At 42.9% G+C, this 72,089-nt stretch overlaps 1 long non-coding RNA gene across 2 annotated transcripts; it reads right to left on the bottom strand.

The window, feature by feature from the left end:
- Nucleotides 1-17,176: 17,176 nt before the first annotated feature.
- LOC123373135 lies at nt 17,177-61,370 on the bottom strand. Of its 2 annotated transcripts, XR_006580578.1 has the most exons (5): nt 61,236-61,370; nt 56,730-56,996; nt 35,043-35,232; nt 26,968-27,111; nt 17,177-17,785 (listed from the first exon to the last, which is right to left on the bottom strand). It is a non-coding gene; the product is annotated as an uncharacterized LOC123373135 (long non-coding RNA). The 2 variants fall into 2 exon arrangements; XR_006580577.1 differs by lacking the exon at nt 61,236-61,370 and having other exon boundaries at nt 56,730-57,494.
- Between the last annotated feature and the right edge of the window lie 10,719 nt (nt 61,371-72,089).

The raw sequence follows: 72,089 nt of genomic DNA, 5'->3' as shown, positions 1-72,089 counted from the left end.
AAGAGTCCAGCAATTAGCCACTGTAGCCATAGGAATAGGTTAAAAGCATTTTATTTAGCAGTAATAGAAGAAACGTACAGGCCTGTATCCTGTAAGACATTAGCTTGAGTTTGCATAAGACTTTGAGGCCTATGAGCCTTACATAAATAAGTGGCCCAACAGTGACAATGAGTTTAGGATCCTGCCATTGGCCTGTTGGATACCTGGGATACATTGCTTATGTCCAGCACAGAAAACGATGCTGTCTAGGGATCAAAGGGCTTAATCAGATCTGGCATCTTGGTTACAGTGGTCACACAAGCACGTATGGCCTTATTTAGTCAACGTTAAGGTGCCAGAATCCACCTAGTTTCTTAATGGGACAAAAGTGGAGTTGGTCATTAAGACACACCTACTAAGGACTCCCTGTTCCATTAGGGCTTTAATAGCACTGGCTATATATGTTCTGGCCTGGTCTGGAAAGGGATATTATTTTTTGTGTTGGTATGTCTCCTCCTTCTTCAAAGACGGTTACTGCCATACATCCATAGCTATGCTTGTGCTTGGCAAGGGCATCAGCCTGCTTACGAAGTAGGGTTTGACGCTCGGGTTGACCTGGGTGCTCTGCCACTTCTTTGTTCAGGTCGTATCCTGCTGGTCCTTCCACCACTGAGACCATGCCACATTCATGCCACATTCAATGCTTGTGCTGTAGTAACCCACCACAAGCGGTTGTCAAATCCATGAGTTACTGCTAATTAAAATGCTTATGACTACACCTCAACTGAGGAGACAACTAGCCTCTCACTTAGTTGCTGGAGTCTAAGCATGGGGTCTAAACATCCTATGACACAACTGCTTACTTCTTTGCTTCCTGGAGTAGATGGGCAGTGAGTGGGTAGAAAGGGAAACATCCCATTAGTTAGAGTAACTGTGCCAGTGCAGTATAGAAACTAGTCAGGCTCCCCCAGGAGCACACAAAGACACAGAATAGGCATGAGACAATGCTCCAAAAAGGGCCATATTTTTGGAGTTTAATGTACCCACTTTACACACCACCACAACACATATCATTTGAAGCTTATTCTATGTATGTTTCAATGAGGTCTGAGGTGGAACTATCAAATGGTGTTATGAGCCTGGAGGCAAGATAAAACGATAAGAAAGTGAGAAATCTCTTTCAGAAACTGCCAAAATGGCGCTGCAACATAACTATATGCAGTGTTGTTGTAGCAGTGTCAGTCCCAGGATATTACAAAGCCAAGATGGGTGAGTTCAGATCTTTTATTTGACCTTTTATTGGTCACCATAATAGAGGCCCAACTTAAATGCATATCCCAAATTAAAAAAAACACAGTAAAAGAACTAAAAAAGAGCCACCGTGGCTTAACAACCACGTAAAAGAAGCAGTGAGAGATAAAAAGGCATCTTTTAAAAAGTGGAAGTCAAATCCTAGTGAGGTAAATAGAAAGAAGCATAAACACTGCCAAATTAAGTGTAAAAATGTAATAAGAAATGTCAAAAAGGAGTTTGGAGATTGGCTAGCCAAAAACTCAAAAGGTAATAAAATGATTTTTAAGTACATCAGAAGCAGGAAGTCTGCTAAACAAACAGTGGGTCCCCTGGATGATCGAGATACAGAAAGTGCACTTATGGATGGTAAAATAATTGCAGAGAAAGTAAACAAATTCTTTGCTTCAGTCTTCACGGCTGAGGATGTTAGGGAGATTCCCAAACCTGAGCCATCCTTTGTAGGTGACAAATCTGAGGAATTGTCACAGATTGAAGTGTCACTAGAGGAGGTTTTGGAATTAATTGATAAACTTAACAGTAACAAGTCACCGGGACCAGATGGCATTCACTCAAGGGTTCTGAAAGAACTCAAATGTGAAATTGCGGAACTATTAACTATGGTTTGTAATCTGTCCTTTAAATCAGCTTCTGTACCCAATGACTGGAAGTTAGCTAATGTAATGCCAATATTTAAAAAGGCCTCTAGAGGTGATCCCGGCAATTACAGACCGGTAAATCTAATGTCAGTACTGGGCAAATTAGTTGAAACAATAGTAAAGATTAAAATTGTCAGACACATAGAAGAACATAAATTGTTGAGCAAAAGTCAACATGGTTTCTGTAAAGGGAAATTGTGTCTTACTAATCTATTAGAGTTCTTTGAAGGGGTAAACAAACATGTGGACAAGGGGGATCCAGTGGACATAATGTACTTAGATTTACAGAAAGTCTTTCACACGTTCCCTCATCAAAGGCTCTTATGTAAATTAAGTTGTCATGGGATAAAAGGGAAGGTCCTTTCATGGATTGAGAACTGGTTAAAAGACAGGGAACAAAGGGTAGGAATAAATGGTAGATTTTCAGAATAGAGAGGGGTAACTAGTGGTGTTTCCCAAGGGTCAGTCCTAGGACCAATCCTATTCAACTTATTCATAGATGATCTGCAGAAAGGGATAAACAGTGAGGTGGCAAAGTTTTCAGATGATACTAAACTGCTCAAGATAGTTAAGACCAAAGCAGATTGCGAAGAACTTCAAAAAGATCTCACAAAACTAAATGATTGGGCAACAAAATGGCAAATGAAATGTAATGTGGATAAATGTAAAGTAATGCACATTAGAAAAAATAACCCCAACTATACATACAATATGATAGGGGCTAATTTAGCTACAACGAGTCAGGAAAGAGATCTTGGAGTCATCGTGGATAGTTCTCTGACGTCCATGCAGTGTACAGAGGCAGTCAAAAAAGCAAACAGGATGTTAGGAATCATTAACAAAGGGATAGAGAATAAGACAGAGAATATCTTATTGCCCTTATATAAATTGATGGTACGCCCACATCTTGAATACTGCATACAGATGTGGTCTCCTCATCTCAAAAAAGATATACTGGCATTAGAAAAAGTTCAGAAAAGGGCAACTAAAATGATTAGGGGTCTGGAATGGGTCCCATATGAGGAGAGATTAAAGAGGCTAGGACTTTTCAGCATGGAAAAGAGGAGACTAAGGGAGGATATGATAGAGGTATATAAAATCATGAGTGGTGTAGAGAAAGTGAATAAGGAAAAGTTATTTACTTGTTCCCATAATACAAGAACTAGGGGTCACCAAATGAAATTAATGGACAGCAGGTTTAAAACAAATAAAAGGAAGTTCTTCACACAGTGCACAGTCAACTTGTGGAACTCCTTACTTGAGGAGGCTGTGAAAGCTAGGACTATAACAGGGTTTAAAAGAAAACTAGATAAATTCATGGAGGTTAAGTCCATTAATGGCTATTAGCCGGGATGGGTAAGGAATGGTGTTCCTAGCCTGTGTTTGTCAGAGAGTAGAGATGGATGGCAGGCGAGAGATCACTTGATCATTACCTGTTAGGTTCACTCCCTCTGGGGCACCTGGCATTGGCACTGTTGGTAGACAGGATATTGGGCTGGATGGACCTTTGGTCTGACCCAGTATGGCTGTTCTTATGTTCTGAAGTTCTCTCTCACCAACTGAAGTTGGTCCACCTCACCCATCTTATCTCTTTAAAGCATTTTATTCTTTCAGTTAATTTCAACACCTTAATGTGGTATTTACTGACCAAATAACTACATATTAAAAGCTTTGTCTTGGTTTTGGATGGGTTTTAGAAATGATGAAGCTGTTTAGCATGTGGCAAAAATGGCAAATAAAAACAATTTGAAATATGCAAATATAAAATGTTTTCACGTTGCATATTCTTAATTGTCAAAGTATCTCACAATTGATTATAATAGTTGTCTATATTTTCAATTGAAATTTGTTGGCCAGGTCAGTCTCACACTGAAGATTGTACATCAGTAGCAGTGCATTGTGTACCCATAGTTTGTACGACATAGTGGATAGATATAAATGTACATGAATTCCTAATGCAATGATTCTCCTTTTGTAAGCTTTTATACATACAATGTAGCATCTAGTCTGCCTGGCAGAAGCTTTTAATTTGTAATTGCTGATGCATGCAGCATTAGCTTTTTAATTCAGTGACACTTATTCACAGGTCAGTATCAGTAGAAAGGGTGACAGTACACAGCTTTGTATTATGAATATGCAGAAACAATGAGAGAAAGAAGTCACTGAACAAGAAGTAGTGAAGACAAAGTCCACAAACAAATGCTTGCCTCTGCAATGAAGAGTACGTTACAGCTGTTACCAACCATGTCATCAACGATATAACAAACTTGTTTTACCCGGATCACATCCAGTTCTTATCGACATATCTACCTGCGGACCGGTAACGTCAGATGTACAAACATTTCTGCAGAAAATAGCAGATATTGGTGAAGAACAAATGGAAAGATTTGTGAGAGGTGCACTTGATTCTGAGGAGACACAGTAGCGGGGCAGTTGCTCCACTCCTGAAAAAAGGCTGGGCTGACTGTGGAAGCAGCCACAGCTGGGGCCATGCCCCAATCAGGCCACAGCTGGCCCTATAAAAGGAGCTGGGTCAGTCCCTCTCTTGCTCTGGAAAGAGAAGGACCTTGCTGCCTGGGAGCTCAGGATACAGGTAACAGAGCAGAGCTGGGGAAAGGGCAGAGGTGCTGGGGAGCTCCAGCCTGGCAAAGCCCCAGGCTGTGGGCTTGGTTAAAGGCCAAAACAGGTACTGGGGTTGCAGAGGCACCTGGTCTGACCCCCCTTGCCAATGATGAGTGGCCTTTACAGATTGCAGTTTGCCCCAGTGAGTGGGGCCTAGATGATTACTGGCAGTAGCCACTGAGGCAAGGGGGGGATAGAGAGTTGGGGGTTCCCATGGGAGGGGAGACCCAGATTGTGGGCTACTGCTGGGGATAGAACCCAGAGGAAAGGGGGCACTGGAGCCCAGGAGGGACATGGGGGCCCTAAGGCAGGTGAGACACCGGCCTGTAGAGGGCGCTTCAGGCTGGACAAGAGCTAATTCCCAGGATAACCAGCAGGAGGTGCTGTGCTGGTGAGTCTCGACCTCGCTACAAACACATAGTTTCTTCAGCTCAGTCAAGCAATCTGAAATCATAACAGTTGCTGATATAGATAAGGAGACCACATTTAAGTTGGTCAAGGGAGGGACAATCGCAGCAGATATCGGTGCAGAAAGTATTGTCCGCAGAGCCCTGTCCTTAGCAAGAGGCAGAGATGATGTTTCAATGGCAAATGTACTTAGTCACCCAATAGGACCTGTGCCTATGTCCCTTTTCCACACCGATGGAGCAATGAGAAGAACCAACAAAGCTGAATTAGGGCATGAGCTGGAAGTTCAAGCTGAAAGAATCCATAAGCTAAGAGCTTGCAACACAGAAACCACAGTGTACATCACAGATGCCATGGCTCTCATACCAATGATGTCTGGACCCAAATTCCACACATTCCCCTGAGTTGGCTACTGATTACTTGAGGCAGGTCCTAGAAGGATGACAGATATGACAACTGTAACTCTGTGGAAGTGCAGCGTCACTGGCTCTCTGCCCCCCTGCCTTGAGTGGTACCTGAGCTGCCGGTGCTGGGTGTGGGGGTGACAGGCAGGCTTAGCGGGGAAGTCCCAGCTGCTGCTGCTGCTCTCTACTGTGGTGACCTGAGCGCAGGAGCTGCAGACATTCTGGCACCGGCTCCTTACAGCGGCTGCAGCAATGCTGCCACTCTAATGCCTCCCAGGGATACTGCGGCTGCCTTCCTCTTGGGGCTGCAGCTGTGGCCGAAGAGATGCCACATGTTGGGCTCCCACTTTCCCCATCATTCCTCTATCGCCTTCTCTTCCCCATCCCATCCCTCTTCATCTTCCCAATATTCCCTGACTCTATCCCCCTCCCCACCCTCCCCTATCCACTTTTCTTCCCCCTGCTCGATCCCCATCCCCCTACCTCACCTGCCCTTCTCCCCCTGCAGGCACTCACCTTTCTACAGGAAACAAGATGGTGGCCATGCAGGGAGCCCATATAAGGTGATGACGATGGGCACTAGCACCCAGCGGGATGCAGCCTCCAGCTGCAAAGGCAGTGATCTGGAACAGATACCATTGACAGAAGAAGCATCTCCATCCCACCCCCTCCATTCCTGGGCCTGGATGCAGGGGAGAGGGGCTGAATGAGCCGGAAATGTGCTGGGAAGGAGGTGCAGCATTCAAACAGAGCGCCTTCCTCCCCCTGGCAGGTGAAGCTGAGCAGGTTGGTGCTTGCAGAAATCCTGGAGGGGGCACTGGCACATGTATCCCTCAGGCCTTGCCTTTGTTTGGGGGGAGCAATGTCTCCCCTTTCTCCCCAAACAATGCCCCTGCTATTGCAACACAGATGGGAAAATGCAAATGATGAACTAGTATCAGAGGGGTAGCCGTGTTAGTCTGGTTCTGTAGAAGCAGCAAAGAATCCTGTGGCACCTTATAAACTAACAGATGTTTTTGCAGCATGAGCTTTCGTGGGTGAATACCCACTTCTTCGGACCCACTTCTTCTTCTTCTTCTTTGCATCCAAAGAAGTGGGTATTCACCCACGAAAGCTCATGCTGCAAAAACATCTGTTAGTCTATAAGGTGCCACAGGATTCTTTGCTGCTTCTAATGATGAACTACTTCCTGTATTCTTCAAGGGCCCAATGGCATCTGAGTGTCTACAAAAGGTCTTATTTGTGCCTGTACCAGTAGAATACAAATTTCCTTGTGTCATAAACAGATAGTTAAGGGTTAATGCCTCTTTTACCTGTAAAGGGTTAAGAAGTTCACCTAGCCTCTGCACAGAACTGTGTACATTCCAAGGCAATGAACACTGGGGGTAACCCACACACTCTTGTCAAAGATCATAATGATGAACAAGATAATGATAATGATATGACTAGAAATGCCACCAGTGCTATTATATTTCAATGATACCTGCACACGTTAATTATTAGATTTTGGTTTATCCTTTAGATTATTGTTGTTCTGCTTTGAGGTCTCAAATAAATCCAATTTAATGTCTTGAAATAATACAGAGTCATGAAACTAACAGAAACAAGTGCAAATATTTTGAAGTGGTCATTCTAACACAGGGACTGGCAACCTTCGGCACGCAGCCCATCATGGAAATCCGTTGGCTGGCCGGGATGGTTTGTTTACTTGCAGCATCCACATGTTCTGCCGATTGCTGCTCCCACTGGCCACAGTTCGCTGTTTCAGGCCAATGGGGGCTGAGAGAAGCAGTGGCCAGCACATCCACGCCGCTTCCTCCAGCCCCATTGGCCTGGAAGGGCCAACCGCGGCCAGTGGGAGCTGCAATCAGCCAAACCTACGGACACTGCAGGTAAACAAACTGCCCGGCCAGCCAGCAGATTTCCCTGATGGGTCACGTGCCAAAGGTTGCCGATCCTTGTTCTAACAGATTGATGGTGTCATTGTTTATCTTCATTTCTATGGAAACTGCACCACTTGCCAGCTCCTCATGGTCATAAACAGACAGTAAATGGTTAAGAAGTTCACCTAGCCTAGCTGACACCTAACCAGAGAAACCAATGGATGGACAAGATGTTTCAAGAGGAAGGAGGGAAGTTTTTCCTTTGTTCTGTTCATTAAGTTGTGTGCTGGAGACAAAAGATCCAGGAATCAGCCTCCTATCAGAGTAGTGAATATTAGAGAAGGAATGAATTAGCTTATGTTTATTTCCTTTAGTAACTTTGGCCTGGTCTACACTAGTGGGGGGATTCGAACTAAGGTACGCAAGTTCAGCTACGCGAATAGAGTAGCTGAACTCGAACTATCTTAGTTCGAACTACTTACCCATCCTGACGGCACGGGATCGAAGTCTGCGGCTCCCCCGTCGACTCCACCACCGCCGTTCGCGGTGGTGGAGTTCCGGAGTCGACGGGAGCGCGTTCGGAGTTCGATATATCGCGTCTAGATGAGACGCGATATATCGAACTCCGAGAAGTCGATCACTACCCGCCGACCCGGGTGGGTAGTATGGACGTACCCTTTGTCTTTTTGCATTAGCGGGATAATCAAATTGGGTTTTATTTTGTGTAACTAAGGTTTTTGCCCAGAGGAACATCCTCTGTGTTTTAAATCTGTTGTCTGTGAGAGTAGCTTGTATGCTAATCTCTCAGAGGTATGTCTTTTACCCCTTTTCCTTAATTAAAAGTCTTCTTTTTAAGAACCTGATTAATTTTTTCCTTGTTTTAAGATCCAAGGGGTTTGGATTGGTGTTCACCAGGAAATTGGTGGAGAAGTCTCTCAAGGTTACCCAGGGAAGGGTTACAGTACCTGAGAGGGAGAGATTTTGGGGGTGAAGACAGAGTTTCCCAAATGACTCATAAATAGCTGTTTTAAACAATTTGGGTGGTGCAAGCAACCAGATCTAAGCTGGTAATTAAGCTTAGGGGTTCTCATGCAGGTCCCCACATCTGTACCCTAAAGTTCAGAGTGGGAGTGAAACCTATGACAGCATCATACCTCATCTTAAAGTAGACACGTATGATGTGCATGTGAGTAGAAAGGGTACATTAGGTTGACCAAATTGGTGATATCTGCTTAGAAGGGTGTGTCAAAAAGCTATTCTAGAGGTGATGTGGCATAGACACCATCCATAGCTCTGGGCTGTGTGTAAACTCCAGGCCTGTTTTTTTGGTTTTGTTTTTTTCCCAAAAAGGCACATCTCATTAAGGAGATCTGTCTAATGCATTGCAGGTAAAACTGAGAGACATTAGCACTGTATTTGGAAGGCTGTTCTGGAGTCTGGATTTCTCCAACTTTGTATTTCAAGAGAGTGCGTTGTGGAGTTGATGACTTACAGAATGGATTGCTCTCCTCCTTAGGACCCCTGTCTCACAGTTCTCTGTTGGTTAATGCTAACCTATTTTGTCTCTGTAAATAGTTCACGCTCAGCCTACTGTAACTTCATGAATCTCCAGCTGTATTCTCCCTGCTTCATTATCTTCATATAAGATCACCAAAAATTGCTTTCCTTCCATCAGAAACAAAAATAGGTTCTGTGTTTGTGCTTACAGCTATAACAACAATAGTAATTAATAAATTATGGTAAAGGTTCCTCTAAAATATATTAATAGATAAAATATGACAATTAAAATATACTACGACTAATAATGTACTTGAGCCCAGTAAACTGCGCCCAAGAAAAATAAATACCTAAATTCACTAATCAGGCATTTAATTGACTCAGCTGTTTAAAATCCATTCTTACTTCGTTTCATCTGTTAATCGTATTCTTGCTAAAGGAATAACGTTCTTCAATCACATCAATAAATCCAAGGGTATTTGTGACTACAGTTTCATTACAATACTCCTTGCCCTACAGATATTACAGTCTAAGGCCCCAGTCTGACAAGCTCTTCTGTGTGGTCTCAGGTGAGTCCATCAGGCATGCAACAGGAACAGTGTGCAGGATCTGGCCCAAAGGTATTGATCTCAGGAGATTTTGATAACAATCTGATGAAGATGCCCTTTTTATGGTAGTGCCCACAGTCTTGTAGGAAGAGCTGGTTGAAAACTTTCCATTCAAACACTTTCTCAATAGAAAATTGTTTTTTTTCAGCAAAACAACATTATTCTCAAAAAGTGTCAGCTTTCTGTGGAAAAAAATGATTTTTCTGTTGAAAAACAAAAATCCTGGAAGCCAAAAATGTTTAATCTGAAAACCAAAATATTTTGATTCAGAAATGCTGCTGCAGTAGCTCGTGGGTGTTGCTGTTCCGTTCCCTCATATCCCCGTTCTCAAGTATGGGCTGGGCTCCCCAGACACAATTCATCTCCTATGATTCACTACAGACACGGGACTCCTATGGTACACAGCCTCCCCTCACCTAGAGGGGAAACCATGGTGCATCCTGAGAGATGTTGTCTAACCCAAGAAGCCCATCTTTAGGAAAGAATGGGAGCATGAGGAATCACAGCGGCATTTCCAAGCTGAACTCTTGATTGGGTTGAAATATTTATTTATTTATTTTTAAACCAAAAAGTCAAAATGTTCTGTGGAACCCCACCCCTCCCCCACCCCACTTCGAGGTGCATTACAGAAACTCAGAAAGAGACGGGCTGAGTCCTTTGGGCTAGGGACTAAGGACAACGAGACTGCTAGACAATACATTGGTTTTTCTACATGCAGCATGACAAGAGGAGGTTTTTAAACCTGGACATAATCGAGGACAGGGCAGGGGTCATAATGTCTTTAATCCCAGTAGATTGGTGAGTCCATTGTGAGCTCTACAAACAGAGACGGAAGCCACTCTGGAGTGAAACAGAGCCACAGTTTGGGAGCCTGACCCAAATCAATAGGAGACTTTCCACTGACTTCCATGGGTTTGGATCAGGCTCTAACAGCACCCAGCAGTGAAGGATACTTGATCCAGCTGAATGTACAAGGGGAATTCAGGGGTAGAGGATGTGATGTTGGAATTTGGTCATTCACATCGACGGTGACTCCCCTGCCGTCACAAAGAGACCAACGGGAATGATCGCAAGTGGTCAGGGTGCCCACTGAGCACTGACACTGTAACACAGCCCCTTCCGCAGCCCCACGTGTCATGTACAATGCAGACAATGCAAATCCATGTCAAAACTCCATATTATTACCGTAGACAACTCAGGTAATAGCTCACTAACTGCTGTTTTTAATGCATAGTATTTACAGCAGGAAATTACTAAATGTGAATTCACTTACCATTTCATTTACCATGTTACATTATAGATCTAGTCACCTTTATATTAAAAAAAATAAAATTAATGATCAATTCCTAAAATAAACTTTAAAAACATAGCCGCTCCTTGCAGAAAACTGGCATATGCCATAGGAGCGAGCTCGCAGAAGCCATTTCCAAGGGGTCTTGGAACACTTGAAATCCTGTGCGCCAGATCCTCAGCTGGTGTAAACTGGTGTAAACCACTGACTTCAGCTGAGCCACAGCAGCGAAGGAGCTGAATTTATGTGTGTGTTTGTTTTTCCAAATTCAATGGAGAAAAAAAAAAAAGACAGAAAATCAGTTCAGACAAAACACCACACAAAATATCACAGCATTCAAAAACATCCAGTCCACAGTTAAATAGTGACGGGGATTAAAAATGAAACATTTCCAGCTCGGATTTATTTGGGCATAAAGGAGAGCAAGATCCCTGCTCTATTTCCCTTCACAGCCCGCCCCACCTTAGACCACTGCCCCAGGTATGGGAAGGATAAACAGAAGTCATGGCTGAGACACCAAAGGGCTGTTAATTCCCCTCTGGCCTAGGTTAGTGGGCCACGCCAAAGGAGGGCAAGAGCAATGGTTCTCAAACTTGTGTACTGGTGACCCCTTTCACACAGCAAGCCTCTGAATGCGACCCCTCCCCCCTTATAAATTCAAAACACGTTTTTTTATATATTTAACACCATTATAAATGCTGGAGGCAAAGCAGGGTTTGGAGTGGAGGCTGACAGCTCGCCACTCCCCATATAATAATCTCACAACCCCCTGTTTGAGAACCCCTGGGCAAGAATGTGGCGGGCCTTGATTCTACCCATTGGCTGATGTTGGGCAGGATGGGCGAGGAAGGACAGGAGTGGGTGGATCCCTGATTCTGACCACTGGTCTACATCAGAAGGGGTGAGGAAGTCATGTGCAACTGGAAGGAGGCAGTAGCAGAATGCTTTCTCCCAGGAGCAAGTGGGGCACAAGGAAGAAATTATGGCTGAACCTGTTCTCCCACCTTTGTTATAGTCAGGCGTCAGCACACTCTTCTCTCTCGGGTTGCCCGTTAGTGATTATCCCCACTCACCAGCAGCACAAGTTGTTTGCGGTATCTTAAATAAAATGTGAGCATATTTAGCTGAAAGTAGAAGATAGAGGAAAGTGACAAAATAAGATTAATTGTAAAATAAAAGCATCTAGTCAAAGAGAAAATGAAAATCTAGGTGCAAATCTTGCATTGCTGTACCTGGGACATTCCTGACTGCAGAGCTGAGTACAGTTACTCCCCTTCTCTTCATAGAAAGGCTGTCAGGGTTTCTCCTCACTTGGCAGCTTAGACTACATCACTGGTAACCTGTGTGTCCTATCCCAGAATGGAGTGGTGCATCTCTAGTCTGGATTCTCAGATATAGCTGAGAGCCACATGCAGGTCAAGGGATGGCCTCTCAGCCTTCTCCGTGGATATGCAGTCTCCCAGTATAGCTTTGAAATTACACCAGATGCCAATGATCCTATGGGTCTGTTACAGCAGCTGTTTAACTCCTGGTAGGATATCAAGTAGCCACACCCTCTGTAAATCCCATCCATGACCCCTTCACCAGCCACAGGGAGGGAGAGCCAAAGGCATAGGGATTCATGATTGTGCCATGCCACCTAATAAACCTCTTCTAGCTTTGTGATGAAACACTGACCTATGCCCAAGAGGATCTGGACTGATGTTTCTGTGACACTGTCAGACCAGGTACCAACCCATGCCCAGGCTGCTAGGCCTCACCTCAACACTGAAAATACATAGCTGAAACCAATCTGACTCACCTGTGTGATAGAATTGTTAAAATAGGTATTAGATTTACAAAAATGTGTTTAGACTTGACTAAATGCTTGTACGACACTCCATGTATTCATCTAATTTGTAACATCTGCACCCCGTATAATAAAATAATATTAGGTGTTTGAATTGTAATCCTCTCCAGCTGCGTAAGTCATCAAACAGGAAAGAAGCAGCAATTAATATAAAAAGCTGGCTTCCAACAGGTGGTGTTAGGTCCTGCCCACCAAGAAGTCCCATTGAAACCAAAAGAGCCATCGTGAAACATCAAAGAAAAAATACCTTATTAATTGCATACATCTCCGTGCCACCCTGAACATGAAAAGGATGCATGTGCATGAACTCATCCCATCCACTTAAACTCTGGGGGAAAGGGGATAAAAATCCATAACAAGAAGAAACTGTATTTCTATTCTGCTTGGACTTTAGGAGGGCAAGATGTCTAAGCATAAGCAATGGATCTCCAGCTGTTTAGCCTAGGTTAGCCCTACAGGCCACAGAGAGCTTGCATATTACAGCAGCTTCCATCACCTTGTGAAAGCTCAGACTGTAACACCTTTCTATGTGCATTTTTACTTGCTTTAACCTTGTAAATAACCCTGATTTTTTTTTCTTAGCCAATACATCTTTAGTTTATTATAGGATTGGCTACAAGCATTATTTCGGTGTAAGATCTAAAGTGCAATTGACCTGGGGTAAGTGACTAGTCCTTTGGGACTGGGAGTAACCAGAGTATTGTTGTGATTTTTATGCCAACTGTCTGTGACTCCATGTTAGGGCTGTTAAAGTGCCTGAGGATTTAACACTTAAAAAGTGGTTGATGAAATCTAAGTATAGGACTGTAAGGGTGCAGACTCACCCCTGCGGCGCCTCCTGCTGGTCTCTCAGGGAATTAGCTCCATTTCCAGCCTGGAGCACCCTCTGCAGGCCAGTGATCTGCCTGTCTTCTGGCCCCCGTGTCCCTCCCTGGACCCGGTGCCCTGTTAGCTGAGGTGCTGCCCCCTGGCAGTAACCTCTGTCTCTCACGGTCTCTCCTCCCCAGGGAACCCCCACCCACTATCCCCACCTTGCCTCAGTATATGGCTAGTGCCAGTCATCATCTAGCCCCCACACCCTGGGGCAGACTGCAGTATCAGCCTACTCATCACTGGCGAGGTTGGTTTGGACCTGCTGCCTTGGCCTACCCCTGGGCTGCCCTCTGCAACCCCCAGTATCTGTTAGCCCAATGCTAGGCCGCAGCCTGGGGCTTTCCAGGCTGGAGCTCCCCAGCTCCTCTGCCTTGCCCCAGCCCTGCTCCACTCAGGTACTTTGTCTCTAGCTCCCTGCAGCCAGGCCCAGCTCCCTCTACAGGCAGAGGGAGACTGTTTGGGCTCCTGGCTCACAGCCTTTTTATACAGGCCAGCTGTGGCCTGATTGGGGCGTGGCCCAGCTGTGGCTGCTTCCCCAATCAACCCAACTTTTAGAGCTGCAGCCCTCTCCCAGGCAGGAGCTCCAGGATCAGTGGAGATTAAACAGGGCTTAAAATCATCATTGCATCCTCCACCCTTAACGACTCATGTCAAGTGTTCTTTGGCTGGAGATCCAGGATCTGGCCCAGGAGATCTGGAGTTGAACAACCTTATACTTTAACAGAGTTCATATTTTTCTTTATTAATTATTATAATTTATTAGCAATAGTAGTAGTAGTATAGCCCTGAGCAGCATGTGAGGCCCCTTCTTCTGACATTTTATAATCCAGCTCCTAGTAATTTACAGCTAGTATTAATATTTGCATATGCATGTAACTCTTTTACCTTCATCCTTGATGCAATATTTAATGATCACTCATTGTAATCTACCATTCTTGCGTTATCATCTCCTATACTGGTAATGTAATTACCCACTGTTAATTATAATTAATAAAAAAAAAGTTTGAATGTGATTAAAAGAGTGAAGATAAAGCAGAGAAAGTTGAAATAACTTTTTGACAGACTGAGGCATCCTCTGAGCAGCTCTCTGCAGTCACTCAACACATTCCCCAACTTCCCTAGGAACATATGGACAGAAAAGGGCAAAGTAATGAGATTTGGACCTAAAGGTCTCAATAAAAGCCAAAATGAAAACGTTTTATAGACCAATTACTACTGAAGACCTTGCGCCTCTCTCTGTCTGCAGATCCTCCGGGTATTTACTTTGGCAATCTATCTCCTCTGGCCATTTCCTTTACCTACAGTGCTGGTGGTAGAACAGATAAGGATTTCCGCTTCTCCTTCCTTAAAGAATTCAGCTGGCACAGGGTATGTCTACACTGAAAAAAAAAAAAAAGTCAGCAAGGCTCAGAGCCAGGGTCAACTGACTTGAACTCATGGCCTACGGTCTGGAGCTAAAAACAGCAGTGCAAATATTCAGACTCAGGCCGGAGCCGAGGGACTGAGACCCGTCCTTTTCACCATGTTTTAGAGCCCAGAATCCAGCCAGAGTCTGAACATCTATACAGATATTGGCAGCTGCATAATGTTAGACCACGTCAGTTGACCTGGGCTCTGAGACACGCTGGTATGGGTGTGGTTTTTTTGCCATGTAGGCATACCCCAAATGAATCTGCACCAAAAGAAAAACAATCAGAAATGTAAATCCAAGTGCGTAGGTTCTTTGAGGCAGGAATTATCTTTTTGGTCTGTGTTTTTATAGCACCCAGAACAGCCAGGCTTGGTCCACAACTGGGGATCCAAGACACTAATTAATAATGACATTAAAATTTCAGCTGATTCCTGAACCTGTATATCAAATACCTATTAGTAAGTGGATAGCTCAGATTCCTCTGGTTCCACACCCTGATTTCATTGTGGGGAAGCAAGTGGTTAAAGTGGGGAGAAATCTGACGAATATTAGAAACAAAGCAACGTGGAATGCTAGTTTCCAAAGCACCTATCAGTATTCACAGGGGCAACCCTTTCATTGTTCAGAGCAAGACAATTGTCATTATTACCCTTTCACTCGCCCACTCATGTAGGAAAGAGCTGGAGCTAGAAGCTAACAACTCCCAATGCCAAATTCTGGCCCTGACTCTGAGTCCCTGGCCCAGAATTTTGACAGCTGCTGTGGGCAGTAAAGCTTGGGAAGGACTGGGCAGTTATAGCCTTTGCACAGAGTTTCATTCTGAACCAGACTGGTCCCTCAGAATAACTTTCAGAGCAAGTGTAACACCAACGGCCCGCGGACGTCGGCGGAAGGGAGCGAATCTGGCACCTTTGGAGCTTAGTGCATGAGCCTCTACAGCAGAGGTCGGCAACCTTTCAGAAGTGGTGTGCCGAGTCTTCATTTATTCACTCTAATTTAAGGTTTTGCGTGCCAGTCATACATTTAAATGTTTTTAGAAGATCTGTTTCTATAAGTCTATAATATAGAACTAAACTATTGTTGTATGTAAAGTAAATAAGGTTTTTAAAATGTTTAAGAAACGTCATTTAAAATTAAATTAAAATGCAGAACCCCCTGGACCGGTGGCCAGGACCCAGGCAATGTGAGTGCCACTGAAAATCAGCTCACGTGCCGCCTTCAGCACACGTGCCATAAGTTGCCTACCCTTGCTCTACAGCATGAGCTAAAAGCCAGCTGGGTGGTAGCTAAGGATGTAGAGCAGACTCATTAAACTCTCTCTCTAAGTGGTCTTGATGCCACGAGATAGGACAAAACACTACACCCGGAAGGTGTGTGGGTTACACGAGTACCTCTCAGTTTTGCTGGCTGCCAATGGCTGGGGATCACTATGGTACAAAAAGGCTCCAGTCAGACCACCAGTCTGCACTCCTTATATCCCTCCTCTCCAAATAGAATTATATCTGGTGCCTCCCAATTTCTCATGTATTTATCTTTCAAACCTCCTTGTAAGGTAGGACGGTGTCAGTATGCCTATTTTTTAGATGGAAAACTGAGGCACAGAGTGACTAAAGCCCAGCTCCTCAAAGGAATCTAGTTCCCGTTGAAATCAATAGGAGTTAAGCACCGAAATATTTTTGCGGTCCTGGACCTAAGTGACTTGACCAAGTCACACAGGAAGTCTGTGGAAGAGTAGTGATTTTGAATCCAGGTCTCTTCAGTTCCTCTGACCACTGGCTCAGCCTTCCAATCCACCTTTTCCTCTGCCACATTCCTTAGGATGGCCCCACAGAAAGATGGCTGGCATGCCAGGCCTGGCCCCAATTCTTCTCCACCGCCCCTACACTGGGGTGATGCCCTCATGTCCCAGTCTTCCTGCCCTCGCTGCATGAGCAACGCTGCTTAAAGTAGCGGCGGATCATTCCAGGATCTGAGTATCGTGTGGGTATGTTTCCATTTTAAGCTGGGTGTGTCATTCCCAGCTCAAGGAGACATACCTGCGCTCACTCTGCTCCAGCCAGCATGCTAAAAATAGAGCGCGCCCACGGAGATAGGAGGCGGTGGCTCTAGAGTCGTTGACTGGCTTCCACTCAAGACACCCATCCCCTCATGCTGCTGCACCTATCTTCCGTTTTCAGTGTGTTACATCAATGACCGCTAATGCAACTGTGACTCCTTGAGCTGGGAATCACCCTCCCCTGCCAGCTCAAAGTGTAGATCTACCCTGGGTGACTTTAAGCAAGTCATTTGTCCTTCCCGTGACTCACTTTCCCTACTTGTAATATGGGGGTGCTAATCATAGGTGTTAATAATACTAAACTCTGAAGCTGGGCAAAAAATGTAAATGATTATTAGGAGTCATAGTGCCAACGAGTCTTAGTTATGGAGCAGGAGCCCATTGCACGAAGTGTTGTACAAACACAAAAACATGGGTTCAGAAAATGTATTCATTTTCATTCAAACTTCTCCATGAATTCGCTTCCTTCATCTTTCTTTCCCTTTCAGTTCCCATTCCACGAGCATGCGAGAGATTGAGTCGTGCTGCCTGGAAAGCTTGCGCAAAGCAAATTTCTAGCGTTGTGTGTGCAAATATTTGCAGTAGACGTGCTTGCTGTCTCACCCAGTCGAGGAAACAGAACATCATGTGACTTGTCTGACCAGTCACAAATAAACAACACCACTGGACTAGCAAAAATCATGATAAAGCCACAGGGGTTAATGAAAAATGGCAGAAAACACTGTCAAATCATTTCAGATAGCAAATAAATCTGAGGAAACCGTAACCTGCTGGCAAGCAGAAAGAGGCTAATTTGTCAGATAAATGACTTGCTGTGAATTGTTTTTTTCTCCGCTCAGTTTGTGGGGGATTGAGCTTCGATCCTGCAAGATGCACAGCTGATCCTGGCATCTGCTTAACAGGCTCGACTCCCACTGCAGCACAGTATCCATTGACTTTATAGACAGTACTCTTTCTGTAAAACAATGGTGAGCCAATATTTAGAGCAGAGGAATGGAAATCTGCATTCTGTTCCCAACACCACCACTGGTCTGCTACGTGACCTTGGGTAAATCACTTGCCCTTTCAGGGCTGCAATTTCTTCATCTCTAAATTGGGTATGATAGTGCGCCTATGTAGCACTTTCTTGACCACTGGAGGTCAAAGGGCTTTACAAAGGAGGTCAGCATCATTATCCCCATTACAGAAGGGGAAACTGAGGCACAGAGAGGTTAAAGTGATGTGTCCAAGGTCACGCAGCAGCCGTGCTGGAAATAAAACCTATGTCTCCTAAGTACCAGCCCAATGCTCTACCACTGGACCACACTGCTGTGAAGACATTATATACCCGCCCTTTTAAGCCCTTGGAGAACTATGATGAAAAAAAATGATGGATGTTATTATTTTCAATGCTAACATCTATTACAGAGTGTGTCGTTCATGATGACCATTATCAGAGTATGTACATTTCGATAATGACAGCTATTACAGCATGTACACTTCTACGATAACCACAGTATTATGTACTTTTTATGATTAAAGCTATGACCATACATATTGTTTTAAATCTATATTCATAATTGTCATATACTTTTAAAAGATACGCAACGTGGTATTACATGTCAAAGTATATTTCTCATGTTAGATTTATACAGAGAGAATATATATATATTCCACTTTGTTTGACATCCATCAAATTACCCTATCCTAACAAAGCATTCTTGCACGAAGCAATCTCTGGTAACAATGTGTAGAAATGCATGTAATATGAAAGAGTTTTAATGGCTAACTATTCAGCATGACAGTATCAATGAAATCTTTCACAGCATACATTAGACAGTTAAACATTGCAATCTGCTCTTCCCACTGATATCCAATAAGTAAAGGAAACGCCAAGATCAGTCATGAGTAAAGTGAGGTTTTTTCTTTGTTTGCTTGCCAAAAGAATATATAAAATGAGCAGATATATATATCTATGCTCATTTTTGTTTTTTAAAAAAAGAGTATTTATTAAGTAGTCGAAGGCAGAATTTACATCTCTGTAAACTGAAAAATGAATTGTTTTCTGCTAGCAATGCAGTTTTCAATAGGATTATATCCAGCTGGCTGCTTGCTATCAGAACGCTTGTCTATGTTACAAATTAAAAATAACCTGCAGGTTTTTTTTTGTTTTGTTTTTCAAATAAATACGTAAGTAAATAGGAGTTTTAACCATGTATTATTCTTATAATGACTTATCAAGCTTGTTGGGTTGTTGTTTTATTGTTTTGGGTTTTTTGTTTTTGTTTTTTGTTATGTGAGCTCAAATTACATGCCTAAAACATATTCGCCAGCTAGCATTACAAGTTTCATGGTAAAAGAAAGATTTAATTTTAAAAGAAAGATTTGGCTAACCATCAGGAAAATCTCTTTATATCACGGAAAATCTCTGAGTTTGATCTGGATTCAAATCCCAGTTTCCAGCTTGAACAAATATCTTTTATATTGGCCCAAATCTGGCCAAAAAAACCCATCCTCCCAGCTCTGTTAAGAAGTGTTTAGTAAAAGTGAGGTCCAAGTTTTTGAACAGTTACCTGAGTTCCTAAGGTTGGGCTCATAGGGGGATCTTTGCAGGACTACATATGGCAGTTAGGTATGTCTAACTGCCATATGTATGTCTATATTCATGTCTTTGAAAATCTCCCCCTTAAATCCATATTGAGGCACATGAAATTGGCCTAATTTTCAGAGGCGCTAAATACTCACAAATACTCACAAATGACATGGAAACCAATAGGAGCTGCAGGTGCTCAGCACTTTTAAAAATATGGCCAAATCTTTACTTAGGTGCCAAAATATGGATTTAAGAGTCTGTTTTTTCCCAGATTCATAGAGTGCAAGGCCAGAAGAGACCATTATGATCATCTAGTCTGACCTCCTATATAGCACAGGCCATAGAACTCCCCCCCGCCCCCACCATACAATTCCTGTTTGAACTAGAGCCTAACTTTGTGCATCCAGGTTTGAAAATATCGTGTCTTCAGCCTTTCAGTACTGCAGAATAGACCATTTTGATTTCAAGGCCTTCCAATAGACTACTTCTCATGGCCATCAAAGTCAATGATACCATTCCCACTGCCTGGAATGGGAACAGGATCTGGAATTCCAACTCAGGACATCAAACCAGTTCCAAGCTGCAACCCACTGTCTGAGGCCCTGATCCTTCACTAACATGTGGGTGGGCACTGGGGTTGCCAACTTTTTAATCTCACAAATCCAAACACACTTTTACCACTCCCTGCGCTGCCCTTTCCCCACCCCTTCTTTGAGGCCCCGCCCTCTGCTCACTCCATCCCCCCTCCCTCCATCGCTCTCTCTCCCCCATCCTCCCAGGGTGTGGGAGGGGGCTCTGGGCTGGGGCCGGAGGTTGGTGTGCGGGAGGGGGTGAGGGCTCTGGCTGGGGGTGCGAGCTCTGGGGTGGGGCTGGAGATGAGGGCCTTGGGGTTCAGGAGGGGGCTCAGGTCTGGGGTAGGGGTTGAGGTGTGGGAGGGGGTATGGGCTTTGGCTGGGCGGGGCTTACCTGCCTGCTCTGGTTCCATGCGGATCCCAGGTGGAAGGGCTAGGGGGCTCCGCGCACTGCCTGCGCCTTCAGGCACCACCCCCGGAGCTCCCATTGGCCATGTTTCCTGGCCAATGGGACTTGCAGAGCTCGTGCTTGGGGCTGGGGCAGCGCGTGGAGCCCCTGTGTCCGCTTCTGTGCCTAGGGGCCACAGGGAGATGTTGGCAGCTTAAGGGAGCCAGGTGGAGCCAGAGCAGGCAATGAGCCTGCCTTAGCCCTGCTGTGCTGCCAACAGGACTTTTAATGGCCCAGTCGGTGGTGCTGACCGGAGCCGCCAGGGTCCCTTTTCGACCAAATGTTCCAGTTGAAAACCGGATGCCTGGCAACCTTAGTGAGCACATGTAGATGTCATTGGAGGATCAAGGCCTAAGTTTCTATTGCCTGAAAAGCAATGTGTATATTGCTATGTTTCTCTCCTCAGGAATGAGAGCCTGTGAAGTAGGTTACCCCTGTTAAGCATCTTTGGTTGGTAATGCCGCTGTAGACTTGTATTTTATTTAAAGTGAATTTTGTAATGTGGTGTTACACCACCATGGGTTCGTCTCTGGTGGCTACAATTTCAAGCTTAACAGAGTGAAAGTCACCACTCTACTTGCTTCAGATTTAGAGTCTCTAGGAACCCATAAAGACCAAGGGTAGTGACCACACATACATTTACATGTACAAGATTTAGTCTGTTTTACAAGTTTTATTAAAGTTATAATTAAAGTTATGATTACCCAAGCATATTGGAATTCTATAAAGATCTATGCACAAATTACAAATATAGTAATACACTCATCCTTTACAATAGGGTACATGGATTGATCAACAGTAGAGCGATAGTTCCTGCTGGATTTTCCCATAGGGAGCTCAATTTTCCTAACCTGGGCACTCTCTTTTCATAATGTGATTCTGAGTGTACCTCATTAGCATGTATGTACATAATGCACCCCATGATTAGGGCACGTGTTAGAAAAATGTGAGTACCGGGGATCTTGTAAGCCAAAATTTACTTTACTGTCAATTTTTTGCAATATGACCCATTGGCAAAACTTTTCCTGTAATCTTGTGGCATAGGGTCATTCTTTGGTCACTTACTTATGTCAGCATTTCTTATCTCCAAGGCCTAAAATAGCTAAGCTAAAATCTTGAGTTTGATCACATCTTACTTAGATACCTAATACATAATTATCGCTTCTAACTACTGATCAATCTTATACTTCTATAATCCTACAATTTAACTCTGTATAGCATACGATGATTATATTTGACATCACATGTTAGTTACTTGTAACATGGCACAATAAATGAACAATAAAATCATTGGCTACACCTCCAAAGCAGTGGGACGACAGCAGCTGCTTTCTCTTCTGTCTGCTGATACATTGCTAGTGTGTTGCTGCAGTGCCACTTGAGATAGGGTGTGTGCATGGACAATGCACCAGTGTTCCCAGTGATAACCTCCCATCATTGCTTCTTTAATATTTAAAACAGTATAATTAGCCAACTGACTGCCTTCTGCTCAGAGATGCGAGGAACACCGGCTGAATCATGAATAAAAGTATTAGCCTTCACTTGTACCCGTAAGAGAAAATGCATGTTTCCCCCAAGGCACAGCCTTGTACTTATTAGTATTAGTTCCAGAACCACTGCTAAGTCAAGTATTTTGAGATGCCAGGCCATGAATAATAATACCGGAGAAGTGCAATAATTAATAGAACATGAGAATGGTCCCTGAAGAGGAGATGCCGCATTGCTAGCGGTGACAATGCCTCTGCTTTGAACTGCTATGGCCTCTTGAACTTTGGTTTCTAAAGGTGGGGAAGAGGTAGAATAACTTGCACTTCATTAGTAATGTGGAGAAAGATGGAGCCCTCCCCTCTCCGGAGGAACAGCCTTTAATTGTGAAACTCCCAGAAATCCCCAGTGAATGTCAAGCTGAACCCAGTCCCCTGCTTTGAGTGAGCACAGGTGATGTTTTTCATTAGCCATTCTCTCTCTTGACCCTGATGTTGTTCCTGCTATTGTTATTTATTAATTTAAAGTGGCTCATTCTCCCTGGATTAAAGGCATTTTACATGAAACTAACATCTGCTAAGCAAATATTAGCATAAGAGCAGCAACGCATGCTTTTAAAAAATGGTGTATATTAATTTATCACTGGTGGATTGGCAGCTCTGGAGACTGAAGTGTGTTTAACCATAGAACAGATCCATAAGGCCCTTCGTTTTTGGGTTTTACTGATTCCAGCAGGTTGCAAAAGTTCTGTTTTTTGTTGATTTTCCAGCTATATTTTGGACCACTCGAGAACCTGAAAATACTGATTATGGTAAGAAAATCCTGATTAAGAAACTCCAATCCATGACATTAGGTAGATGTATTTATGTTAAAAAAGTTGTCTACATATAAGTGCCAGGCTGTCTATTAAAGTAAGGCAGTGTAGCAGAAAATACACACACACACAAACACAGACACACATAATCATGCACATGTGTACGTACTGGTAACGTACAGTTCATGAAATAAACCACAGCATTAAAGTGCTTTTACTTTCAATACTCCTACTCTTCTGTATTTGTTGTTTTTTTTCTGTCCTCTCATTCCAAAAGTAACTCCCCAAAAAACTATTAAAGTGTTGCACCAGTTTTCACCCATGTTTTTAATTGTTTCAATAAACACTAATAAATACCCAAGAAATTTTAAACAAAATAAAAGCCCAAAATGAGGTAACCTTGCAGATACAACAGACTCAGGCTCCCCTCAGATGCTATCCTACTGATTCCCCTCAACTCTGACCCAACCTTTCTTTGGGTAAGAAGGTATCTTGGCCTAGTCGTTACTTTACCTCCTTGTTGAACTAGATGATGGGGAGAGGAGGAGGAAGTTTTTCATTTTGGGATCAACGTAGCAATCAAGGGCATATTAGCCTCGGAGGGGTGTACCTCAGGATAGCAGGCAAAAGCGGTGAAGAGACCAGTCAGTGCCTTTCATACCTCCCAACCCCACCCACTGTTATACATACATTATGGGGACACTTGAGCTGCATTCAGCTATTCTGGCCCTTGCTGAAGCTGTTTGCACTGCTCCGGTGTTGTAAAGGGGTGAACATGGGCACCATTTTGAAAGCAGAGGTGGTGTAGGGTCATCATCCCCATTCATAGACCACTCTCACTAGCGCTGTAAGCAGGAATTTTAGTACCTGGAGCGACTAAGCAGACTTGTGCCCCCTACTGGTCTTTTTGTTAATCTTTCTGCCCCATTTTTCCACCCCCGCGATTTTGTGGCCTGGGCAGTTGCCCTGCTTGTCATGTCCCGGTTACAGCTCTAACTCACACAAGGTGCCCCTGATAGCAGGGCTGCCCAATCAAGGGGTGGGCCAGGTTCTGGAAAGGGATTTGCTGGTTTGCACTCTGGCTCCTGTGAGCTGTGGAGCAGCCCAGAGGAAGCTGTGTGAGGCTGACATGAATTAGAACAGCCCCTGGGGTAGTTCTAATTTACATCAGGGTCCAGGCCAGCTTCCAGCACAGGACAGAATTAGAAAGCCACAAAGGTGATGTCAATCACCCTTCTCTTCCCTCCCTCCTGGGCTGAGCCTTCTCAGAGGTACATCATAGCCTCTAATCCCGTCTTCCATGCATGAAGTCTTCTCTTTTCAGTTGTTTCAGGTGCACCCAGCTGAGAAGATACGATGCCTTGCTAAAGTCAGGTACTGGTGCAGCGGGCAAAGGGGCTGCAGGAACTACATTGTTCTCACTCATCCTCTTCCATTCAAAGTCTAGTTCTCCTGCCTTAGAGTGAGCAGCAGTGTTACAATCTGTTGAATGCCTCACCCCTCCCCCCGAAACTTCAAACAGAACGACCAGGAGAAAACGTTGATGTTGTTATCCTCTGATTTCAAAACTTAAACACAGTGAGCCTGAGACTTAGAGCAACTTTCACTCAGAATCTCAAAGCAACCGGCATTACAAATCACAATGAATTACCCTCACAGAAACCTCTGTAGAGTAGGGAAGAATGATTCTTCCCATTTCACAGATGGGTACATGGAGGTACAGTGCAATGAAATAATTTGTCTAAGATCACCCTGATTTGCCCACATACCATCAGTGATACTGCGGGGATTAAAACCCAGGAGTCCTGAATCCCTGTCTCTTGAAAAAATCCCCTCCATCCTAAAACTTGGACTTGAATGTACCCAGTCTGCTCTATCCTCTTGGCAAAGTGAAATATTATGCTGCCTAGGGAATTAGAGAGCAGGGGAAATAATTGTAAAGATAAATACTTGATGCAAAAGAGGGTAATGTGGAGGCAGGAGTGAAGAAATCTGCATTAGAAGACCAGCTGTGCATTAGGTGTATAATACAATACAGTGTGACAAATTACCATAGTAAGCAAGTGGACAGTTAAGAAGCTGCACATAGGGGAATATGCATGAATAGAAAGGCTGGGATTACAGCCTTGTTTGCTTTGTCTCTTTATGTTTATGGAAATTCTTTCCACAGAACAAAGTGTTATATTTTCCTCATGTTTATTAAAAAATCCACATTTTCCAGGGGACATCCCCCATCACGTTTTGCCTTAGGCTAGTTCATTATTTGTGGTGGAGAAGGGGTTTTTATTATTTAATTATTCATATCCTTCACCATTAGGGTCAGGAGTTGTTGAAGCAAAGTGCATTAGTGCAAGAGACAGCCCTGATCCTGCAGTCCTGAGACAACCCTCTCATTGATTTCAGGAGTGCAGGTTTGTCCCCAAGAAGGGGATCTTTAGATGCACTGGAAACAAGGATTTTAATGCAGAATGGTTACAGCTATTGTTTATGGCCAGATTTACAAAGGCATTTAGATACCAAACTCATTGAAGTCCATGGGATTTAGGAGCCTAACTCCCTTAAGTATTTTTTTACACCTCATCTTTAGGGGCCTAAATACCTTTGATAATCTGACTCTGCAACTTTCAGAGACCTTGGGCTGGTTTCTCCACTGCCTAGTATATTGTTTAGTCATTTATGTTACTGCTCCATTTGGTGACACTGTGCCCCCACATCACACAGAGGCAAATAACTACACAATGTGCAAGGAAGTGGTGAACCAGGTCCACTCTTGACAATTAGCCAGATCTTCAACCCTCAGTGGGACATGTTGGGAGTTCAACACTATGAAAAACTGACCACCTCATTTAGATGCCTATGTGGGAGCTGAGAACTCCGGAAAAATCTGGCCCCAGTTGTGGGCAGTAAGCCCCTTCAAATAGCTGCTATATATTTCTGTGGCCATATCTGAATGTCAACATGAGAATCTGTGAAATCTTAACTCTCTTCTGAAAGTAAGATGGGACTTAGTTTAATGAATTTTTGCTTGTGTGATATTCCAGCAAAAAAAACTGCTTTTCTGTAAAAGTAAAAAGCTTCTGTTCCTGAAACACTGCAAGCTTCCCAGACACCATTCCCACACAAACATTTTCCAGAGAGACCACGTCTAGGATTGAGAAGACAGGGTAGTCTCTAAACTCCTTCAGGGAGTAGTGAAAAGGGTTAAAATTGATGTTTCCAAGCAATTAGCAGTATCTGCTTTCAACAGAAATAATCCTCCTAATGTAGTAATGTAGGTTTCTATAGCTGGATTCTGTAGCTTACTACCTTGATTTTCTTTATAGAGCTGCAGGAGGGAAAAATGATACATTGTTCAAAAAAACCCATATGTAGGAGTTATAACCGAAAAAGTGTTACATCCAAATTCTGTTCTAAGTTATGTTAGGTGTAAATCTGGAATCACTGCTACAAACCCATACAACAGAGTGACATGATTACGCCACTGTAAATGAAAACAGACTACGGTCCCTAGTGACTTTGCTGAAAATTGCTTCTTCCCTAAAGACAGTTTTTCATCCAAAGAAAACAAGCCTCTCTTTGCTCCAGTGCAAACATGTACTTTTAGCTTTGCCAGCTATTTTCAGTAGCAGGCTTTAAACCCCAGTTCAGTCTCAGTACGTTGGCCAAGATGGCAGCCTCGCAGCCATTACATATCACCATCATTCCTCTCAAAGGCAGAAGTCAAAAGGCAGAAGTCAAATGGGGCCAACCATCCCTGTCCTCTGCTGTTTATCCAGATCTTATATATTCAGATTTACTAACAGCTTCAGCCATTATTGGGATACAAAATGTGCCTTTAGATTGGCCTCTTGCCCTGGGGTTAGCAAAGAATTGCTTCTTTAGGTAGTCTACTATTTGGGGCATATTTTAAGAATGCCCAATATGTCCATCTCTTCTGTTGTATTATTTGTGTTGTTGTGGGTAATTGTGCCCATTCTAGGACCTCTTCTTTACTTATTCTAGCAGTACATTTTACTTTGACTATTACATAAATCCCAATGCAATCCCACTTCAGTACTCTAAATAGTGCTTAGTTGGGATATAATTGGTGCATAGGCCTTGTGCCCAGCCCTCTTCATGGGGAGAATTTCACTGTAGGGAGACGATCTCGAGAGAAAATTTCAAGTGACTGTGAATGGCTTGAAAAATGTCACATGCTACCTGCAAAATGTACCGCAGTTTTGTGATAACTGAGGAATTAACATACCTCTTGGTGCTGGGCAGTATTTGGTGCAAATAGGCCAGGTCTCATGACATGAATTACATGGAGCAAAGACTGGTTGTTTCAAGCTTGTCCAATTCGACTTCTCTGTTCTCTCTCCAGCAGTTTAGCTAATAGTTTATTTTAGCACTTTAAAAAAAAGAGAGAGAGAGAAAAAAGGTTTTATAAACCACCTGCTTGAAAAGTGCAATATAAATGCAAATAGACTGATTGACTGACATGAGGATCCCTTGATTAAATACTACAGGGCTGTGGAATAGAACACAAAGTCCTACTTTTTTTTTTAAGAAACAATTTATAACTCCAATAATACTATCTTAACTAAAAGGCAAACAAATCCAAACTGTAATTCCAATAACCATGATAACCCAACTCAAAAAAAGGGAGAACATTTCCTTTAAGTTCCTGAGGGCAGAAAATTAACTACTGTGGATAAACGGAGGATGTCTGCTTGTCAAGCAGTGCAAAATAATAGATGGCACTGTAAGCTGACCAGGCAAAATAAGACAGGTAACATTCAGCACTGGCTCTTATTCATATTTAAAAGGGTACAAGGTCAAAGCTAAGATCTATGGCTTTAAGATAAAGGATTTCAATTTTACAGAAAATGTTTCTGCTACAAAATTAAATAGGTAGGAGATATTGTTACCAAGAGAGATTCCGAAGTCTTTGTTGGGCCCAGAAGACAAAGTCCCTAAATCTCTATTGTGTATCACACTAGTGAGGATTTATGACTTTGGATGAACAGATCTATAGTCTATCAGAAGGAAAAGAATAGCTGGAACCAAAGCCAAGTTTGCGGGAGAAAGAGGGAGTGAGAGAGATTATTAAAGCAGCTGGTAATGGAAATCTATGAGGAATCTGGACAGTGTTACAGGTGAAATGATTAAGCCCTGTTCCCAGACTGTAACCTCTTTCTCTCTCTCTTTCAAACTGAAATGTCCAGCCGGTGGGATGTGCATTTCAGAGGTTCATAAATCGTGCTAAGACAAAGGAGGCTTGGGGGCATGAATGAGTGCCTAAATCAAATGAACCAGCCACAACTTGGTAAATGGGCAGTCTGAGAGCCTCTTTGGAGAGAAGCTTCCCACTCTGTGATGTTGACACTGAGAAGCTGTTTTGCTATAGGTCTTCAAAGAAAGTCCAGTCTCTCTTGACTTCCAGTTAAATGCAGTGCAAATGAAAGGTGCTGATTGACAGCTCTGGAGACAGACGTCCTCTATTTGGTGACTGAACATGCTTGACATAAGCAGTGCCAGCTTCATCCATCATCTGTCCATCCACCCACCCTCACACCCAACCATCTATGTAGTTACTGATATGGCCACCACCTTTGTAGTATCCAAGTGTCTCCTGAATTGATGTGGCTATTCCTGCGTGCCCCCTACAGGGAGTAGCGGCGTACCTCAAAGTGTGAGAGGACATTACAGATTTCAGTACCTATTAAATATTTGGCCCCTCTGCTTAGAGTGCCAAGAGTGGTGCTAAATGCAGAGGTGGTTTTTTTTTCTGATGTAGGCACCTGTCCACTTGAATTTGGAGTGAGATTCCCCCAACTCTTCATTAGGTTATTCCAGTCTTGACTCCAGAGATGTGACTAAACATAGTACTTTATTATTCACCATTTTTTGTGTACATTTGTTATGGTTGCAAACACGGGGGGGGGGGGAAAAAGAGAGAAATGGCCATGTTCCATTGTGCCTCAGGCATCATCAGCAAAGTTGTCAGCTACATTCCAAAGGCAGAATCTTCACTACTGGTGATGATGTAAGAAGCAGAGATCCCCCAATTTGATCAGGACTGATACCTTTAGACTTGTAAGCTTAGCAAGTTTGATCTGCAAATCAATGATATCTAATAAATGTGAAACCCTATGATGGAATTTTTACAGTCACTCCTTGGACTATAATTGCCTTTTAAAAGCACTAGGCAGTTTTTTTTTAATATTATATCAGACGCACTGCTGACATTAATTGATGAAGTTCCATTAATTTCACTATAACTATGCCAAATTGCATCAGTTAAAGATCCAGCTCTACATTTTCTAATATGAGCACCAATATCAGTAGTTCTGGTTTCCCATCACTGCTTTTGCCTTATAAAAAATTAGGAACAGAAGTTTAACATGAGATTTTTATGGAGAGATGTGTCACTGGTCAACCACATTATTTGCTCATTCTACAAAAATTGCATTTTATTTTTAATGTCTTCCTGCATTTAAAGGGAAGAATCTCTCTATGTGCAGTTTCAAATTCCATGATGAGCTCTAAGGAAATGTAGCAAGTGCATTTCAGAGAACAGGATGGCTGTCATGATTTCCACAATCTCATGTTGGTTTTGTTGAGTAAGCAAATTAGAAGCTGCGAGAAGAACAGGGCATTTGAACACATTCACCATCCTGGAAAGCAAATGTCTAGTTGACCAGCCACTTTTAAGAAATGTAGAAATCTTAAGGAAAGAAAAATAAGGGGAGAGACAATGTATTTTTCATAACCAGACCTCGCTGTATGCTGTGCCCTAAACCTGACACTAGGCACTAGATGGAAGATGTGAAATCAAGTGAGCTCCTGATATAGGTAGCAAAAAAGAGGATAAGCCTGAAATGAGTGTCCTGAATGTGAATCTAAGTGTCAGAGAGGAATCCACTGATGAATCTTCTTTTTAAAGTCCTGTCAACTCCAGTGTATTCGCAGTTGTCCAAGTTTTGAAATGGTCTTGACCATTTTATATGGAAGAGAGGAATTGACTAGATTACCAAATCTGTATACATTCAGCAAAGATGACTAGGCAAAGATGCTTTTAAATATTCATATTTTCCTCTGTCATGGAATGCACACATGCTAAATAGCCAATGCAGCTGAAGTGAAGTGGCTATGATTAAAATGTGCCTAAATGATACATCTCCCGGCAGTACCCGAAGCTGGGCACCAGATGCCTCCATCAGCTTTATAAACCCCTTCATTGTAACACTTTTAACCTTACTACCCTGTGGAATAACTATTTAGTGTACAAAAGATGCTAAGTATGGACTTTGAAATTCCAATCCAATATACAAGTGTACATATTTTGGTGGTAAATTAATAATCTTTTGTACATGAAACCAGTAAGCCAAAAAGGTGATTATAACATATACATTTAAATTATAATATAGGAATATACAAAGGGGAGGATATACAGCCATTGAGACCACAGAACTGGTTATATGGTTAACAAGTGGAATATTTATAGGTCATTATTCATACTAATATTCAGAATTTCCATTGGGTTGCTTTCTGAAACTCCATTATACAACACAATGAAGCATTACCCACATTTCTCTTTACCCACCTAGTCAAATTTCACCCTAAATCCATCATACTACTTTCTCCTAAATATCCTTGTCTGATATACTTTCAATTTAAAAAGAAAGTTAAGATAAGAAAAAAACTGTACATAGCTTGAAAGCTAATTTTATATTAATAATAATAGTGCTTTGCATATAATGGCTTTCATGTGAGTATCTGAAAACATTTTATAATTTTTAACCAGTAAAGGCTGTACTAAAGTAACTATTATTATACCCATTTTACAGATAATCTAAACACAGAAAAGTTATGGACTTTGCTCATGACTGCACAATGAGTTGAAGGATACAGCACAGGGTTAACTCCCAAGGTCCTGACTCCCAGTCACCTACCTTAACCAATAGACTAGACTATCACTCTATGCTTTTAAAAAAATAGCTTTGTTCCATATTATCAGAAAAAAATAGGGTGCAAAAGTCTAAGAAAGCCATGCCTTGTTGGCCCCAAACATGGAGGTATAACTGCACAATATATGATTGTACTGCACATATTTTAAAAGGGTCTCATGAAGTGTACCAATGGTTAGGGTTTGTCTTCACTACCGGGATAAGTCGACCCAAGTTACGCTACTTCAGTTACATGAATAATGTAGCTGAAGTTGACGTAGCTTAGTTCGACTTACGCTGGTGTCTTCACTTCACTGCGTCGACGGGAGATGCTCTCTGGTCAACTTACCTTACTCTTCTCGGAGAGGTGGAGAACCAGTGTCGACCAGAGAGGTCTCCACTGTCAATTTAGCGGGTCTTCACTAGACCCACTAAATTGACCCCTGCTGCATCGATTGCAGCAGCATTGAGTCGATCTCCCCATAGTGAACACAAGCCCTTAGGCATCCCTCTTTGCAATAGGCACTATTTTTTCTGAAAGGGGCATTACATGAGCTGTTAAACTAAATGCCCCCAAGGTATGCAGGTAAGCAGGGGTGATTTTCAGACCAAAAGGCAGGTGAATTATGCACTGCTAGAGAAATATAAACATGGGGAAAGCACATCCCATGTTTGCTGTTTTGATGAATACTGCAGGGAAATTATGAACGCAACCCGTTTTTTCCTTGTATGGAATCCAGCTCTGAGGACCATGAGCCCCTGTGGAAGGCCTTGAGAACAAGAAGTGCTCAGCATCACGAGCAGATAACCCTGTAAAGCTTGGACTCTGGATTTATTGTTTTTATTCATTACTAAATCACACACATATCAAATGGCTGGTAATGAGACATAAAGTCTTTCACCTTAAGAACATGCACTTGAATTCTGGCTACGAATACGTTGAGCCATGCCACTTAGTGTTTTGAGCCTATCTGCTCTTACTGGACTAAGCAGGGTTAGGTCAGTCCTTGGGAATAGCTCTGTGCTACAGGAAATAATGCCCAGGATCAGGATATGTCTAAACCATAAGAGACGTGGGTAAGCACACTAGGACTAGTTTTAATAGAGCCAGCACAGGTAACAATAGCCGTGAAGATGCGCTGGAATGGGCTTTAGCATAGACTTATTCCTTCTGTTTCCCTCCCAAGGACTGACCTAGCCCTGCTTGGTAGACCTCATGTGTCTGTTTTAAAATAGCTGTGGTATAATCATATATTGCGCACAGTCATATCTCCATGTTTGGGACTAACTAGGCACGACTTTCTTAGACTTTTGCACCCCGTTTTTAGCTCGACTAAAGGTAGCATGGGTATGCTTACCCATGCTCCAATTACACCTTCATTTGCAGTGTAGACATACCCTCAAAGATTCTGATTCAGTATTGAACCTATGCCCAGCTGTGGTGCTAGGGGGCACTATGTGAGTGATGTCTTTCACGGTATGTCTATACTGCAGCTGGGAGGTACAATTCCCAGCATGAGTAGATGTCTATGTGTTAGCTCTGATCAAGCTCATGCTCTAAAAATAGTAGTGTGGGTGGCAGCTCAGGCCAGCTACATAAGTACTTACTTAGGATTGCGAATGGGGTTGTACCCGGGCAGCTAGCCAAGCTGCTGCCGATGACATCACGAACACACTATTTTTAGCACCCTAGCTCAATCAGAGCTGGTGTGTGCACATCTATTCGAGCTGGGAATTCCACCTGCCAAACATATCTTCAGACAAACTCAAAACTAAGAAGGGAACCAGACCGTCAGCTGAAGCTCAGTGGAATTATACTGATTTACACCAGCTGAGAATTGGGCCCAAGGTATTGACTACTGGTGGCCATTAAAAGATTTCAGGGTCACTTTGCACAAGAGTAGGGAGTAGCAGCCCTCTCGGATTCCGGCTTGGGTAACTGCATGAAAAACTCCTCTTTGGCTTCAATTGAGTATGATGTTTTCCAAGCTTCCTTTCCTGTAGTGTTGCTGATCACTGTTAAATGGATGCCATGCTCCATCACACAGATGGCTCCATGGGTGTAGGAATCTCTGCAAAGTGTTTTGACATGAGATTGACACATTTACAAAGCCTTGTGGTGAACAATGGAAAATCATTGTACAAATGATCTGTTTTATATGCGATCAGAAAGAGAGGATAATGTTTTTTGCATATATGCATGTATTAACATCCCTCCACTCTCTCTCCCTGTAGCTGTGTTTTCAGGCCTAACCAGCATACCATATTTAGGTGAGGTGATCAAGATGGGAAAAATTCATTTCAGCTAAAAATACAGAGAGTTTCTCTTATACAAATGTCACCTGCCTGGATTTGAGGTATATTTTGTGCTCCTGATTCTCCTCTAAGTTGCACCTTGTAGATCCATTTACCAAATCACAACAGTAGCTTTGCACTGACTTTGCACAATTATGTATAGATCTAATCCAAATCCCAATGAAGTCACTGGGAGCCTTTCCGTGGATGGCAGTGGGAGCTGGATTAGACCATAAGTGACCACACAAGATGCAAAGAGGCTAGATAAAGAGGTTGTTATTCATAATAAATATTATTAATACTATTAATAACAATAAAGTTTATACAAATCTGAAATTCCCAAATTTAGTCTGAATCCATATTTCAGAATCAAAATTCAGCTCACCTCCACCATTAATCAGCAACTGGAATCCAATTCCTGCATTATTAAAATCAATTGGAGCTTTACCATTGACTTCAGTGTGCACAGAATCCAGGCCTAACCAGCCAGAATCGGTCTGTTTCCCCCCAACACACACCCCAATGGCCTCTTCAACACTGTGAAAGTTCAGCTTTAAACAGCTGAAATCATGAAATTTACGATATTTAAAATCCTATGACTGTGAAATCGACCAAAATGAATGTGAATTCGGTAAGGCCCTACAAATGACCAAGTCCTGTCCAGGTAAAGGAATCATCAGGGGCCATCAGACTTAGGAAAGAAATACACCATCCTCTGAATGGTGCATCTCAGCAACATCATTTATGACCCAAAGACTGTATCATATTGCTGATGCTGTTAACACCTCCATCTCCATCTGAGGTAGTTTATATGGTCCCATTACCACAGTAGTGCCATTGACAGCAGATTATCAATAAAATAGTGATGCGGCCATATTACATCATGAGCGGTGACGAGAACACTCTATGGAAACCACTTCAACTGAGCAGATATCCTGCTAGGTTGGCCAACAGAGCTGATGATCAACATGAGCTTATATTGCAGCAAAGGAGGTTTAGGTTGGACATTAGAAATACTTCCTAAATTCCAGGGTGGTTAAGCACTGGAACAAATTGCCTAGGAAGACTGTGGAATCTCCATCACTGGAGGTTTTTAAGAATAGGTTAGACAAACACCTGTCAGGGATGGTCTAGTTATTACTAAGTCTTGCCTTGAGTGCAGGGGACTGGACTAGATGACCTATTGAGATCCCTTCCTGTTCTACACTTCTATGATTTTCTGAATATTAGATATTATATCCTGAGGTGAACGGATGTGAATGTTACACATGCACACCAAATCACATAATAAGAAGGAGCATGGTGTGAATCTGTCCAGGCTCAGAGAGCTAAAAATATCCCTACTTCAATTACATTTGCCTCATAGGACTACACAAGGTATGACTTTGGCTTAGAGCGTCTGGTCATTGACTGCTCATGAAGTCTCCCGAAAGAGAGGAAAATGTAACACACAAATGGAAGTGATTTCCAGCTAAGAGAAGCATTGGCTTGGCAAACATTTGGGTATCATTTTTATTTCAACAGTCGTGTCCACAGCATTCATTTTCAGAGTATGTGAGTACCTCAAAACATCCCTGGGAGGGAAGTCAGCATTTTTATAGGTAGGGAACAGAGACACTAAAGGATGCTAGTGGCAGACTAAGGAATCAAACACAGATCACCAAAACTCAAGGCAAATGCTTTGACCACCAAACCATTTTCCATCAGGTGGCTGCATTTATGTCCAAGAACTACACAGGTTAAGGTACGAGTTTTGGTTATGGAGTCCAGCCACTGGTGGAGACTCTAAGAGCCATACTGGTCTAAGATTTTCAAGATGTAGATTAAATACTTTTGCAGAATGTTTTCAATAATAATGTTTGCAGTATTTCAACCAGTTCATGTAGTGGCCAAAATTTTGAGAACATTTGATATGTTGACAGAACATTTCCCCGCCTTCCCCCGCCCCACACCCAAAAATGTATCTACATTTTTCAATCATCTCTAACAGGCTATAGGTCTGATCTTGCTAAAGGCTGCATTTTCTCAGCAACATGTTATGCATCCTCCACTGTCACTGAAATCAATGGATCTGCTCCTGAAAAGTGCTGAGTACCTTGAACTCCCATGACTTTCACTGTGAATTGAAGGACCTTAGCATTTCATGGGATGTGGGCCAATGGTTTCCTTTCCACTCAGGGCAAGTGCAGACATGATACTCAGTGGTGATGTTGTTTTGAGATCCTAAAAGGATTCCTTCATTGAGGCAGAGAATCAGCTACATTCAGGGCCAATGCTGGAAGTGTCTTGGAAAGAGGAGAATTTGGTTAACTTTAGTAATTGAATCGGAATACGTTATTAGTATCTGCTTTCACTAATCTGATATGAAAGTCACTAATATGATACAACCGTAACATTGTGTTTACAGCAATACATTTGGATATGATATGAATACTAATACAATATAAAGGAATGCTGCTAACATGCTAATAGGACAAGATATCACTAATGAGATATGAGGGACTCCACTGAAAAATTTAATATTACTTTCCTGAACTTTTTCCAATATAACATTGACCTTGCTCACAAGGGACCCTGCCAAATGGCCTTTTGCTCTTTTCCCAACAACTTTGTGTTCTCTTTAGTGAGCTCTCAGGTTTGTAGGCGCACCGTATCTGTCTGCTGGCAGTATGTGGCATCAATAACAAAGGGTATATACCATGTGCTCAGTGATTTGGACACTTTGGAAACACGTGTGATGCTTCCAAACCTGGTGTCAACTCACACCAAGGCCTCCAGGTCTCAACTGAATGCTGACAAATACATCGCTGGGATTAGTCTGGCTCACCTGTGTGTTAGTATTCCTAAAACAGGCACTAGAGTTATAAAAATGCACTTAGTGTTTAGTCTTTATTGAATTCTTGGAAGCTGCTGCCTGCATTAATCTCAGTTGTAACATCTGTATCCCATATAAGGTAACATTTGAGCATTTGCATTGTAAAACTCTGAAGCTCTGTAAATCACCAGACAAAAAGGAGACAGTAATTAGTGTGAAATGCTCACCTACCACAAAAGGTGTTATTTCCTGCCCCGCAGAGAAGGCCCATCAACACCAGATGAACTATTGTGGACTATCAAAGAGGACAAAAGGCTTTACTGATTGCTCTCCTCCCTCCACATAAAGAGGAGATGTGCAAGTAAATTCTTCCCATCAGCTGAGCTGGCAGCTCAGAGAAGGGGGAAAGGGAATGAAAATCCCTGACAAGGGCCTTGCCTACACTTGCACAATAGAGCACATTAAATCGGCCCCGGGAGCCCTAACTCCTGAGGTGTCCACACTGGCAAGGCACGTAGAGCATCTGGATGCCACGGCTGGAGCGCTCCTGGTAATCCACCTCCACAAAAAGCATAAAGCTTGCTGCACCCCGGCTGAAGTGTTGGGGTGTCAGTATGGACAATGTGTTGCATTACTGTGCTGCGAATGGCCTCCGGAAATGTCCCATAATCCCCTGAAGTCAAGTGGCCCTCTGGCCATTGTTTTGAATTCAGCTGCAGGCATGCGGCTATCCCCTTTCAAAGCTCTGTTTCTGACATCCCACATGCTTATCTGCTCTGGGACACAAAGCAAACCATTACTGTGGAATGCTCCTGCTGCAGAGGCAAGTGTGTGTGTGTGTGTGTGTGAGAGAGAGAGAGATAGAGAGAAGCAGGGGTGGGGGCTGATGTCAGGTTTCCCCCTTCTCCCTGCCACTGTTTCAACTTACAAGACAGCATGCTGACACACTCTGCCCCCCATGCTTTGCAAACCCTTTCCAAAGCACTCTGCAGCCACTTACACATTGGGATAGCTACCACAATGCACTGCTCTCTGTGGCATTGCAAGAGCTGCTAATGTGGACATGCTCCACGGTCACAAGAAGCACAGTGTGAACACACGGAAGCACATTCCCTGCTGCTGTCTCTGAGGGCTGGTTTAACTCCCGGCGCTCTACATCTGCAAGTGTAGGCATGCCCAAGGAGAAACTGTATCTCTATGCTGCTTGGACTCCCAAGGGCAAGGTTTTCTAGGCGTAAGCAAGAGATCCCCAGTGTTTAACCTGAGTTGGTCTTAAGAGATATATAGAGCTTGATTATTGCAGAAGCTTCTATTACTTTTTGAAACTTAACATTAACTCATTTGTGTGTATATATTTACCTGCTTTAACCTTTTCAATAACTCTCTGATTTCCTTTTCCTAGTTAATAAATCCTTAAATATTATAGCATTGGTTTCAAGCATTGTCTTTGCTGTGAGATTTAAGGTACAATTGCCCTGGGGTAAGTGACTGTGAATACCCTGAATATTGAGATTTTTATCCATCACAGAGGCAAGCTTGCATAGGTGACAAGATAAATCAAAGCACCCAAGACAACCCTCTGTGACTCCATAGTTAGGCTGTTATAGTGCCTGAGGAGTTTATACCTGATATTTGGTTGGTGAAATCTAAGTATAGAACCCACAGCCCATGTGTGGTTTGTGCTTTGGTTTGTAACAGTCTGCCCTGAGGTTGGTCCTCACACTCTTGAATCATTGCATGATGGTGTGACTTCAGGGAGTAGCTCCATATGGCAATAAAAGAACATTTGTGCATTTGTAGCAAACATTTCCCAGGAATCACAAAATGTCTTGCAAACATTAATGAATTCACCCTCCCAGCAACCTGTTGAGGTAAGAAAGTATGATTCCCCTATTTTGTAGAAAGAGAAAATGAGGCACAGAGAGATGACGTGATGTACCCAAAGAAATCCTTGGCACAACTGAATATAGGAGGCCACGGATCTCTTGGCTCCGAATCTTTAGCTACAAGACCATCTTATTAGTAACTGCTCTATTCCTCTCCCTCCATAAAGTTCCTTTTCAATTATATATTTTTCATGTTTCCTCACTGTTATTGCTCAGTGTATGATAGAGCTAGGAGGAAAAGAATGAAGATGTTTTGAAGGTTTTGTACTGGGACTCAGGAAATGAGCTTCCATTCGCAAGTCTGCCACAGAGCATGGGTTCTAAAACTGAAGGGTGTAAGTAATTATTAGATGTCCATGTGCACTTGTGATAATCACTCAGGCAAGTCAGACACCAAACTGTGAAACTAACTTAGCTGAAAATGTTGCCCTCTCGTTTGGGGGGCAGAATCCCAGGTGGTGTCAATTAGACTATGCCAATTTACACATCTGACTCATAGAGGATAATAATCAGAAACAGAGGAAATATATCTTGCCATTATGTGGAGTGACCACATCTCTTCTCAAGGAGGGGTATTGTTAGGGCCCCCCTGCCCTCCTTTAGTTCTTGTCACAGAGACAGAAAGCAGAAGACCAGAGTCTGCAGTGCAGGCAATGCAGTGTTTATTAGTGGTAATAAAACAAACATATCCACAGCTCTGTACACTAGTAGAGCTTTTCCTGTACTCCTCCTCTTTCTCAGCAGGCATAATTTTACCTCTAGTGCACATCCCTGGTCCCACCCCTTACATTTTATGGTCATGTTCTGTTTTGGAGGGTCATGAGTCTGGGGGCTTCGGTACCACCCCTTGTGTACTCCATGGGAGAGGAAGGGAGTGAGGTTGTGTTTCAGCCAGAGTCGCTGTCCCTTAGGCTTTTTAGTGTTCCTTAGGCCTCCCCTCCCAGCCTTCCTTGCCCCCCCAACTGGTTGCTTGACCTTGTCTTAAGATAGGAGTCGAGGCAGTCGTATATTAAACTCCCACCAAAACCAGCAACACTAACTCTCTTCCTCATCTTTTCTCATTGTGCTATAAACCCCATCTGGCTGTGGGCAGATGCAAGACACAGTGTCTTTGTTCTTTGTTCACACATGTTAGTAAGAATATATGAATATCATAAGTTTAACGGGCAAACAAACCCCGCAATTCTATCTCAGGGAAATATACAGGATTGAATGCTCATGTTGCGATCATGAACAATTGTGTGCATTTTCGTTGAAGAAGGCAGGTAAACATGAACAGCCCTTGAGTTTGGAGAATGTGATTGCTACACCACAGATCAGTGCTTAACTTCCAACAGGTACAGAGCTGGGGACACAAATGACTAGGGCCTACCAAATTCACAGCCATGAAAAATGCATCATGGACCATGAAATCTGGTCTTCCCCTGTGAAATCTGGTCTTTTTTGTCCTTTGACCCTATAATATACAGAGTTCACAGGGGACACCAGTGTTTATCAAATTGGGGGTCCTGATCCAAAATGCAGTTGCTGGGGAGGGGGGGGTCACAAGGTTATGTTAGAGTATTGCCACCCGTACTTCTGCGCTGCCTTCAGAGATGAGCAGCTTGAGAGCAGTGGCTGTTGGTCGGGTGCCCAGCTCTGAAGGCAGCACCCCACCAGTAGCCATGCAGAAGTAAGGGCGGCAATACCATACCATGCCACCCTTACTTCTGCGCTGCTGCCTTCAGAGCTGGGTGGCTGGAGAGTGGCAGCTGCTGCCTGAGGGCTCAGCTCTGCAGGCAGGAGCGCAGAAGTAAAGTTGGCAACACCATCCCATGCCATCCTTACTTTTGCACTGCTGCTGGCAGCGGCTCTGCCTTCAGAGCTGGGTTCTTGGCAAGCAGCCGCCGCTCGCCGACTGCCCAGCTCTGAGGACAGCGCCACTACCAGCAGCAGCGCAGAAGTATGGGTAGCAGTACCACAACCCCTCCACAATAACCTAGCGGGCCCCCCCCACAAAACAAAACAAAACTGCCTTTGGGGTCAGGACCCCTACAATTACAACACCCTGAAAGTTCAGATTTAAACAGGTGAAATCATGAAATGTACGATATTTAAAATTCCATGACTGTGAAATTGACCAAAATGGCCCATGAGTTTGGAAGGGCCCTACAAATGACCAAGTCCTGTCCAGATAAAGGAATCATCAGGGACCATAAAACTCCGGAAAGAAATTCACCATCCACTGAATGGTGCAGCTCAGCAACATCGTTTATGACCCAAAGACTGGGCCATGTAGCTGATGCTGTGCCATGTTGCTGATGAGGTAATTTATATGATCCCATTACCACAGTACCTGAGTACTTATGCTCACAACACTCCTAGGAGGTAGGGAAGTGTTATGATCACCATTTTGCAGTTGGGGAATGGAGATAGAGAGAGACCAAGTGACTTGTCTAGAGCCACACGTTAAATCTGTAGCAGAGCAGGGAATTAAAGCTGGGGCTTCCTGTGCCTGAGGCTACCACTCTAACCTCAGGACCATCCTTCCTTTCTTTCTTGCTGCTTGTGCTATAGAGATCGCCCCTGCCACTCTTTCTCATGTGAGCAGTGCTGCAAGTTGGTGAGCAACCTGAACTTCATTTAAGGAAGGCCCTTACAATCCTATCAATGTTGCCTCTAGATATAGATACAATTTCTGTTATGGCTCCCAGCCTACACACAGAGATGCTAGATAAAAACAAAATACACTGGGATTTTGCTGGAAGGCTGCAAAGTAACTCTGCTTTATTTCTTAGAATTCAGAATAATATACACCCAAGGACCCCAAAACAGAGAAAAACAAAACAGGCTGATCCCTAAAAACAGAGGCACAACTCACTCCCACTTTACTTTAGACGGATAGCAAACTGCCTCAGATGATCCCTATCATATGGCTTCCCTCACAGCCCTCTCGCCTACAAGCAGTACCAGGAAATGCCCCACACTTAAAGTGATAGCTTGTCATTTGTAAACGTAGTTTCCAGTACCCACCAGTTACCACAATATTGGCAGGATTCCTTTGTGTTCCTCCATATCTCATCTTGAAGATATTTCCCGCAATAGATCCCATGGTGGTCTGAGCAGTAGAACCAGCTGGATTAAAGTGATTTCAGTATCCTCACCTCACTATTTCACTGTAAACACTTGGTTTGTGATCTAAGGCAAATGACGAGTTTATAAAAGCCACCTTAGGTAGGTCTCACCTATGACTGGAGAGGTGTTAATAGACAACTTCACTTTGAATGGTCCCTTGAAATATGTTAACTACTTATGCTAAACAATCTGTGCCACCTTCTATTTAGCTGTGATACTTTGGGTCTGTCTGCACCGCCTTTAAAAACCCTGTGACTGACCCATGTCAGGTGACTCGGGCTAAGGGGCTATTTAACTGTGGTGTGGCCCAGACTCTCTCACCTCACAGGATCCTAGAGTCGGGCTCCAGCTTGAGCATAAATATCTACACCACAATGAAACAGCCCCTTAGCCTGAGCCCCACGAACCCGAGTCAGGTGGAACGGGCCGGTTGTGGGTGTCTAATTGCAATGCAGACACACCCTCTGAGTACCTTTCCCAGACTCAAAGAAGAGCAGTGTGCAGCTCAAAAGCTTGTCTCTCTCACCAGCAGAAGATGGTCCGATAAAAAATATCACCTTTCCCACCTTGTCTCTCTAATATCCTGGGCCCAACATGGCTACAACAGTACATACCTACGTGGGTCAATGAGAGTTGAGAGCATTTAATTCCTCTCCAGTGAGGTGGACGAGGCTTGAGCCCATACTCCACGTGCTGCCCACATTTCAGTGGGCCATTTGGCAATGCCATTACCCGGCCATGCTACTTCTCACCGTCCCCTTATTCCCCGTGTTTGCTCTAGTTCAGATATAGTTACTCAGCTGCCTCAGAGAAAGGTTCGGCATCAAACTGGCTATTAATCAGTGGCTGGCACTGTCCCCAAGTCATTACTCAGGTGAGGGTCTGGCACATCAGCTGATGGGAAGCTTGAAATTGATCATGAATCATGTTCAACTTATTGCCATAGCAAATATTTGACAGAATAATGAGCCAGCCGCCATGCCAATCATTCTTCAGTGCATGTTTCCCTAGGCTGCATTTAATTGCCCCGACGGGTGTTAGATAATATGGTGTCCTTTACGTGGTCACTAATTCACCACTTGAGCTCATGAACACATATCTGCTCGTGCCTTTATTTAATCCTGGCAGCTGTCTGCAAACCCCTCCCATGTTTCATTCTCCGCTCATTGTAACTAGACTGTAAGAATAACTCCCAGTCATTCATATTGCATTTCAGTTCCCTTCTCATTCCCTCTGTTCCATCCTCGGTGCTCTCATCACTTTACTTTTCTGATTATACGTGAATTGCTTTGTCACCACCATGTTTTTGCTCCTGTCGGTGTCTCTACATTTTCTGAGCTCTCAGAAAGCATCATTATCTAGTAGCTCGAGCACGATTTAGGTGCCAGAAACTTTTTTGAGTTCTAATCCCGGATGTGGCTTTATTTAAGTGTATTTAAATTAACCTGCCTGTGTCTCTTTAATGCATTGGATCATGTTTGTGTGTCCCACTGCTCTCTACTGGATGGAAGCAGAACTTCGCCTCTGTGTCATAAACCTTACACTGCTAACTGTTAAGGGGAATCTCTCTTAGCTGAAGTGTAGGGGCCTGTGCTTTTGAGCTGTGTGAAGTTCTTAATGGAGCTGGGCAGAATGAGTGACAGCCATGAAATTCTAGATGGCCACATAGTATGGGGGGGGGGAACAGTTGCAATGTGAAAAGTGCCATATAAATGACACTTGTTATATTTTGTATGAAGGATGCTCCTGTACTATGCAACTGTTCAGATCCCTGCAGTGGGGATTTAGGCACTTTGGATATGCACGTATATCAGTGGGAGCTGTGAACATATAACCTGGACTGTGCGAGAGCATAAATAGAGAGGGTCAAGACAGTGTAACATTCAGACTTCATTTCTTCCTCTCTCATCAAGCACTTCCACAAAGCAGCGGTCTCTAATTTCAGAGACATACATAATGCTATAGTGTCTCCTTTTGGGAAGCTGGTTACCATAACATGACCAAGAATAGAAGCTGAGACAGAGCTTGCTATACCAATCCTCAGTGATCACCACATCCTGGTCTGATGCAAACTCTGAACAACTCCCTTGAGGTTCTACAAGCTGAATTTGGCCCTAAATGTTGAATAAATTAGAGTCGCTTTCTTCCAAGTGAATATTGAATCAACACCCCACCATGCTGCTCCGTGTTATGCTTCAGGTGAGATTCAAAACCAAAGGTTCTGGCCATCTGTGGCTATTAAAAATCCCCTGGCACTTATTTGCTAAAATGATGCTATGTTCTGGCCAAGTTCCCAGCTGGAATAATTATTAGAGCTGAACAACAAGTAATTTATTTGACAAATTTTGCCTTTTAGTGAGTTGTCCGTGAAATTCTCAGATTTGTTATTCAAAATTTCTCCTGGATAACTTCTGCAAAAAAATTATTAGGCAGCAGATAATTTGATTTGCTGACACACCATTTATAATCCCTGCTCTGACTCCCATAATCAAATCATGTAACCTAATTTAGCTAACTGACACAGAAGGAATTTTGAAGTTTGTATTCAACTGCAATATTCTTATTTCTTAATTTCTCAGGTCTTGGTTACTTGCATAAATTGTCCAATCATGAAAATGGAAAAATAACGTGAGCATGGGTGGCTCCAGGTCCCAGCACGCCAAGCGCGTGCTTGGGGCGGCAAGCCGTGGGGGCGTTCTGCTGGTGCCGCGAGGGCAGCAGGCAGGCTGCCTCCCACGGCTTCGGCGGACCTCCCACAATGCCTGCGGGAGGTCCGCCGAAGCCGCGGGACCAGCGGACCCTTCACAGGCAAACCGCCAGAGGCAGCCTGCCTGCCGTGCTTGGGGCGGCAAAATCCCTAGAACCGCTCCTGCATGTGAGTTCAGTAACTAAGCAACATAGGATAAATTATACCTTTAGCAAGTGTTATACCCAGCAAAACAAGAACCCTCAAATATTTATGGAAAGCGATCACAAAAGGATCACAAACATAATCAAATTTGCTTTCAAATTTCAATAAATATTAATGGGGAAAAATCCCACTATTTGCTTACCTCCAGCCCTTACATTCTCCCTACATTAAATTTTTCCCAGACGTATCATTTGGAAGTGGTATTTCACTTCTTGACCTTAACCTACTGTATAATATTATAGCGTAACAGCTGCCATGTTACACCCCAGAGGTGGCTACATTTCTGTGGAGTGTGATGTGATTCCTAATGAGTATATTTAATACATTTTCTAAAGTGCTTCAGCATCCTTTTCCATTAAAAACATTATATTAGTGCAACTTTTGTCTATTCAAATTTAATCCACTGGAATAAACACAAATACCTGAAGACACAGAAAAATGTGTAGTTGTCATTGTTCTGTATGTGCTAACTTGAAACTCAGCTACAAAAATGTGAAGACATAAAGTTTCTGAAAAAAACTGCTGAGAAATGAGATTTTATTAGGATTTCCAAAAAATGTCACAGCAGTAGAAAAAAAGTGATGCATTTAAGCCTTAATTTTCTTGAAAAAGAGAAAAACAATTTTTAAAGTTGTCAGTGCAGAAGCTGTTTTCACTGTGAAAATGACAGAACAAATCAATTGTCAAAATTGTGTATTTTTGCCTGGATCAAATTAATGAAAATGTTTCGATGTTCAAGAAGTTATAATTTTCACTGCCAAAACTTGTACTTGCCTCTTTGGTAAAACCTCATCTTGGATTATCACTTAAATACTTGCAAAACCATCAGCAAGTGTGAATACTGATGAAGGGGAAATTTGAATTTTTTTTTATATTTCCAGAAGCAATAAAAGTATGAAGCCCAGAAGATCATGCATGCATCAGGAGAACCTATCCAGCTTTACATAAGTCAGGCTGTAAAGGAACTGCAACTCCTCCCATGGGAATAATCCAGCTCAGGACGATGTTTAAGATCCATTACAGCAGTATGGGATGGGATTTCCAAAAGCTCTCAGTGTTTTCCCAATTCTGCCCTTATTGAAGTCATCAGTAAAATTTGACTTCAGTGAGGACACAAACTAGGGGAGAATGCTGAGCACCTTTAAAACAAAGAAACAAAAACAACCCCCCCCCATGTATCTGGAAATGGGAAACCATCAGAGTAGGGAGCCGTCTTTGTGACTGTATAGCCTAAAATAATTATAGGTCAGCTTTAGGATAGAAGCCATGGAGACAACATTTGTTTGGACAAAGCCCATAAGAGCCAGCCACTCATTAGGTCGCCTAGATCATTTCCTTGCAAGGAATCCTTAATGCACATTCTCTATTGTTTCATCCAGTCCATGTTTTCAATACCTTTGGCAGTGGGCTTTTAACACTTGTCTCTGAAGGAGCTTGCAATGCTCTGATTTCATGTCATCTATCATTATCATCTTCTCACCCTCTTTTTTTATAGAAAACATTTGTTTTATTGGCAGAGTTATCTTTTGAAATCCAAAAGCAAAGTGGTCAGACAGTTGCAGTCAATTCTGCATGGTCATACCAGGTGACAATTCCAAAATGCATGCCAGGCAATGCAATAAGCAGTCCATCTTCCAGGTAAAAAACTTATTTTTATTTACTTATTTATTATAGATACAGCCTTCTTTGGCTGTGATGATTTTACCCTGAGACTTGTTGTCTGTCGTGTTAAAATTATTCAAGATAAAAGAATCCTGAAGGTATCTAAGATATATAAATATGTATGGAGAGATATAAGCTATTTGTATGCACAAGAGGATTGTGATAAAAGCTATCTGTAAGATTGTTCCAATAGTGATCTCTTATAACCACCCACTGTTTAGTCATTTTGTAATAACGAGACGGATGCAAATGTATCAGAGCTGCAATACCAAGCAGATCTGTTTGAACTGCATCTGTGAATAGCAACATTAGGCTAGAGATGCATGGGTAATAAAATGCCCATGTTCTAGACACCCACTAATGTCCGGTTTTCATCCACTCCCTTGAACTGTCAGGCTTGGAAACATTGCTCCAGAAATGAGTTTTCAAGGGTAAAGAACAGGGCCCAATACTTTAAGATCCTGAGCAATACCTAAATGGTGCAGGAAGGCCTCATTTCCCATTGCTGTCAATGGGAAATGGAACCTGCGGGATTGAACTCTAGACAAGACACCCTTGCATGGACATCTGAATCCACTTGATCCACTCCTGGCCCTGTTTGCTAAATCCAACCCAAATATGGTGAGAGTCAGAAGACATTGCAATATGACGTGTCACTGAAAACATCACAATGCAGTGTGAGACCCTGGGCCTCTGTAATCCTCACAGGGCAGAAGAGAGGCGTAACTCCCACTCTGAGTGGGGAAAACCCCGCGCTGAGTCCCTATCCCCAAAACATGGGTGACAGAAGAAATCTGGTTCTAGCCATTGTACTAGAAACATTTAGGTGAGCAGCAGAATCCCAGCATCTCCATCTCTAGCACACAGTATGCAAGCATAATTTCAGAGGAAGTCACTGTGCCTGGAACCCTGGGTGCCAACCTCTGGGCAAACAGTTAAGAAACAGGGCACAGAACAAACTGGTTGTGTGTTCTATACTTTGATTTCATCCCCCAAGTAGCAAGTGTGAACTCCTCAGGCACTATAAGAATATTAATAGGGAGCCATAGACAGTCCCCTTGGATACTCCAATCTTGAAACCCAGACAAGCCTGCATCTGTGGTAGATGGGCCCTTACACCAAAAATCACAATACTCAGGTTAGTACCAGTACCAAAGGACCAGTCACTTACCACAGATCTCTCACCAGAGAATACTTGTAGCCAATCCTATAATTAACTCAAGGCTTATTAACTAAGAAAAGAAATTAGAGGGTTATTTACAAGGTTAAAGCAGGTAAACATACACACACAAACGAGATACAATCTTAGGTTCCAAAAGATAATAGTAGCTGCTATAATATGCAAGCTTTATATGTCCTTTAAGGCTAACCCAAGCAAAACAGCTGCGGACCCGTTGTTTATGCTTAGAAATCTTTGGCACTCAGAGCTCAAGCAGCATAGGATAACGATTTTTCCTTAACAGGCGTTTTTATTCTCTTCCCCCAGCATTCCAGCTGGGATGGGATGAGGGCTTGTGCAGGTACCCTCTTCAGGATTGTGGGGGAAGCAATCAACAATGGCTTGTCTGATGTCAGCAAGACCTTATTTTGTTGGAGAGGAGATAACACCTCTTGTGATAAGTATAGCATTTCATACCCCTGACTGTGGGGGTTTACAGTCTTAGCTTTACAGTCTTAGGGCAGGTCTTCACTACCCACTGGATCGGCAGGTAGTGACTGATCTATCGGGGGTCGATTTATCGCGTCTAGTGTAGACACAGTAAAATTGATCCCTGATTGCGCTTCCCGTCGACTCCGGAACTCCAGCTCGCGAGAGGCAGAAGCGGAGTCGATGGGGAAGCGGCAGCGGTCGACTCGCTGCTGTCCTCACGGCCAGGTAAGTCGACCTAAGATACGCCGACTTCAGCTACGCTATTTGTGTAGCTGAAGTAGCGTATCTTAGGTCGACGACCCCCCAACCCCCGCTAGTGTAGACTTGGGCTTAGGCTATGGCTACACATACGGACGTAGAGTGCCGGGAGTTAAACCAGCCCTCGGAGACGGCAGCAGGGAAAGCGCTTCCGTGTGTTCATACTGTCAGCTGCAGGTGCACTGGCATGTCCTTATTATCAGCTCTTGCAACACCACAGAGAGCAGTGCATTGTGGTAGCTATCCCAGTGTGCACTTGGCTGCAGCGTGCTTTTCAAAGGGGGGGTGGAGTGTGACAGAGAGTGTGTTGTGTGTAAGTGGGAGGAGAAACAGTGTGTTTTAGGGGCGCAGAGAGTGCGTCAGCAGGCTGTCTTGTAAGTTCAGACAGCGGCAGGGGGACAAGGAGACCTCGACACCAGCCCCCCACCCCCCCCAACTCTCTCACACACACACACACGTGCACAAACGCCTGCCTCTGCAGCAGGAGCAGTCCACAGTAATGGTTTGCTTTGTATCCCAGAGCAGATAAGCATGTGGACTGTCAGGAATGGAGCTTTGAAAGGAGATATCTATATGCCTGCAGCCTAGTCCAAAACAATGACCAGAGTGGCCACTTGACTTCAAGGGATTATGGGACGTTTCCAGAGGCTAGTCACAGCACAGTAATGCAACACATCGTCCACGCTGACACCCCGGCGCTCCAGCTGGGGTGCAGAAAGCTCTATGCTTCTCATGGAGGTGGATTATCAGGAGCACTCCAGCTACGGAGTCCAGGTGCTCTAAGTGCCTTGCCAGTGTAAATACCACAGGAGTTAGGGCGCCTGGTGCTGATTTAATGTGCTCTAACTTGCAAGTGTAGCCAAGGCCTTAGCAAACATTTTTTATAATTACAGAGCAAATATTTAAACATTACCTGGTAACACTGGATACAGACATTAATAAATGGAACATTATACAAGCATTCCATAAACACATTCTTATAACTCTAATATCTATTTTAACAAACTAGCACAGAAGGAAGCCAAATTGGCTGCCAGCTATGCATTTTTCAGTTCTCAGGAAAGCCTGGAGGCTTGGCATGAGCTGGCATGGGGTCTGCCAGCATCACTACTTCTTCAAGGAGGTGGCACTTCTGACTGAAGTGCTTAGGCACTGAAATGAGGATCAGTTCAATTCCGCATCCCACAAGATAGACCTGAACCAAAATTCTATCTCTGAACACCCATGTAGCTAGACCACACAAACTTCCTGTGTGGATACTTGTACTTGGCACTAAGAGTGGCTTTGTGTGGTTTAACATGAAATGTATTAAGCTGAAGAGCTAATTTAGACCCTATCATTTTATATATATAGTTGGGATTATATTTTCCAATGTGCATTACTTTGCATTTATCAACATTCAATTTCATCTGCCATTTTGTTGTCTTGTCACCCAGTTCTGTGAAATCCCATTGTAACTCCTCACAGTCTGCTTTGGACTTAAATAGCTTGAATAGTTTTGTATCATCTGCAGATTTTGCCACCTCACCGTTTGGCCCTTTTCCCAGATCATTTATTAATAGGTTGAATAGGACTGGTCCCAGCACAGACCCCTGGGGGAGACCCCTATTTACCTCTCTCCATTCTGAAAACTGACCATTTATTCCAACCCTTTGTTTCCTATCTTTTAACCAGTCATGAGACGAGCTTCCCTCTTATCCCATGACAGCTTACTTTGCTTAAGAGTTTTCAGTGAGGGACCTTGTAAAAGGCTTTCTGAAAATCTAAGTACATTATATCCACTGGATCCCCCTTGTCCCCATGCTTTTTTACCCCCTGAATGAATTCTAGTAGATTGGTGAGGCATGATTTAGAATAGAATAAGTGGAGATATACCAATCTCCTAGAACTGGAAGGGACCTTGAAAGGTCATCAAGTCCAGCCCCCTGCCTTCACTAGCAGGACCAACTTTTTTATCCCAAATCCCTAAGTGGCCTACTCAAGGATTGAACTCACAACCCTGGATTTAGCAGGCCGATGCTCAAACCACTGAGCTATCCCTATTTACAAAACCCAACCAATTATGTTCATCTATGTGTCTGACAATTTGATTCTTTCCTATAGCTTCAAACAGTTTGCCTGGTATTGACATGAGGCTTACCAGCCTGTAATTGCTGGGAACACCTCTGGATTCCTTTTTAAAAATTGGCGTCACATTAGCTATCCTCCAGTCATCTGGTACAGAAGCTGATTTGAAAGATAGGTTATGGACTACAGTTAATAGTTCTGCAATATCACATTTGAGTTCCTTCAGAACTCTTGGGTGAATACCATCTGATCCTGGTGATTTCTTATTGTTTAGTTTATCAATTTGTTCCAAAACCTCCTCTATTGACACCTCAGTCTTGGACCGTTCCTCAGATTTGTCACCTAAATAGAATGGCTCAGGTTTGGGAATCTCCCTCACATCCTCAGCCGTGAAGATCGATGCAAAGAATTTGTTTAGTTTGTCCACAATGGCCTCATTGACCTTGAGTTCTCCTTTAGCATTGTGATCGTCCAGTGGCCCCACCAGTTGTTCAGCAGGCTTCATGCTTCCGGTGTACTTACTTTTTGAGTCTTGGGTTAGCTGTTTTTCAAATTCTTTTTTGGCCTTCCTAATTACATTTTATACATCTCTTGCCAGAGTTTATGTTCCTTTCTATTTTCCACACTAGGATTTAACTTCCACTTTTTAAATTATGCCTTTTTGCCTTTCACTGCTTTTTTTCCCCTTTTTTGTTTAGACATGGTGGCATTTTTTCAGTTATCTTACTATTTTTTTTTAACTTGGGGTATACATTTAAGTTGAGCCTCTATTATGGTGTCTTTAAAAATTTCCCATGTAGTTTGCAGGGATTTCACTTTTGGCAGAGTACCTTTTAATTTCTGTTCAACTAATTTCCTCATTTTTGTATAGTTCCCCTTTCTGAAATTAAAGGCTACTGTGATGGACTGCTGTGGTGTTTTCTCCACCACAGGGATGTTAAATTTAATTATGTTATGGTCACTATTACCAAGCGGTCCAACTCTATTCACCTCTTGGACCAGATCCTGTGCTCCACTTAGGCCTAAATCAAGAATTACTTCTCCTCTTGTGATTTGCAGGACTAGCTGCCCAAAGAAGCAGTCATTTAACGTGTCAAGAAACTTTATCTCTGCATCCCTTCCTGAAGTGACGTGTACCCAGTCAATATGGGGATAGTTGAAATCCCCCATTATTATTGAGATTTTTACTTTTATAGCCTCCCTAATCTCCCTGAGCATTTCATAGTAACTATCACCATCCTGGTCAGGTGGTCGGTAGTATATCCCTACTGCTATAGTCTTATTAGTCCAGCATGACATTTCTATCAATAGAGATTCTATAGTACAGTTTGGTTCATTTAAGATTTTTACTTCATTTGATTCTGTGCTTTCCTTCACATATAGTGCCACTCCCGCACCAGCATGACCTGTTCTTTCCTTCTGATATACATTGTATCCTGATATTACTGAGTTCCACCGATTATCCTCATTCCACCAAGTTTCTGTGATGCCGATTTTATCCATATCCTCATTTAATACAAGGCAGTCTAGTTTGCCCATCCTATTATTTAAACGTCTAGAATTTGACACTTTTTAGCTGTCTCCCATTACATGATGTTAGTGAATGGGACTTTTTTTTTTTTCATTTGACTGTTTCTCATCAGAGCCTACCCGTATTTTATCATCTATCATCCTTTCCGCCTTACTAGGACATAGAGAATTTCCATTAATAAATCCTCCCCTAAGGATGTCTCTGTCTGAACAACGTGCTCCTTCACACCTGTCGGCTTGCCCCCAGCCCTTAGTTTAAAACCTGCTCTACAACCTTGAGCTTAGTTGGTCGCTAGCCCCTACTGAAATAATTAGTAATTAAGGTGGTAACTGGGCCCTTTGATTTCCATAGAGACACCTCTGCGTTTGGTCTAAAGTCTGTAACCAAAGCCTTGTCATCAGTTTTGTTATATTAAACAAAATAAAGAGAGTTTGACAAAGAAATTCAGAACATGCAGGGAAAAATTCTACCTGCAGTTATCTGTGTGGGTGATGGGAGTCATGGGTCTGACTGCTTACTCCCACTGGTGTAAATGAAGTTAGAATTACACTGGCATAAAGCTGGTGTAAGTGAGAGGTGAATGAGTCCGTGTATATCTATTTCTGATGGCATTCGTCCCACTTTGTAGCAACAATCCCAAAATACTTTTACAGAATGCAAGTACCTTAAAAAAAATCTAGCTGAAAAGAAGACCCCAAATCCAAATGTTGGAGGCTATTTTAAAGTAGTATACTTCATCTGCATCCCCAAAGATTCAGATTAGGTTAGAAGCAAGAACTCTCCCTTTTGTTGGGCAATTACTATATTATGGTAGAATGGGAGGCAATGTATATACTGTGTGGACAATGGGAGACACAGACTTCTAGAAAGAGAAGTAAAAACAAACACCATCCGAGATTCGACAGTACACAACCATAGGTAAAATGTAATTAGTAAAAAATGCTGGGCGAGAGCATTGTGCAACCAGAACTATTCAATCAGAAAGTGCTGATTGAACATATATAAGCACAATCAAAGGCTTTATTTAAATAGGGGTTACAGGCCTAATAAAACACAAAGGGAAATAGGGGCAGAGGGCTTCTAGACAGGTAATGAAAGAAAAAATTAAACTCATCCAATTACATCTGGGGAAAAATCCATTACCTATAACCGTGAGAGGACAGCCCCAGGAAAATTCAGATGCAAAACTAATAATGAAGGCGCAGTGTCCTTTCAACAGATTCTAAATGAGCTCTAATTTTCTTACATCCACCATTCCCAAACTATATAAATTTCAACTAAGCAGAAAAAAAGTGACATGCTAGCACAATTGTTATTCCAAACAGGTACAGCTGCTTGCTCACCTTAATTAGAGCTAATCCCAAAAGGGAACCAATCTTTCCCTATTTTCTGCGATGAGCTCACCTGATTTGCCTCAACATTTCTTTTCTAATAGGTTTTGCCCTAACCTTTCAGCTATTGTCGTTTCAGAAATTCTAATGGGAATTGAAGAGTTGCAGTTCTCCCATGCTAAACTTTTCAGAGAGTTCCCAAAAATGTGAAAATATTACAGAGGTGAAGAGGCTTTTTTGAGAAGTGGGGGCAAAAATCATGATTCACAAGAAGGAACAAAGAGAAACACAGATCATGATGCGTGATTTTAAAAGGGTGCTTTAATGTGCTGGGTCAAATGCAGAGCTTTCCTAACACAAAGCTGCCATAGAAGTCAGGGTGATATACGTGTGTCGGGCAAGCAGGATTTGACCCACGGTTTCTGTGGCACTTAGATTTCCTAGCTGTCCATGCTAGAGAAAGGTTCTAGACAGACAGCTCAGATCCATAAAAATAGTACAGTTTAAAGGCCTGTACTGTAATGGAAGTGAGATTGGGTCTGATAGACAGACAGATAGGCCTGAAGGCTGAATTCATCTCAAGATCCCTAGATGATCAAAAGCACACAGGGAAGCAGAATGAACTCCCCCCCATGCAGTCCTACAACTGATCCTCACCTTTAAACTACAGAGTCATGTTCACTTTCACTAGTCCATCCACTCCTAGGCCTTTCAATGAAACCTGGCAACAAAGATGCCGATTAATGCTAATGGACTGCTGGTGTTTACATGGTGGACACAGGTCCACCAGGTGCCAGGCTGAAAAGACTTTTTAATCAGAATAGAATTTGGACAAAGGAGGTTTGTTGTGATAGGAAACACATGGTTACAATTATGAAACTAGTTACAGCTATGCAACTTGGATATTTTTCTGTTTGTGGAAACAAAATTATTTCATTTTTCATTTTAGCTCTCGAAAAACTGGAAAATTTCAACCAAAATGAAAATTGTCCAAAAATTTGGTCCAAAAAACATTTTTTCATGGGAAAAAATATGCTTGGGTGAAAATCTTTTAACTAGTTCTAACTGGGGATAGCTCCAAGTAAGTCAATGAAATGACACTCATGGAAAGCTGACGTAAACCAGGAGAGAATTAGGAGCACAGAAATGAAGCTCATCGATTCCAAGGCCAGAAGGGACTATTGTGGTCATCTAGTCTGATCTCCTGTAGGACACAGGACAGAGAACTTCCCTGAACTAATTTCTGTTGAAACTACAGGATATTTCTTTTAGAATCGTGCTGTAAAAATTGCTAGCAATGGAGAATCTACCATAACCCTTGGTAAATTGTTCCATTGGTTGATTATACACCCCCGCCCCCAAGAGCTGGGATTAGCTCCAGGTCTCCCATTTCCCCACTTCTGCGCTCTATCTAGTATACCTTGCTGCCTTGCAGAATTGTGCCTTTGCAAAGGTGTTGCAATGTATGATGGTTACATACATGGACCTGGATTCTGAAAAGACTTACATACGTCTTTATCTGTTCACGTGTGAGTGGTTTTATTCGTTTCAATGGTGTTACTCCCAAAATACAAGGGTGTCAGGGGCATTAATCACATGTGCATAAGAATTTGCAGAATTGGACCTGGAGAGATTTTTTTTTTAAGTTGTAATAGAACCGAGAACCAGTTTTAAGTGCTTTTTGGAATGCATATTGAGAAATGTGTTAAGTAGGTTCCACAATATTTACAAAGGCTGATATTTTCCCAAATGTCTCCTGCAGTATAACAAACTTTAGCAAGTTGGCTCAGTGGTTTGAGTGTGGGCTTGCTTAACCCAGGACTGTGAGTTCAATTCTTGAGGGGACTACTGAGGGATCTGGGGCAAAATCAGTACTTGGTTCTGCTAGTGAAGGCAGGGGGCTGAACTCAATGACCTTTCTGGTTCTATGAGCCAGGTATATCTCCATTTATTATAAAATAAAAAAATGGCTGGTGGGAGAAGGAAAAGGGGGAAGGGAATGGGAACTAAAACCATTTTCAAAGTTTTCATGTAAGTCAAAAAAAAAGGAAATGATCTGAAAAATGTTTTGTGCAGAAGTTTTCACAGGAAATATATCGAAGTTTTTGACCAGCTCTGCTCTACTTCCCATTGGTGTATGTGAGAAGAGAATCGGGTTCATGGACTGCAACTATTTCCAGAATAAATTGCCAGACAGTGTTTTCAAAAATAAGTAAAAGGAGACGGAGGGAAAGGGAGACCCAGCCACCGTGTTTGACATGTCTGTGAATGCAGGATGTCTTTGCAGCTCAGTAAATAAAGGTGTGTGTGGGTCGGGGGGTATATATTTTTGTTTCCTTTCAAAGATCTGCCATCCGAAATCCATATCGCGCCCCCTGCAACTTTGCTCCCCACTCCTTTTCAAAAAATAATGCTAGAAAGAAAAAGTAAAAAAAAGAAATGTACTGTGCCCTGACTCATCAGGAATAAGACCCCTGCTTTCTGCCAAGGAGAAATACAAAAGTGGAACCTCTGTGCAAAGCTGTCACACTCAAGTCATTTGGAAGCAACAGAGGCAGCAACAGTTGTGGAAACTCTTCCATATTCACAATGTTTGCAACTTAGCAAAATGCTTGCTCTGAGCCTGGCAAATGTGTAAATGAATATTCAGATTGACAGTGGGAGCCGTACACAATCAGGCAATACAGATTGCTTACTGTATTAAGAGTCTGATCCTGCATTTTTCAACGTCTCATTGAATTCATTGGCATAGGATGAGACCTTAAATGCTTCCACCTTTGAGGGAGAGGCACTGGGGAATGCAGAGATACAAAAAGGAATAGGGCTGAAAAAGCCAGTGTCTCCCAAGGGAGATGCTCCACCTCTGTCACCATTGCCGATAATGAGGAAAAGTGGGAGGTTATGTTCTAAAGGGCAACCACAAATGTTACTGACAGGATTAAGATCATTATCATCATTTTAATTAACTATTTATAGAACACCAGGCAAATTAATGACAAGGGGGAATGGGAAGGAATTGTGCACCCAGCTACACCAATGTAAATATTGAATAGAGCCACTAAAGTCACCAGTGAAACAAACAAACAAAAAAATCCTGATATTATTTCCTAAACTGCTGATCCTGCACCACCGAGTTCTCCCAGAGACTATGGTGCGGAGCACAGTATAAGAACTTTATAAAATTGGTTGGTGGGAGTTTGGCCATTGACTTGAATGGGAACAGGAGCAGGCCCTAAATGAAAGGGATGTTGTAACTTTGAGAAAAAATTGACCCACTGTGTTTTAAGGTGATACCTGAGATTTCTATAGCTGAAAGGGAGTAGAGTGCAGTGATTAGGGTACAGGGACTTGGGAGAACTTGGTTCACATCTGAGCTCTGCTACAGACTTTCTGTGTGATCTTAGTCAAGTCACTTAGTCTGGGCCTCAGTTTTCCCATCTGTAAAATGGAGATACTAGCATAGCCTCACCTCATAGGCCTATTGTGAGGATAAATACATTAACATTTGTTAAGTGCTCAGATACTATAGTAAAGTGGTCCATTTAAGTACCTATGTTATAGATAAATATAATTTTTTCAGTCCTTTTATTTTGTGCATCTGCTATCACTTTTCAGGATAGTCATGTTCTCCGGTTCCCAAAGTACAGTCATTTAGTCAGTTTTCCCTGTTTTTGTTGATCTTCCTTACAATAACAGAGGGAAGAAAACATGTAAAAAACCCCACAAAGCTGAAAAACAAACCACATGTAAATTGGCAGGGAAATTTGTAGGCAAATGAATGGGACTCATGATCTGAAACTAATTTTAACTTGTTTTTTTAAATAGTTAGCTTTAAACTGGATTGTGTGCCTTTAAAATGAAACTCAATGAACGATGCTTACTGAGGTAAAGGAAACACAATGCAGTTTTATTCAAGATTTCTCCAGTCCATCGTGGTTCCCCAAGGAACAATCCTCAATTTATATTTCTCGCATGCAACATCACTAGGCTCAGTGCACTGTTTCATTGAATAATCTCTCCCCCAATTTCTTTTTTTGGCTCACTTTTTAAAGCACTTATTCCTCTTTATTTTCCAGGGTGCTGATGAAGTGAGCATTTGCCATATTGGAAAAGTGTTTTGTGGAAATTGCTGCATGAATTTTGGACCATTCTCCAGCCGCCTTTAACTTTTAAAGCAGATAGATAGGGTTGAAAGACAAGATATTATAACTGCACCGTTTGGAGAAAATGACATTTTTTTATTGTCTGCTACAGATCAGGTGAATCTCCAGTTTTAGTAGCATGTGTGAGGGAGCTATGTAGAGCAACACCATGATATCTGGTATGGTATCTTCCAGATAAACTTTGGGACACATGAAACTGTTCATTATATGGGGGGAAGGTAGGTTCCCAAGGGCTGGATTCTGCAAGTGGCTGAACCCTCAGACCCCATCCAGCAGAACACATAAGCATGTGCTTAATTTTAAGTCCCCTTGACTTCTACAGGAACTGGTGAGTATTGAGCCCTTTTGAAAATTAGGCCACATATTTAGGGGTATTTCAAGACATATCCTTACCTTTCGGGCACCTCCTCATCCCAGACTGGTGTTGCAGGGCACTTTGCCTCTCACGCTTCCTCAGCCATGACGGTCAGTCCTCCATCCTATCCCTTCTACACATTGCCATATTGAGTCTTCTGCGGGTCAGCCTTCCAGCCAAGTCACCATTGATCTTTTTTCTGGGATCAGCTTTAAACAAGCAGACCAAAGGGCTCCTTTGCTCCTCCTGAGCTCAACTTCAACGCTTCCCCTCTGTCAGGGTACAGCCCCCCCGGCTTTTCTCTGCTGGGCAGCCAAGTATTACTTAAACTAGTTTTCCACCTCTCATGGGACTCTAGCTCATTCCCTGGTCCTCATAAACCCTGGCTCAGGGCTTCTTACTACTCACCGTGCTCCTGTAGCTATCTCCTGGCCACAGCGAATTGTAACTACTGGCTCCTCCTTCAGGCCATTCCCAGAGAGCAAGAAATTTATCTAGCTCCCCTCTCCTGAATTTTCCCTGAATGAAGCTCCCTCCATTCCTTATACAGCCTAGGTCTTCCTCTATTTAATTATCTCTCAGTTGCAGAGCATAACTAGTTAGGTTCTCTCCCTTTCCTTACAGCTATGGGGATTAGGTCCCATCACAGAATGGAATTTTCAAAATCACCTTAGCGACACCGGCGTGTAAGTTCCACTGAAAGTGAATGTGACTTATGTTCCTAAATCACATAGGCTCTTTTGAACATCCACAGGTGCCTAACTGCAAACTTAGGAGACAAACTTTAGACACCCATTATCTCAAATCTTCATCATTATTTTCAAAGGAGCACAGGTTGGTGAATTCTTCACAAACTGACACTTTAGGAAACACTATACCCAGCTTAGGGATGATTGCTAGGGTATTGTCCATGCACCTTCCAATTCTATCATCTCTTGCTTTTTATACCACTGCTTTGGCATCTGCACTGCTTCTTATCTGGGCCAAGAGTGCCAAATCTCATTATTTCTGCTTCTGAACCAAACTGATGTGAGTGAAGAAAGAAAGAAAGAAAGAAAGAAAGAAAGAAAGAAAGAAAGAAGAAAGATTAACCTTTAAAAAGTTTCAAATTCAGTTCACTTTTAGATTAGTTTTCATTTCATCCAATCAGATTCTCTCTTCCCTAATGATTACTGTAATGAACTGGCTAACGTAGATAATACATAGCATTTTTCATGAGAAATCTTAAAATACTTCACAAACTTTAACTTAGCTATCCCTTGTGAGGTAAGAAAACATTGCCACCACCTCCTTATTCTTACAAATGGGACACCCTTGTTCAGAGAAGCTAAGTGATTTCACAAAGGTTAAACAGGGAATCTAGGCCAAAGCAGGGATTTAAACATAGGATTCTCAAGTGCTAGGTTAGTGCTCTCACCACTAGACCATCCTTCTCATCTCTCCACCAGTATGGGGTTAGAACCACTTAACTATGTTTCACTGGCTTTATACTGGCAGAAAGCTACTATGATTCTCTTTTAGTTCAAGCGGCAGGGGCTTGTGTTATTAGAAGAGGAAGAGCTGAGTTCTATCCTTGTCCTCAGTGTAAAAATCCAGATTATCATGTTGCGTAGCATAGTAACAGCTATAAAGTTCCTGTAGATTTGATATAATAATTTCCTACTTAAAGCCCAAATTCAGCTCTATTTAAGAATGCACTTAAACACAGGCATAACTTTAAAAACGTGCTTAAGTGCTTTCTTAAATGGGATGGACTTAAGCATGCTCTTCAGCCCTTTCCTGAATCAGGCCACTTAGGGTTTGAATGGAACATGTGCTACAATATTCTTTGAAAGCACTGCACAGTTCCCTGTGTCTGTTTAAGAAGGTGATCTATAGCTTAGAGTTAGTATAATTACCATTTGGTGCAACCGTTGCTATGTGTCTGGTGAACAAAATTTTAAAAAAGACAAATACATAAAATGGAATAGGGCAAATTTCTCTTAAATTACCATTTACCTCTCAGTGTATAATACATCAAGTGTATTTAGCACCAGCGAACTAGATAACACTTTTTTTAGACTCCCTCTGTTTGTGTTGGAGTTACATTCCCTTGTGGAGAATACAATGGGAGAAAAAGGATTTGAAGAAAAAAAAATGTCTGGGGAAAGACTTCTCATTTATTATTTGAGAAGTGTCTGTGAAATTAAAATAGTTGTGACAAAGAAATGGATTATATAATGATAATAATTGCTATGATTATTATCACTATTACCATTTATTTTATTTTTATTATTTAAGAAAATGGGCTGTAGCCAGCTTAACAATCCACATTGCAATTTGCATTACTTACAACATTTTGCACAAAAAAAATTTTTGGCTCTAAAATACATATGTTTGGAGGACTGATAGTTAACTTTATTCCATCACTTATACTTTGATTAGTTAATCTGGAGTTGAAAATAAAAAAAAACATTGATGAAACTAATTAAATAAAAGTAAAATCATATAAAGTTTCATTATAGCTGTAATTGATTTGTCAACTGAGTTAATATAGCTGGATATATTACTGTGTTGACAAATTAAGTTAAAATGATAATGTCAGTTAGCCTGATCCTTATTTTTTATTGCATTGCTTTCAGATAATTTCTCATTTCTTACTGAAAGCATTCAACTTTTCTTTTTTGACTCCTGGTAAGTCTATGGATTGCAAATTAATGTATTAAAGTCCTTCACTGCTTCTGTTTGGCCCTAATGTTTAATTGAAGTAGAATAATTTACAGTAGTTAATTGGCTTTTGCCAAAGTTAATTTGATAGTGGAGATAGAATGAAGTCAAAATACATCTACTGTCCACAGGTGCAGTAACATTTAGATAAGCTGGTAATTAAACCCATCTACTGTACTGGAATCCTAACATTCCACTTCTGCCGGGAATTTCTTGCCCTAGAGGGTGAAATCCATTTAATGGTACTGACTTCCTGCAAAAGAAGTTTCTTTCATGGGCACAGGTACAATCTTAAACTTCAAGACTATAATAAAATGCGCACTTCAAACTTCAGATGGATCCTTCGGCCCAGGCTTTGCAGAACGATCCAACCCTCATCTCATGCTCATGAATATTTGCAGCCTACACACTGCTCCTGCTCCCAAGTCAACTGTTAAGCTCACATTAGCTTCAGTGAAGCAGGATTGCGTCCCTTGATATTACAGTGAAGGGACACTTTACAAGGGCTCAATCCTGCAAAGCGTTGAGCACTTTAGCCCCAAAGTAGTAAAGCTATTCAGCCTATGCTTAACATTAAGCATGTGAGTAGTCTTCTTGGTATCAATCTTTGGGGAGCTACTAAAGTCTGAAGCTGTGATTCAAAACTCTACAGGAGAGAAGCTACACAGGAACCCCATTGTTCTGGAACTTATGAAAACCCTGGTTAGTATAAAAACAACGAGGAGTCCAGTGGCACCTTAAAGACTAACAGATTTATTTTGGCATAAGATTCCATGGGTAAAAGACGTATGAAACCTTATACCCAAATAAATCTGTTAGTCTTTAAGGTGCCACTGGACTCCCCATTGTTTTTGTTGTTTTTGTGGATACAGACTAACACACCTACCCCTCTGATATCTGGTTAGTATACAGATCTCCTCCATGCTCAGGTCATAGCAGATGTGAATCTGTTACAACCCTAACCAAAAGCCTTGGGTCTTTAAATCAAGTTGTGGCAGCTAATGCTTTTAGCTCCAGAGGTCCTCAGTTCAGTGCCGGTATGTTAGCCAAGATGATAGCCATTGCAATTATTTTCAGGCATCTTACCATCAGGGCTGAAAGCTATAGCTCATGGGACAGTAGGATGGTGATGCAATATTGTATATAAGTCCATGAAACTCTCTTTCTTCCTGAAGCAGAGGACAGAGTTCTACCTTTTCAGGACTTTTCAGAAAGCATTGCACAGCATTAAACCTCAGGGCATGTGTATATAAAACCCTAATAAGAAGTGGGTGGTAATAGTTCCCAGTAAACTTCAAAGAGAACCATACTGTTGCTTAGTAAAACATAAGAACATAAGAAGAACATAAGAACGGCCGTACTGGGTCAGACCAAAATTCCATCCAGACCAGTATCCTGTCTATCGACAGTGGCCAATGCCAGGTGCCCCAGAGGGAGTGAACCTAACAGGTAATGATCAAGTGATCTCTCTCCTGCCATCCATCTCCACCCTCTGACAAACAGAGGTTAGAGACACCATTCCTTACCCATCCTGGCTAATAGCCATTAATGGACTTAACCTCGATGAATTTATCCAACTTAACCTCCATGCATTTGTAAAACCAACAGATAATGTACACAGAAAACCTTGAAAATAGAATACAACCTTGTAAATAGGGTAAAACATTGTAAATAGTATTTACAATACTATGAATAACTTTTAACTAAAGCTATTAGGTAGTAAATCTACTGGTTTTCTTACAGACTTCCTCACTTTGTTGCTGTTCCGTATATTCAGTATAAGGTGCCCACATAACATTTACACATCTTTACAGTTGCACAAATGTATAAACACATACCGCTCCAATCTTCTCTTCGGGATGATTTCTCAGTCTTTATAGCGTGGCCGTAATATGTAACACATGCCACCTGGACTCTTCACAGCTTAAGAATGACAGTTTCTCCATCCTTTCAAACACTTCAGAATTCTGCCATCAAACAAACAGTCTGGGATCATCCTAGTTAGCAGCGTTCCAGCCCTTTGGTTAATAGCTGACTGGTCTTCGGTTGATGCTGAAACAGCAATCCGTAGTCAGTATCCAAAGTGGTATGCACATTTAATGGGCCCCTCACAGCAGAAATCTCTTGGTCCGGCATTAATCAGCCATGGAGTGCACAGGGCCGTCTTTAATTCCTATATTTCTTACCTTCCCCATTTCCATCTCACATTCAGATTGGTACAGAGAGCGACTGGGTGTGACCTGACACGCGATTGCCCACAAGGAAAACTTCCTATGTACAACTGCAGAAACAGCTACTGAGCACATGTAGTAACTGCCATGGCCACATCCTTTTTTCCAGATGTTTCTGGCCTCTTCTAGTTGAGTTGCCCTTCCCTGCAGAGTATTCCAACTGAAATGCATATCTCCTCCCTACTGCTTCTCTCCCTTTCTTTGAACCAAACAGATTCAAATGCTGCACTACAAATAGGTTACAAAGGATTCTCTGCCCCACAGGCCCCTCACTTTAATCCAAAAGTGCTCCCGCTTTACTGAACACTTCATTGTATAGCCTTATAGATATCTTCCAAATCACACTGTAGATATGGGACATGTAGAATGCACAGTGCTAAGGCAAATTGGTATTGGAATCCATCAATACTGTGCTCGTTGGTGTGCTAACTGCACCCACAGGAATGAAACATAGGAACATCTATTGCCTGAGCGACAGTAGCAGATTTAGTACCAAAGAAGCAGTAGTAAACTTATAAATCTCTGTATGTGATCCAGCCAGTAGAGGGAGACAAAGAGACTCTTGGCCAAATGCCCATTCAGGCCACCACTTTGTAATTATGTCCTTCAAACTGATTTTATTGTGAATAAACAGCAACTAAGCACCTTGCAAGAACACACCAGAGATACAGACAGTATTGAGTCAATAGAAAACCTCAACCTGCTCTTCCAATCCTGAACCCTTCAGGTATCAAACAGGGTAGCATCTAAGCCACTTCACATACTGTCAAAAAGCACAAATGGTTTGGTATCCCAGCTGTCTTCTTGTTCAGCAAAAACAGCCCCTCTTAAGAACTTCTCCTGGTGCCTCTCTCTTTCTATTCATTAGATGCTAAAAAACAAGGCAAACTGTAGATAAAACAATTCTGTTTTTACCTTAGGGATTGTAGGTCAGGCCTCCATATGAACCACATTAATGATGGAAACCAACAAATAAAATGTAATTACCTGCAATCAATAGAACAAATTCCTCATAGTGAACGTAAGCTATGAAAAATAGTGAATTAGGATTCTGTCACGAACCATAAGTACAAGAGAACAGAGACCCTATAAGTAGAATAAGATTGTAAAGTTAACAAAACAAACTGAAACAAATCAGACTGTTACCACACTAGTGCTGTGTCTCGGGGTACATTTTTCTAAAGGACCTAAGTGACTTAAAGTAAATGGTGGATTCTCTGTAACTTGAAGTCTTTCAATGAAGAGTTGAGGACTTCAGTACCTCAGACAGAGGTTATGGGCTGACTACAGAAGAGGGTGGGTGAAGTTTGGTGGCCTGCAAACAGTAGGATGTCAGACTAGATCAGGGTTTCCCAAACTTTTTTCCCCTGAGGCCCACTTGTGCAGCTGCAGAAGGTACTGTGGCCCACTAGTAACACACGTCCGTCAGGGAGAGGGGTCCTGTGGGCCATGCACAACCCCTTGCCTCAGCAGGGACCAGACCCAGGGAGAAGGCAAAGGGACCCAGCAAGTGCCACAGCCAGCCCCCGCTGATACCTCTGCCTCAACAGCCTACTGAGTGCCTTGAGCTGGTCAGCTGACAACCTTGCCCCAGTCGCCCACCCAGCACCCTGGCATGCCTCACAGGAACCTCCTGCCTGGGAATGAGGGAAGGGCTCTGGGGCTGCCAGTGCCAGGCAGAAGCACATGTTCAGTCCAGGCCCGGTTATTACCCAATCACCCACCACCAAGCCCTGATCCCTGGGGGCAGGGGTTTACTGCGGGGCTGATAGGCCAAGGGGCTTAACAACCACGAATCGAAGGATACGGCCAGGGCTGGATTTAGGAGCAGGCAACCCAAGTGACTGCCTGGGGTGCTGCCTTTGGGGTGCACCAGGCTTGGGGGGGGCTGTTTTTGTTGCTAGCAACAAAAGGGAAAATCGAATGTTTGAAGAAGGGCCGGTGCAAGGATGTTTCGCGCCCTAGGCCCTGCCTTGAGGTGCCCCCCCGCGTCAGCTCCCCCACTCCGCCCTAAGGCGCCCCCCCTGTGGCAGCTCCCCACCCCCCACCCTCCACCCTGAGGCACCCCGCCCGCCCCAGCTCACCCCTGCTCCACCTCCACCCCCAGCATGCCATCTCTGCTTCACTTCTTCCGCCTCCCAGGCTTGCGGCGCCAATCAGCTTAGGCACCTCAGGCCTGGGAGGCGGGAGAAGTGAAGCAGCCATGGCGTGCTCAGGGAGGAGGCGGGGCAGGGGTGAGCTGGGGCAGGGAGTTCCCCGGCCTGCTGCCCCCGCCCTTACTTATTGCAGGCGGCCCTCCCCGCTCTCCCCTGCTCCCTCCGCCTAAATGCCGGCGGTGACCGGGGCGGCCAAAGATCCGGCTGCCGCGGTTGCTGCTGAAGAAAATGCCGCCCCCCAAATCCTAGAGCCCTAGGCGACCGCCTAGGTCACCTAAATGGTTGCACTGGCCCTGGTTTGAAGTAACATGTTTCAGGTATTTCATATGTAGATTCATTTTTCACTAACCTTCTAGAATGGTCTGGACTTTGTAGAATCTTGTGGAACCTTCCAGACTTTCTGAGAACTATATTTTCCTCAAGCCTCCTAGAATATTGTCAGCCATGCCCTCATTAGTATATAAGGGGTGGGGCATTTACAGTCAGTCGGTGAGATATAACAATGAAGTGAGACCCCAGCTGTGATATTTTGAACCTTGTTTATTGTGTAACTGTGAAAGTGTACTTGTGTTTTAACACTTGCAGAATGTAAGTAGTGACTAATAAAAGACATATTTAATGAGATGCCAGAGATATCTATGGAACCCCTATCTATGCAACAATATAACAGAAATACTGTTATTTCTTTTGTCGTGCTTGACATGTATTGTTTGATAACTTTCTAAGATGGTGGATCATAGACTTTGGTTCTCCTAAAATTGTCTGTCTTCAATAGAAAATAAAAGATGCCAAACAAGCCTTTAGGAGCTCAGTATAAGAAGCAAAAAGCTCAATTGCAATCTAGTTTGCAGCAAGGGGCAAAGTTGATGGGAAAATATCTGAAGCAGAACAACATTGACCAGGCTTTAGGCAGTGGTGATTGTCCCAGTGCAGAAGAAATTGGGGAACCAAGGACTAGGATTAAGATTCTACTGTAACAGTTTAATACTGCTGCACCCAATGTTGGTGCACAGTTCAATTTATTGAAGTTAGTAGTTTTTAGTTATTCTTAAAATTAAAACATTTCTGTAAACTTAGAGTAAACATTTTTTTATTTGCTTATATATGGCCTGAATAAACACAGATTTACCGATTTTAGCGTGCAAATTTATCATCTTATTGAAAGATACATCATGCATACAAATTGTGCATCAAAGTCATGAAATGGCCTACAAATGCAATAAAAAATAAGGTATTCAACAGACTAACAAAAGGAGGGGTGCTGAAGACACTCCTCTCTTGGGGTGCCATTTGGTCTAAGGCTGGCACTGGGTGTGGCATCTCAGAGTGGGAACAGCTGCAAACCCTCCAGCCTCCTCCAGCCATCCTGGGTACTGCTGCCACTCGGGGCCGGCCCCTTCTCGTTGCTCTCCACCTCCCATCCTGTGGCTCTACTTTGCTCTCTCCTTCCTGCTAGGGGTGCTGGGTTCCATTAACCCTGGTGGGGAGGAGGGGCATCACCGGCTGCCACTTCACCAACGTGTACAATTTAGGGGGGAACACCCCCATGCCCTCCCCAACTCCGCCCATGGCAGACCACCTGGGACTGTGTCATGGCCCACAGTTTAGGAACTCCCGGACTGGATGATCATGATGGTCCTCTCTGGCTTTAAGTCTATGAATCTTTGGCTCTTAAGGTCCATTTTCATGTCATGTTACATGTAGGCTTAAATCCTCAAAGATATGTAGGCACCTAGCTACCATTGAAATCTTAGGGTCCTAAATGCCTATGTGACTTCTGAAAATGGGACATAGAAGCCTAAGTCTTTTAGGTGCTTTTGAAAATTATACTTCTAGGTGTGTAGAGCACTCTCATTGCCATGGTATATAAGAAGATGAGACAAAGCATCTACTACAGATAAGGAAGGTTTAGGGATAGAAATGCTAGTCTAGGAGTTGGCAGACCTGCATCCCAATCCCTACATTGCCACAGGCTTCTTATGCAACCTTGGGAAAGCCACTAAATCAATCTGTGTCTTAGTTTCCATTCTGTAAAATAAGGATAAAGTAGCATTTCTCTACTCCAGTGGTTCCCAAACTTGTTCTGCCGCTTGTGCAGGGAAAGTCCCTGGAGGGCCATACAATGTATATCTGGGATAGTGTTTCTACTGATATTAGTGATGCTGTTTCCCCTATGAGTCAGGCGAGGCTTGCCAGTCAGAGTTTTATAGATACGGAAAATGAGGCACAGAGAGATTATTTTTTCCCCAGGGCCAGACAGAAATGGGAATCAAGCCCAGAAGTCCCTATTCGCTGTGCCAAATTCAAAGGTGATGTGTAAAGTTGTGTGTTAGTGACATTTCACTACGTAGAAACACTACATTGAACTAAAGGAGTCAAAGTGATTCTAAGCTTGTGTAATTTACATACAGAGGGATGAATGGGTGTAGCTCAAAAAGCAGCCCATAAGAGAGTATAAAGTGCAAATTAAAGTAGGTTACCTCTCATTTAACGTACACATTCTAATACCTTGCTGTAAATTACACCAATTTAAATTCCCTAGGCTGGCTTCTGATCGGATTCACACTGCTGTAAATCCAGAATAACCTCATTCTCATCTATGGGGTTACCACTGATTTACACCATTGTAACTAAGATTAAAATTCAGACCCTTTGGACTCACCAAGTCCCAGTTCAACCCATGTGTAATTTACCCCACCTCTAAATGTGCCTTCCACTCTGAGTTCCCTTCTTTAAATCTCTCACAACATGGCCACCCGAAAGCATCAGTGTTAGCAAAGGTATTGTGCTGTATAATAGACAACATAATTTCCTTCTCCAGCAGATTTCCAATCCAAATAGTCTCTTATTTAGAATCCTGCTTGCAGTGGTAAGTGGCGTTTCGGTACCCAGCTAGAAATGAGCAATAACATTCAAATGAAAATTGGAAGCTGAAGATCTAATCATTAACAACAGATGGTTCGACTTGAATCTGATAAACAAGTTGTTGGTTCGCTCCCCCCACCCTCTCTTCTTGTTTCACTTGATTTTGTCTGTGTGTTATGCTTGTTGTTCTACCACAGGCAAATCAACAGGGGGAAATGGCCTTCCAAACCAAAAGGGTAAATCTGGTAATCCTGGAACCTGTTCAACCTAAAGCAAAAAATCACTTGAGCATCTGATGTGGAGGAGCATTACAATGTAATTCAGTCAGTTCAGTTAGCACCATGGCAGCCTTCGTAGGCTCTGGATTTCCTCCCAATGCTGGTTCATGTCCCAGTATTCTCAATGTGCAACCTGCTCCTCCGAAAAATACCAACATAAGAGGCTAAACCCTGCTCTTGGATGCCTACATGCCAATCCCATCTAAGACAGTTGGAGCCCTGCACGCTCATCTGATTGCAGAATTTGGCTCGCGATACCAGGATTTCTGTAGAGATATTATTCCGGTCCCATCTTTTTTCCTTTTGTTGTCAAGATAGCCTCTGCCTTAGCCCACAAAGCACACTAGTTGGTCATGAAGGGGATGCGGAACATGCAAATTAATCCTATAAGAAGCAAGAAAACAGCTTTTTTGCACTATTATCCATGGCCAGGTCGCAGAGGTGTGCAAACGTCCCATATCGCCCATCTGTTAGTATCCCTCTTCACAGTTAATGTTGCACATGCCAGGGTTTATACACCCACTGTGCAGCTGAGTTTCAGGTCAGATGCACACACTGCTGTGGACTAGATGGAACTATTTGCTGTGCTGTCAAATGTCCTAGGTAGTGAGAACTTGTGCTGCTACTGGGTGTCCCAAGTAGACCGCAACTGAAGCACTGCTCAGAGACCCATGCGAACTTCATCCCTGAGCTGTTGCTCTTTGCTCTGCCTAAAACACCCTAGTGGTGGTGCTAATGTTCACAAGAAGAATGCCCCTGGGGTGCTGTTGCTGATATCTCCAAGTGCATTGAACTGGTAGCATAATCAAGTAGACACACCTGCATAAGTGCCGACTCTGTGGGTACTCCATGGCTCAAGGACCCACGGGAAAAAAAATAGTCGGTGTTCAGCATCCACCAGCCACAGCTGTTTGGCTGGCCCTGCCAATCAGCTGTTCAGCGGCTGGCAGGGGGCACTTGGGGAACGGGATTAGGAAGGGGTGGAGTGAGGGCGGAGCCTTGTGGAAATGGGGGGAGTGGGGCCCAGGCCTCAGGGCAGAACAGGGGTGGAGCACTCCCCTGGAAAAATGAAATTCATCCCCCTGTGCACACCTGTGCTTCTGCTGAGCATCCCAGGTGGAGCATTCCCATAGTTCTAGTACTGCACACAAAGTGTGGAGCACTCCTGTAGTGCTGTTGACGAATGTCTTGAGTAGACCACAGGTGAAGCGTACCACTGCTCCACTGAGTTTCCCAGGGTCCGTCTATACCAGCTAAGCCCCAAAGTCAATGCAGAAGCACTAGCTGTCAGCGGAGTTAGCTAAACACTTCATATTTCACATGAATATTGGGAATCTCCTGGTGCCCAAAGTGGAAGGAAGGTGCAGTGGTTAAAGTACAAGCCTCAACTTGAAAACCCAGGTTCCCTTCTCTACCACAGGACTTTTGTGTGACTTTGGGCAAGTCAATTAGGTACTTGATGCCTCAGTTAATAGCATCACAGCCCTACCTCACAGGGGTGTTGTGAGGATAAACTCATCAAAGATTGTGCACTGGTCAGATTCTATGTTAATGAGGACCACAGATGTACCCAAGATAGACAGAAATCCCTGTTTGTTTGTAGGCTGGGTATATCACCCTGCTCAATGGATCAATTCAATGCAAAGTGACAGTTTTCCCTCGATAGGGTCTCCTTCCACAGTTTGGAACATGGACGGGACGACAATCACCCCTTCTGTAAGGACCATAAGGTTTGGGCCAACATGTTTATGCTGCAAGCAAAAGTTTCTTTTCCGTTGTTTGCCATCCTGTGTCAGCTTCAATCAAGATCTGTAAACACAAGCGCGCTTTACATTCTGCTGCAGTGTCCCTGAATTTACCAGAGAGACAAGATTTTTGTGTGAGCAAGCTTGTTAATCTCCGAGCCAAATATCCCCAAACCAACTGATCAATTGATTAACAAATTAACTGCTAAATAATGGATGGGGCTGTGAACATTCACTGACAGGATGTGGAGAATAAAATATATGTCTACAATTCTCTGTCAAATAGTCAGCCAACAAAGCATTACGGTGTTTTCTTTAGGAGTTTACATAAATGCCCAGAAAACAAATGGAAAAGTGTGTTCAAGCCATATTTTATTATTCATATAAGCTATGCAGAAATGGTCATTACACTGAAAAATGAATAAAACTCTTTTTCTTTCAAATTAAATTTTAATGTAGCAGAACTTTACATGATCCCGAGAACATAAATAAACACAAAGCAACAACTAAATATTTTCCACTGCTAATTATGCCATTAATTCTGAACATGGTATAAAGTACACATGAAATAATATTGCTTAATATTCAAAGAAGAAAGGCTGAGCGAGGATGGTGGTGCTGGGGGAAAGGATGGGATCCCAAATAATGAGCTTTGTGTTATGTAAGAATTATCTTTATAATTTCTCAAATCCTGATTATTATCTTGCAGGCTTTTGAGGCTGGCATAATGATGATGTACCTAATCACTGACTACTGTGTCACAGCTTTGAATGCCAGTATAAAAAGTCTGTAAAGAGGTCAGGGAAAGCGTGGGCCCCTTACTGAATGGGGAAAGCAACCTATTGACAGAGGATGTGGAAAAAGCTAATGTACTCGATGCTTTTTTCGCCTCTGTCTTCACGAACAAGGTCAGCTCCCAGACTACTGACTGTTTTCATGGGGTTCCACATACATGCCTGTGGCAGCGGTTTAGTTTGCAAATTACTGATGAGCACAAAGATAATTTGCCAGTTCACATGGCTAAACTAATTCCCTAGCCACTCATGGAAAATTCAGTCCAAATTTCCAAACATTTATGAACCAGGTCACAGATGCAAGCTCCTAATGTAATCTGCTTAGATTGTTAACTCTTTGGGGGCAGGAGGCTGCCTTTTTGTTCATTGTTTGTACAGTGCCTAGCATACTGGGGGCCCGGTCTATGACCTTGGCACTATGGTAACAGAAATGGTAACAGAAATGATAAATAATAATAATATAAATGCCTAGTTTGGTGGTTTATCATCAATTGTTTGCACAACTCTAACCACCACTTGCTGCTGATGTCTCCTTAAATCAGATGAGTGGATTACCATGTAGGGTGACAATCGGGACGGGGGTGGGGGGCAATAGGAGCCTATATAAGAAAAAGGCCCCAAAATCGGGACCGACTGTCCCTATAAAATAGGGACATCTGGTCACCCTAACCCCATGCTCAGAAGCACCCAGAAATGGCTCAACCACTCAGCACAATCTGGACTAAGTCATTTCTGGCAAAGCATCCCACCCTTTTCTAATGGCTGCATTTGAATTTCTACGTATTGAATAATGAACAGTCTAGTCTGCAGCTAACCTTGGTGCAAATTTCTATTTGAAAGTAGTAAATATCTAGTTAAGTTTTTAGAATATTAATTGCGGTGCAAATAGGTGCTGCTGTCCAAATGAGTGACCATTTAATGAATCACTACCATGAAAAAGGTCAGGGTAGCAAGTCCCTTGTGCATCATGTTATTTCAACTCCCCAGCAAATGACCACATTAATATTAACTGACAGATTGCAGACCTTTATGTTTATGTACAGTGAGTTTCTGGAAAGTGCACAACTGGGAGGTGTTAGCAAAGTTTCTGCCAGCACATCATACTGTAAATCATGCCATTTTCATGTCATTATTCATTCACCATGTGGTCATTTAGTTATGGTGCTTTCTGCACGAAAGGTCCTTTAATTAATAAAGCATTTTTGGCCTCTGGCATTAGGAATCTTGTCTTGAAACCGGTCTGCGGTCTTCTTCATTCCTCTCATTTCAATGGACTGAGGTGACTGGCAAAGAGTTGCTCCTATTATAGATTCCAAGGCCAGAAGGGACTATTATGATCATCTTGTCTGGCCTCCTGTATAACGCAGGCCAGAGAACTGCCCCAAAATAATTTGTACAGCAGGTCTTTTAGAAAAGAAAAATCCAATCTTGATTTAAAAAAAAATGTCAGTGATGGAGAACCCACCATGACCATTAGTAAGTTGTTCTAAGTCATACAACCTCAAAACAGTTCTGAAATAACTCTAGGGACATGTTCATAAGAGTGGTGACCCAGGACTGAGGTGTGAAAGATGAACATCCGTTGGTGTTCCAAGTCATGACTAGAGTCTTTGTTCATGCCAGGGTGGGCTTGTAGATTAAATAAAGGCAAACAGAAAAATAATGCAGCAAACAGTGGCTACTAGGGACACCAGAATTCACCATAGACATTTAGAACGTCAAAGTAACATCAGAAGCAGACACTTTTCTCCCAGGGCTCTGCTTAAATGGCACAATGGTCAACATTTCCAAACCTGGGCATGTGTAGTTAAGCTCCAGAGACCCATATTAAGCCACTTAATAAAAGTCACTTGATTTCCAAAGGCGCTGAACACTTAAGATTCTCTTTGACTTCAGTGGGGACTGTAAATGCTCGGCATGTATGTAAGTCAGGCCAACCTTATATTTTGGTGCCTAGATATGGATTTAGGGGTCTGACTATAGGTAGCCAGGTTTGAATGTGTATATTAATGCTGGAGTCTCTTACACTGAGCAAAGTGAGTGCAGGAGTGCGATGTCAGGAAGCCACACCCAACCCCCCGATTCTCAAGGCCAGCCTCAGATCCAAGGCATCTTAAAGCTGTTGGAAGGTCCCTAAGTCAGTGCAGATTGCCGTGCAAGCCCTTTCCTTTTCCTCCAGCACATCCCTGAGACCAAGACAAAAGGTTGGAGACCACAGGCCGTCCCGACCAGCAAGGAGCTTTCTTCTGTAGCAGGGACTCATTGAATCTGATGTCAGATCCATCCACTGCCTCCGTCTACCTTCTTCCCCTTCAGTCAAACCACCATAAGTGGTGCTTTTGAATGACTCTTCCCTTCTGGGGTATGGCTGATGAACATCAAATAACAGTTTTGCTCAAAGCCAAAATAGCCCAGCTTTCTCTTCCAGATTCAGCAATTGCTTCAGTCATGCTCAGTAGCTCCCAGCCTTTCTTGTGGGCACAGCAGTCCTTCTGATACATTACAAAGCCTTCTCCATCCTGGCAGTCCTCCATCTAGGGCCTCGCAGGCCTTTTCAGGCCTGCTCAGCAAGTGTCTGCTCTCTGCAGGTTTTTCCCTGTACCCTTTGCCTGTGTCACATTTA

This window comes from Mauremys mutica, chromosome 6, assembly GCF_020497125.1.
Source record: "Mauremys mutica isolate MM-2020 ecotype Southern chromosome 6, ASM2049712v1, whole genome shotgun sequence".
Lineage (NCBI taxonomy): Eukaryota > Metazoa > Chordata > Testudines > Geoemydidae > Mauremys > Mauremys mutica.
The sequence above is the reverse complement of the archived record's forward strand: the minus strand, read 5'-3'. Positions and strand labels throughout refer to the sequence as shown.